Here is a 70,647-nt window from a genome sequence, read left to right as displayed (position 1 = left end):
AGAAGTAGTTTTATACTAGATTGGTAATTGTATACTATAGAGTGGTAGTTTCATATGGTGGTAGTTTTATACAAGAATGTTATTTTTTATACTTTAGTGGTAGTTTTATACTGTAGCATGGTAGTTTAAAGCAAGAGCACTAGTTTTATACTATAGAGATCTAGTTTTAGACTCGAGAGGTAGTTTTCCAGTCTTCAAGATTTGAGAAAAGATTGAAGGTTTCTATCCTTAAATTGTTGTGTTAGTGTAATTGAGCATAATGAGTTTATTGCAGAGGTTTGGATTGGCTACCATGTGTCTCTATTCACGTTCAAATGTTCCCTTCTCTTAACAATATTCTCCAATGTTTTCCAACAGCATGACCTCACCACACATGAGATTTGTTCTCTTCCCTGTGTGTTCTGTGTAAAATAACCCCCCCCCTCCCTGCCACATCCTCTGCCCCACCTACTCCTCCTCCCTACCTCCTCCTCAAAACCATCTCATCCTTCCCACTACCTCTTCCCCACCGACTCCTCCACCTCTCATCCAAAACTTCCTCCATCTCCCCACCACCACCTTCACCCTGGACCAGAGGGATAGCAGCCGGGCCTTATGGGTAGTTTCGCGGTGCTTGGCGTGGCCCGGCATTGGGGCTGTAAAGAGTATCTGCCATGAGACGTGATGAGGAGGACGCCTGCATCCCGACTACTCCTGGTCGTCATGACAACCCCCTGGATGAGTGGTCATCAGGTCGTCAGGCTGAATGCGGGGCGGCGTGCTTGTCAAGTTGAGTGAGGGGTGACGTCTCCTTGATGCTTGGTGCTCCGCTCACTGTAGAGTTCTGCATGTGTGTGTGGGTGTGTGTGTGTGCGGACGTGTGTGTATGTGTGTGTGTGTGAGTGTGTGTGCGTGTATTGTGGGTGGGTGTGGGTCTTCGTTGATTCAGGATTTAAATGAAGTCTGTGGAGAATGACGGGTCATCACAACAGACAGTCGAGAGAAAACTGTTATTCTAAGGCCTGACCAACAAACCAAAATGTAAAAGGGATAAGTACCGCTATAGTGCTGAGCAGTAGCTGTGCTGGAGGAGCTAGCTGCCAAGCTACTGTCATTACCCCATTGTCATTTTAGATGTTCAGAGCCTATCAGTGAGGACTTTGGGGTTCTCCAACCTGCGAGTGCCTTCTGGTGTCGTTGTCGGGCAACCAGAGCTCCTGTGAGAGAACAAGACAAAATGTTCTTGAGTGTATTCTGGCAGATGTCCTGACAGATGTACATGTCATGGATGGGCTATGCAGCTCAAAAAAACACATCTGGCACCAACCCATCCATACTTGATGCGTGCTATTGTTCCAGGGAGCGCCGGTGTGGATGAATGTTTAATGACAGCATTTACATTCCGTGTGGGTCGCAGTGGAGCTGCGCGCGGCCGCCGCCCGGCTGTGAGGTCAGCACGCGATGCCAGAGGGCTGGAGGAAGTTCTCTTTCAGCGGGAGAAGTCCCCTGACAGACGCGGGAACATTTCAGAGATGAGCAGTAAACAGGGAAACTGTGGTAGTGAGGGAAGCGCCCGGGGCGTTGTGCTGCGCAGCAGAGGAGCAGTCAGGAGAGGTGGCCATGCTTGATGACCTGCCAGAGAGCTGGACGTTACTCTCCCCCCACGGGTGTGGGGTGGGGGGGCGCCACGCTTGCCATAGGACGAGACGGAGGCGTCCCTCCACTCTGCCCTGTTCTGGGCTGCTGGGTCTGAGTAAGACCATGGAGACGCTGCATGGCAACACTCTCGCTAACCTCATACTTGCTAACTTTGCGTTCACTATCCTCCCACTCGCTAGTGTTTCACACTCTTACCTCCCCAACCTCACTCCCGCTAACTGTACAGTCATTGCTCACTTTGTTCACACTAGCCTTATGCTTGCTAAGTTGAAGCTTTCGAACTTTATGCTCACTTTGCACCAATTAAACACACACTCGCTAACTGTAGGCTCACTAACTTAACTCTGGCTAGCTTTGTGTTTGCCAACCTTATACTCCTTAACTTTGAATTTCATATATATAAACCTTTTTAGAATGATCCCCCTTTTATTGCATTAAAAACAATCAATTACATTTATATATATGAACCTAATATACTTAACATTTAGATATAATAAGGTTAGTTAAAATATGTTCACATACATGACCCTATATTGCAATCCATGTGCATGTCATCTTGTGTCGCTGTAATGAAGTAATGAAGACAGCTGAAGTGTTCCTGACCTCAATTCATCACTTCAATGTTTCCCTGATTGATGCCTGACCTCTCTCTTCGCACGTGCACTCTGTGTCTCTATTTCTTTCTCATCCTGTGTTTCTCTCCGTCTTTCTTGCTCCCTTTCTGTCTTTCTCTCTCTGTCTGAGACCAGGAGACTAGAGAGGAGACCAGAGAGGAGACCAGAGAGGAGACCAGTGAGGAGAGGGGAGAGGAGACCAGAGAGGAGAGGAGACCAGAGAGGAGACTAGAGAGGAGACCAGAGAGGAGACCAATGAGGAGAGGAGAGAGGAGACCAGAGAGGAGAGGAGACCAGAGAGGAGAGGAGACCACAGAGGAGAGGAGACAAGAGAGGAGACCAGAGAGGTTTGGTTTTTAAAATCCCTTTATTGCACAACTGCAAGGAGAAAACAGATCACTGTCCCATCATCACTTCAGCAATGCAAAAAAAACAAAAAACAAAACAGAACCAAAACAGAAACATCCCTAAAATACAACAAACAAAAAACGTGTTTCTCTAATCAGAAACTTACATTCAGCTCTCCTACACCCCCCACAGAGCATAAGACCCCTCCAACAGCCCATATGTGACTGAAGCCCTGCATATCATCCATCATTTGATAATAGGCATGTGCCACCCTCAGTCGGGCCTTCAGCAGGCCCTTCAGAACCAGCACCGGCTCCACACTACCGATACTCTGAACCCGGTTCCTGCGTGTTAGCCAGATGGCCAATTTGGCAGAACCCGATATAAAGTTCACCAATGTGTGTACATTCTTCTTCTGAGCACAGTATTTTGGGCCAAAAATAACCAAATCAAAAGAAAAATTCTCCCCTAGACCCTGAAACCACTTTTTTACAAGCTCAAACAATACTGTCAGCCGAGGACACTGAACGAATAAATGCACCAGGGTCTCAATCTGGGAGCAGAAAATATACTCCACCCCCTGCTCTGGATCCAGGTGTGCTCTGTACCTGTTGGTAGCTATTGCTCCATGTACAATCCTCCACTGGAGGTCTGCTGTCCGTTTTTCAACGGGCAGCTTGTACAAAGACCGCCAGCTGCCTTTCGGTGAAACGTCTGGACCAAAAAAATCTGTCCACCTCGACTCCTGCAAGCCTGCCAAAGAGCGCAGGTTCAAAACCTTAGAGCAGATTTGGTACAAATCCTTCTTCCCGGCAGCCTGAAAAGTCTCCAGGTGTGGGGTTGTGAGAGACAGCAGCTGACCTCCTCCCTCCTGCCACTCCCCCACAACTGGGGTGATATACAGAGCGGGGAAACTGTACTCTCCCTCTTCGCTCCACTGGTCAAACAAAGTGCGGTTTTTTGCAAATTCTCTCAGAGGTTGTTGCAGGGCAGCACAGACTTCCGCCACAACTCTGCTGATCAACCTGATGGAGGTGATGTTACTTCTCTCCTTCAAGGCGTCCACAGAGGTTGCCGTCATCTTCATCAGATGGCCCAGCTTGGTGCAGCTAGCCTCTCTAAGACAGGCTCGCAGGCTGGCAGATTGCAGTGTTTGAGTCCTTATGAGGTCATTATAAAACAAAGGTTCCTCAAACAACCACATGCCCGGAGTCTCATTTGTGGCACGTGCAACCTTAAAAATCTGCCATGCCTGCAATACCGAGCTGTAGAAAGGTGTCAGTCCAGTTAAATCCACATCCTCAAGCTGTAGAAGGAAAAGCTGTTTATCGTAGCCCAATCGCCCAGCTCTCTTCAGCAGCAATCGAGCTACGTCAAACCAGCTTGGCCCGCAATTATACAGCAGCCTTTGTGCAGTCTGAAGTCTAAAAGATGCAATTTTCGCCTGGATGTTAATCAGTCCCTGCCCCCCTTCAGCCACAGGCAGGTAGAGTGCTGCTGCCCGGACCCAGTGCCGGCCAGACCAGAAAAAGTCCAGGATGACTCGCTGAACGTCCTCCATCAGGCCTCTCGGTGGCGTCAGAGCAATCAGCCTATGCCAAAGAGTCGAGGCGACCAGGTTATTGGCCACCAGAACTCTTCCCCTATACGACAGCTGGGGTAGCACCCATTTCCATCTGGACAACCGAGCGTCCACTTTCTCCTTAACGCCCTCCCTGTTCTTGTTTTGAAACCCCTCAGTGCCCAAAAATACTCCCAACACTTTCAGGCCTTCCTTCCCCCACTCAAGACCTCCAGGCAGACTGGGCACTGCCTGAGACCTCCACTGTCCCACCAACAAGGCCTCACTCTTTGCCCAGTTCACCCGAGCAGATGAGGCCTTTTCAAACAGGGACAGAGTATCCTGCAAACACTGAACATCCCCCTGGCTGGAGACAAAAATATTAACATCGTCTGCATACGCAGAAACAGTAAGTGGACGATCAAGATTATTGGACCCCGGCAGTGAGAGACCACTGAGCCGACCTCTCAACATGCACAGCAAGGGCTCAATAGCTAGGCTATATAATTGACCGGAGATAGGACAACCCTGTCTTATCCCTCGCTGAACAGGGATTGGCCGACTCAGCCCTGCCCCCATCCTTACCATACATTGAGCACCACTATACAATAAACCAATCCAGGCCAGAAAACCATCACCTATACCAAAAGCCTTAAGTGCAGAAAACAAATACGAGTGATCCACCCTATCAAAGGCCTTCTCCTGGTCCAAAGAAACAATACCAAAATTTACATTATGGGATCTACACACATCAATAATATCTCGAATAAGGAAAATGTTGTCCATAATTTTCCTATCAGGTACACAATAACTTTGGTCTGTATGTACAAGTATTCCCAGGATGTCCTTAAGTGTGTTGGATAGGGCTCTGGAAAGCACCTTATAGTCCGTGCAAAGGAGAGCAACCGGCCTCCAGTTCTTAAGTAAGGCCAGGTCTCCTTTCTTGGGAAGCAGGGAAAGCACAGCTCGCTGACACGAGACAGGAAGCGATCCTGTTCTGAAACACTCCAATAAAACCCCATGTAAATCATGTCCAAGGATATTCCAGAACCGCTTGTAAAAGTCAGTGGAGAGACCATCAATCCCTGGTGCCCGCCCTGATGCCATCTGATTGACAGCGGCTGTCAACTCGTCCAGAGTCAGCTCAGAGTCCAGAGCAGCTTTCTCTCCTGGGATGAGTTGAGGAAGTCCCTCCAGGAGCTCCTCACGGCACTCCATGCTGCACTGCTCTGCCCCAAAGAGGTCCGCGTAGAAATCCATCGCATGGGTCCTCATGTCACTAGGACTGGTAGTCACTCTGCCATCAGGAAGCTTAAGGCAGGTCATCTGCTTCCTCTGTGCCACCGATCTCTCCAGATTGAAGAAGAAAGAGCTTGGGGCATCCATATCCTTTAGCTGGAGGAAGCGAGACCTGACAAGAGCTCCCTTCACTCTCTCCTGCAGGAGGGAGCTCAACTCCAATCTCTTCTCCTGCAGCCGATGACCCGTGGTGGGATCCAAAACCCTATGTGACCCCTTTTCAATGTTCCTAATACTGACTTCAAGCTCCTGAATTGCTGCCTTTATCCTAGAAGTCGAGTGAGAGGTATACTGCTGGCAAAAAACACGAATCTGGGCATTGCCAACTTCCCACCACAGCTTCAAAGAAACGAAATCTGATTTCCTAGATTTCCACTGCTGCCAAAAATTCTCAAAACTTTTGCAGAAAGTACGGTCCTGCAGAAGTTTACTGTTAAAAGACCAGTAGGACCGCACCCTTTCACCTGGCGAAATGACCAACTCTACGCTGACATAGTGATGGTCAGTAAAGCCAACTGGACTTATGTGACTTTTGATTAATCTAGAGCTAAGACTTTTGGAAATGTAGATCCTATCTAGCCTAGCTGCACTTACCCTGTTATTGCGGACCCTCACCCATGTGTATTGTCTGGATTGGGGATGTTTTACCCTCCATGTGTCCAACAGATCCAGGTGTGCAATGACACCGCTAAGGCTCTGGGATGACTGTGGGTGGGGTTCCTCACTTGTCCTGTGTATAGTAAAGTCCAGGGTACAATTAAAATCCCCGCCAAAGATTAAATGATCATGCTGGTAATTCGCCACCTCACTTTCCAGCAGGGCGAAAAAACCCACTCTTTCCGTTCCTCGATTTGGGGCATAAATGTTAGCAAAGCAGAACACAGAGCCCTCTATTTCTGCCTTGACTATCAAAAGCCTGCCCTTCACCACCTCAGTAGAGGATAGAACCTTTGCATTGGCATCTTTTCTGAACAGAACAGCTACCCCTGCACTGAGGTTGGTGCCATGACTAAGGGTACATGAACCCTCCCACCATAAACCCCAATCTATCTCGTCTGCTGGAGTAGTATGCGTCTCCTGCAAAAACAGCACATCAACCCTTTTTTGAGTGGCGACTTCAGAGATTAATGCCCTTTTTTGTCTGTCTCTCCCTCCACCATTGATGTTCAAGGACCCTATTTTAAGGCTCTGCATAGAGGTCAGAGAAGAGAAACAGATACAATGAACAAAACAAGAAACAGTAAAAGAGGAAAAACACCGTGTGGTACATGATCATGTTACTTTTTTAGTCTTCTTAGCAGTTTTACCTTTTTTCGCTTTCCTCAGAATTGTAATATGCTTTTTGAGGCGAAAGCGTTTCTTTTCATCCAAGAGGTCAAACCCGACCAATCTTTTAAGTACATCAACCGATCTGATGAACTTTTCAGTGTCATTCAGTCTAACAGACTTTTTAAATGTCACATCCAGAAAATGATTTATTTCCTCCAAAGAATAGAGATCTGTGTTCTTGGAAGCTTCACCTATGCTAGATACTGTATCCGCCTCAGAGTCATACTCCATGTCCTCCCCTTCACAGGATGCCTGACTACTTGAAATACCCTTTCCTTCAGTGGTGATCACAGTGGGATCTCTGCCTGTACAACTTGTGGAAGCTGCTTCAGTGCCTGCAGACTGAGAACTGCTCAGGTTCTCCGCAGCCACAGGAGCCTGCTGTTTCTTAGGATCGCTCTGTTCCTCACTATCTAAGTCAACCTCCTCAAAATGAGGCACCGAACCAGTGGCACCGGCTACCACGTTCACAGCACCGGGATCCGCACCCGCATCCGCGACCGCGGCGCCAGCACTGGAGCCACCAGCCGTGGACCCAGCACCGGACTCACCAGCCGCGGACACGGCCGCGGAACCAGCACCGGACTCGCCAGCCGCAGACCCGCCGGCCGCGGACTCGCCGGCCGCGGACTCGCCAGCCGCGGACTCGCCAGCCGCAGGCTCAACACAGGACCCGACAACCGCAGACCCACTACCCGACCCGCCAGCCGCGGACCGAACGGAGCCGTCCGCCACATCAGCGGAGCGAGCCGCCCCCTGCTGTCTATGTGGACACGCAAAGCGTTTATGTCCCACATCTCCACACTCAAAACATTTGAACTGTCCTGAGCTGGCGTACACCATATAAAACCCATCACCGTGCTTCACTCTGAACGATACATCGAGTGTTTGTGTCGGCGAGTCCAGGAACATGAACACCTGCCGTCTCAGAGACTGCACGTGCTTCAGTTTGGGATCCTTACATCCCAAACTCACCGTTTTAAATCCACCGGCAAACTTGCCAAACCTACGGAGCTCGTTCTCTAACAATTCGTTCGGTATAAACGGCGGAACACCTGACACGGTGATCCGCGTGGAGGGAACCGACAGCGAGGAGACCTGCACGAATAGGTCCCTAATAAACACGCCACTCTCTACCAGCTGATACACGAGGGGCTCTTCTTTCAGGAACACAACCACTGCTTTATTCATTCTCGATGCAAAAGATAATTTAACATGACCTACCTGCTCACCGACAGCCAACAGAACTTCCTCCACAGTAACGCTACTATCCGGCGGGACTATCCTAACTCCCTGCCGAATAGACGGAGGTGGCGTCTCGGGGGACGCCATTCCTCCTGAAAACCTCCCGACACAACCACTGATCACTCGCCAACACAGTAAAGATATTGATAAATCTTACCTGATCATGCACATAGAACAGACGGAGAAACCAGGGAAAACCGTGAAAAAGGGACAGCAAACAATTCAAAACTCCGCGCCACTCGCACCCCCACCACCGCCGCTCACACTCACACACCGGAAACGGAAGAGGAGAGGAGAGGAGACCAGTGAGGGGAAGACCAGAGGAGAACGGGACCTCTTCAGCGTGATGGATTAGAAGGGTGTGCAGCATGGGAAACAGCAAGATCCCGTACAGTAATAGAAGGAAAAATAAATGAAGAGAGATTAAGATAAATGGAGAGAAAGAGAGATGAAGAAAAATGAAGGGGGATATAAAGAGAGGAGGAGAGATCAAGAGGGAGTGAGAAAAAGAGTTTGGAGTTGTTTACATCATTGTGTATTACTAAACAGATCTCGTTGATTGATAGATGGTGTTTTCATGCAGACAAGGTCCTCATTTTACAAAAGAAGACCAAAGCAGTTAAAAGTGCAGTTATTACACTAATGAAGAATTATGGAGGGTGCTAGACCCCTGAACGGATGTTATTGTGACTAATATCACTTGGATGATGCTCCTTGACTTCTGATTTGACATGATCAGTCACAGATCTCTCTTCCCCCAACTCTTTTTTCCTCCCCAGCTCTCCTTTTCTCGCCTCTCTTCTTCTCTACTCTTCCTTCTCCTCTTCTCTCTCCACTTCGCTCCACTCCCCTATCTTCTCCGCGCTTGTCTCCCCCCCTCTCCACTTGTTTTTTCTCTTCCCTTCCCTTCTGTACTGTCCTCTTATCATTTTTTCTCTCTTCTCTCCTCTGCACACCTATCCTCTCCGCTCCTCTCTTCACCTCTCCTCTCTCCTTTCTCTTCTCTCATATAGTTATAGATCAGGGTAATAGATCAGGGTTAGGGTCAGGGTTATTGATCAGGTGATCCATTCACTCTCTAGAATCAATTCACTCTCTTAGAAAATGTCCTCTTCTCTCTCCTCCTCCTCTTGTTTATGTTTTCTCTTAGAAAACATAAACAATAGCTCCCCAGTGAAAGCTATCGGATGTAGGGATATATTTAACAAATTACGAAGATATTTCAGGAGAAAGAGAGAGAGAGAGAGAGAGAGAGAGAGAGAGAGAGAGAGAGAGAGAGAGAGAGAGAGAGAGAGAGAGAGAGAGAGAGAGAGAGAGAGTAAAGGGTCACAGTGGCTACGCACTCACTCAGGTAGAAAGATGAGAATTAACATCCTAATTAAAATACTGAATACACTCTTAATTCACCAGAGAATTAAATTGCTCCTTCGGTCTGATGGTGCGTTATAGCCAATAAACTCATTAATTAAGGAACGTCAAGCCACCAAATATACGGAGAGACAGAGAGAGAGAAAGAGAGAGAGAGAGAGAGAGAGAGAGAGAGAGAGAGAGAGAGAGAGAGAGAGAGAGAGAGAGAGAGAGAGAGAGAGAGAGAGAGAGAGAGAGAGAAAGAGAGAGAGACACAGACAGACAGACAGACAGACAGACAGACAGACAGACAGACAGAGCAACCGACCGACCGACCGACCGACCGACAGACAGACAGGTGATTAGCTGCTCACTTCCTATAGGCACCAACAGCAGTAATGTAGTGGTTGAGTGGGCTGGGTGTGTTGTATCCCATTATGGCTTTCATACGGGCTGAAGACAAGGGATTTTATGTAAGGTCAGACATTAGAGGACTTAATAGCCTAATGATGTTTTTGTTTTTTTACTCAGTAAAATCAAATAAGACTAAATCAATAGTAGATTCTGGTTCTTCCCGCCTTCACATTTATCGTGGCCGACTCACAGATCAAAGAGACGTTCATCCATAGGCCTACAGCCCGGAATAATATTAATGAATCAGAAAGCACAGATTTGTTCAAACTCAATTAAACAAAACGTTAGATTCGTTAAATGGCGAACAACGGCAATAATCTGATTTTGTTTTACTCATAACCTTTGAAATTAATTATACATTAGACTACATTTATTAAATTATAAACATAAACAAAGCTGTGAACCAAACTGAACTTGAACTTCACGGCGCATGCGCACCCGAGGACCCTGAAAGATAAACTTTGGAAAATGTGCGACGGGGATGTTCACCACCGAGCAGGAAGTTATTTACTGTAGTGAATATCGACATTAACCCTGATCAATAGTGACTCAGCCAGAAGACTACGTAGTACAGTTATGGTGTAACTCCAGTAACTTTCCTGTATTTCACAAACAGTTATCAGGCGGGGTAGAGGGACTTTGTTTAGTATCTTTCTTGCATCGCGGAAGACGTGCGGTCCCGTCTTTCTCCTCTCTGAGTGAGTACCTTTATATATAAAACGATATAATGAAGAGCATGAGAACTCTAGCTGTCTGGACTGTAGTGACCGCTGCAGTCCTCACGGTCCTCATCTCGTCCACCGCCACGGAGGAGGCGTCGTGTCATGGAGCCTACGACCTGTACTTTGTTCTGGACAAGTAAGTCAAGAAACGTGTGTGTGTGTGTGTGTGTGTGTGTGTGTGTGTGTGTGTGTGTGTGTGTGTGTGTGTGTGTGTGTGTGTGTGTGTGTGTGTGTGTGTGTGTGTGTGTGTGTGTGTGTGTGTGTGTGTGTGTGTGTGTGTGTGTGTGTGTGTGTGTGTGTGTGTGTGTCACACACTAGCAACTGAAAAATAATGTTTACAACATTATTGTTGTTATTATTTCACCACATCACAAACCTACCCGTAGACAAATTACATCCTGTTAACCAGCAGACAACCAAAAACAGCCATAGTGCAGTTTGGCTGTGACGTGAGCCCGGGTTATGAAACATTCTGGTTAACAGTCAGTGTGTTGCTCAACATCCTGTCCTCTCCTCTCTCCACAGGTCTGGCAGCGTGGACAATGAGTGGGGGGAGATCTACTCCTTCGTCAAGAATTTGACGGAGCGATTTGTCAGGTGAGTCACATGACATCACAGGATATATATATATATATATATATACCTGCGGGGCGTGTAAACACTGACATGTTCAAATTAGTTGAACCTTACTGAAGACTTGAAGGCCGGTCCCTCTGAAGAAATCCCCCATCACAGTCTTCCTGTTCTTTGTGTTTTAAAATTCGTTATTCTGGCCAAGTGGTTGGGTTCTAAATGTTTAGTTCTGTCACACATGTGAAGACTTAGCAGCTCACGCCTGCTCCGTCTGTGTGTGAATAAAAAAAAGAAATGAAGTCTTGTCGCTTCTTCTCGGTCCTGCGAGCGTCGGACTGCCAGCTCCAGCCGGTCCGAGCGCTTTGGTTGGAGAAAATAGCAGAGGCACCATGTGGCAGTGGGTGGAGCAGCAGCCGTCTCTGGGCTGGGAGAGCGGAAGGGGGGGTGGTGTTTGTCCTCCACCACTCAGCGCCGGAGCTACGCCCACAGACCACATGCATCCACCCCTAACACAACACCCATCTACCCCCAAAACACCACCACCAACCACCATGCATATACCCCCATCCAACACCATGTATTCACCATTAACAGCGCCATCACCACCGGTATGCATCCACCCCAAACACCTACACCTCTACACCTACCACCACTATCTCCTCAACCTCCAACACCATGCGTCCACCCCCAACACTATCCCCACCTCCACCACCAACACCAGCATAACCTCCACCACTAGACCCAACTCCACTACCATGCATCCACTCCAAACACCACCAGCAGCACCTCCACCACTACCAATACCAGCATACATCCACCTCCAACACCTCCACCACCACCACAACCATTCATCCCTAGCCACCTCGACCACTATTATCGTCACCTACACCACTACTATGCATCCACCCCAAACACCACTCTCAACACCACCACCTCCACCACCACCACTGTGCTTCCAACCCGAACACTGGTCGTGGTTTGGTCTTTACCAGCTCAGTCCAGAGTTCGAGCTACAGTCTTTGTCTCTCGATTAATATGAATCTAAAGCCAATAAGCGGCTGTGATTCCTTCTGTGTGTGTCGATGTGTAGCTTTCAGCCCACGTGCGACTTTGGAGGCAGGATGTAGATGTATATTCGTCTGCTGCAAGCCAAGTCTGGCCATGTGGCTTAAGGACTGTGCTATGTTAGCAGCTACGTTAGCGGCTCCGTGGGGGAGGGTTGCAGCCAGGCCATGTGTCCCGTGGGAGAGAAATATCAGCACCTCTCCTTATGCTCTGGACGCCTGTCGCATCTGAAGACCCACAATGCATCTTTCTGGCTTCCTGTCAGAGACACGCTGTACTTGGTGGGGAGTGTGTGTTCTTTTGTAATGTTTGTATGTTTGGCTGTGTGTCTTTTTTAAAGGACAATGAAACTGTTGACCAAACGGAGGGCATTCAGATTGATAATAAACAATGCTAGCTGGACATATGAACACCTGAAAGCTACATGTACTGTAGGTTGTGGAGCAGCTGTGCTGTGACTAGAAGCTGATAAGATTAGTCTAAACTATCTTGAGTCACAGTCTATGCCAGCTCAGATCCCAGGTTGCGTGGTGGCTTTCTACTATATATAATAATAATAGTAATAATAATAATAAATGAAATTTATATAGCGCTTAATATGGTACTCTAAGACGCTTTACATATTACCCTATCAAAACTATGTAAGACAGACTAGGAATAAAAGAAAAACAGGTTAAACATGAAGAATAAGGTGGGAGTTAGGTGGGGAAGGCTAGTGTGAAAAGGTATGTTTTGAGGGCAGATTTGAAAGAAGAGATGGTTGGAGAGACTTTGATGTGGGAGGGGAGTGAATTCCAAAGGGTGGGGGCAGCAACTGAGAAGGCCCGATCACCCCAAGTCCGTCGCTCAGCCCGTGGAACTTGTAGCAGGTTGGCAGAATTGGACCTGAGGAATCGGGAGGGGGCGTGGTGATGGAGGTCGGCAAGGTAGGGGGGGGCTAGGCTGTTGAGGGCCTTGTAGGTGATGAGTAAGATTTTGTAGTTGATTCTGTGTTTAATTGGAAGCCAATGGAGTTCACGGAGGACAGGTGTGATGTGTTCTCTGTGTATATATATATATATATATATATATATATGATTATTATTTTTTTAGATACATAGATGCCGCATTGGTCTTTTGTAACCTTTGTCAACATGGCGGCAATATTGCAGTGGACAGGACGGGCCTGAACACTAGTAAACCTGGTAGCTGCGTTTCTTCTAGATAAAAAGTGCTTCAAACGATTTTTTTTAACTAGACGTTTCTATTCAACGGTTTATGATCAGGCATTTATTTTTGTTGATATTTGATATATTTCCTTACAGATAATATGTATGTGATTTAATATGAATTCAAAAAATACTCAGAAATGTCAGTGCTTTTTATGGTTAGTAAAGCTTGGGCTCTCAATATAGCGGGGAAATTGATGTATGGCAGCAACGGGTCGAAGCAGTCAATGTGTCATCAATGTATGTCTATGGCTGTCTACACTCAGATACACAGCAATGGTTGGCATGTGACTCACAACCTGCTTCCTGTCAGTGTATTGAGGAATCACTGAATGTGCTGGTAGGAAGTGTGAACATGAAGTCACATTCTAATATTAGTGGACAGGAAGGACTGAGGTGTGATATTTTATTCCTCCTGTTGGTTTTAATGCAGTAGTTAAAATGGTTACTGTGATGGGTGCATGAAATGCAACCGGATGAATAGAATCACACCTCAATCGTTCATAGTGTGTGTAGAGTGTTGTGACGTGTGTAAAGTAATGTGTGTAATAGATATGTGAATGTGTGTTTTGTCTTGTGTAGTAGTTCAAGATGTGCTGTAGAGTTCTTTGACCAAGATATTTTTTTTCACGATGTCAAGATTTTGATAGAATCGATGGAAGTCCAATCCTATCAACTGCCAGATTTAGTAGACCCTTAGATTTAGTGGCTCTCACATTTTTGTGGGGCAGGTGCAACCCGAGAACCTTTCTGGACATGCCCTTGCCGAGTTGATGTGTTGTTCTGAGGTTGTGTTGTTCTGATGTTGAATTGTTTATGTTTTGTTAACGTGTGGTTGAGTTTATCTTGTGTTTCAGCCCACATACTAGGTTGTCCTTCATCGTGTTCTCCAGCCAGGCCAAGGTTCTCCTGTCTCTCACCAGTGACAGGTAGCATATCCCTGTTCCCAAGGGACCATTTAGCACTACTTGCATCAATTAGCACTAGCATAGATAGATGAAATATCCAGTGAGATCCTTTGACTAAGACAAATGTATGTGTATTGTATAACGAGAATGAAATCAGTGCTGCAAGACTAGTGCAGCATAAATAGTAAGCACCAACAGTAGTGAACAGACAGTTCAAGTGAATCACCGATAGTGTGTTTGCAGGGCGAAGATTGAACAGGGGCTTCTTGATCTTAAAGCCGTAAAACCCGCAGGAGAAACATACATGCATGAAGGAATGGCAGCGGTAAGTAAAGCAGTAGTAATAAACAGTGTCATTATTAAAGGGGTCGCATCATGCTCTTTAGTTTAGTTTTAGTGTGTTAGAGCCTTTTTATCATTTTATAAGGTCTGCTAAGCTACAAAGCTCCAGACCAAAGGGAGTAACTCTTTTCCCCAAAAAATACCCATCTTGAACTTGCCAGAAATAGCTCGCTTGCAGTCTGCATTTCCTGCATTTGATATGTTACCAAATCACAGAAGTGAGAGGTCCCGCCTCGCGGCTAGTTTGGCACGCTTTCACTAAGCTAGCTAGCGCGGTTGTTGGTGGAGTTTGGTTCTGTTAGCGCCATGTCGAGGAGAAGCTGTTGTCTTGTGTGCGAATGCAAATCCCCTTCACATGGCCTTCCAAAAGAGTACAAAACAAAGAAACAGTGGTTAAAATTACTTACCACACAAGACATAATTATTTGGGTCCCGGGGTATATTGAAACTTCCCTGTTCTGATTTTATTTTAGACATTTGTATCATTACATGTTATACACAATGACTCTGAGTCCGCTCAGAGTCCGCTCTCTAAACGTTGTTCTGAAGGGCAGGGGGATTCAGTGAGTGAGATTAACAGGGACGTGGATGTGGAGGGTGTTCCATGCATGTGGGGGGACTGGAACCGTGCCCCCACATGCATGTCAAGAGGCTATTTTCCTTTGTGCGAATGCAAATCCCCTAAATATGGCCTTCTAAAAGAAGACAAAATGAAGAATCAGTGGTTATCAATGGTCTTACAACCTAAGTGACATTTGAAATTAAAGAGGCATGAGCTAAAACTGAGCCTTTCTGACCAAGGGTGAAAGCAGTTCTTCAGCAATGAACAATGAGAATAAAATGGTGTATTTACAACATTGAAACCTGTTAAACTATTCTAGCAGTTCGCCAAAATGTAATTATGAATGGCATTATATGACCACTTTTAACGCATAACGTTAAGAAGTAGATGGTCCTGTTTTAACTAGTACTTTACTATTATGCCAGTACTAATTTGTCCCGTTACCCTGACTCATTGATTTCAGTATTAACGTGTCGTTATTGTGGTCACTAGCGGTGTTTGTAATAACGGCGTTTAAAAGAAGGGCGTTGGGTAACAATTATTTTCTCAGTAACTGGGTAATCTAACTAATTACTGTTTCCATCATAACGACGCCATTACCGTACGTTAAATGCGGTGAGTTACGATGAATTGATTGAATAAACTGCGTAATCCGAACGCACCCCTGGCGCCACACACAAAATGCTAGTGAGGAGACCGGATGGGTTAACAAGACAAGCGATTATGGTAGCCAATCTGAGCCAGTTTGCACACACACACACACACACACACACACAGAGGCAGCAGAAATGGCAAATCCGGAGCAATCCGATGAAAAGTTGACATTTTCTGTAGTGTTCTGAGCTTTTAAAATTCAGTTAGAAATATATCAGGGCCTTGAATGGGCATTTCAACCATTTAACACATTAAGGCCAAGTGAAAACTGCTCAGAAAAAAATCCAAATTCTTGTGTAAACTAGTCAAACACTGAGGATACAAAATGTACTTTCAATAAAATATATATTTATAAATAATTAGTTATCAAATAACCAAAGTGTAACAAATGAATGTGTACTGGGCCTAATGTAGGTTAGACTTTGAGCTGGTGGAGAATTAATGAAACACGACACAGAATGTTGGTAACCGGTTTTGTTTTCAAAGTTCACTTCCAAGTTCAATTACAAAATAAAATAGGCCTTCAATTAACAGATTCATAAGATTGTTCACAATTAGTCTTAAGGGCGCCTTTTACCCTCCATACAGAATAAACAATCCCAATTGTATTCGTAAATCAATAAACCAAACATAAATCAATACACCCAACACATATCATGTTCTGCAGTTATTTGATTTGTCGCGTGTGCAGAATGTTCAAATAGTTCAAATGTTTGCTTAGGTAGGGGAAATCCTACCACACCAGACAGCCAGGCTTGAGTGCTGCCTTTTGAGGGAATTGTTTAGTCTTTTCAAGTTGCTCCTTTAGTTCGCCATCTTCTCTGCTCCGGCAATAGGGCCTGACCTGTTTAGGCAAACAGGTAAACAAATCACAAGCACATAAGCTCCTCAGGGGCTGAGGAAAGGTATGTTTGGCTTTGTGTTCAGGGTTGAAAACAGAAGTTTCTCTTTCAAAAGGTGTCCTTGACTAGTTTTTGAAATAACAGTGTCCTGCTGCCTTTTGACTGACTCCTTGATTAGGTGATTTAGTTCACCTGGGGAAAGGGGTAGATGCCTGTTGGCTGCTGACTGCATCCAATTGGCTCAGGGGTTTCGATTGACAGATGCTGTCGTCCAATTTCAGCAGTGTTACACTAGTTACTTTTATTATAGAGTAATTCAGATACTAACTCAGATACTTTTTGAAACAAGTCGTGAATAACTATAACTTATTACTTTTTTAAAGTAACGTTCCCATCACTGGTAACTAGTAGCATTTCAGTAGGCCTACTTACTCGCTGTGTTAACATATCAGTGATATCCATTTATATTTCAGTACTAACTACCAAAGATTGTGTAAACTAGTAGTATATTAACTAACTTGCTGTTGTAATCTGTCAGTTCGAATAGTGGTGTTACCGTGTCATTGATTACCCTAACCCTAAACAGTTGTTTTAACCATTGCTGACTAGTTGTTAACCAGTACTTAATGGATGGATTTACATATGCTAATTAGCTGTATTATCCAGTACTAACAGCTGTGGCAACAATTTCTGGCTATTTTGTCAAACCACTATTAAGTTAACTAGTTGTGTTAACCAGTACTAACTAGCTGTGCTACCCTGAAGGCCTCAGCTCAGATCAGGGCACTTCCTCAGAGGTCGGCCAGCATCATTATAGCTCTGACAGACGGAGAGCTGACGCCATTTATCCTGCAACTCACAGTCGAGAAGGTAAGGATAGTATTATACATGTTGTGAACACATATCATAACGTGGTGCCCATTGTACCATACTATAATCATGGTGTGTTTATTACATGCTATACAGTTCAACACTTATTTTTACAACATGTGCTACCATGTTATTTTTATAAAATGTTAGACCATTTTATGTTAACATGTTGTACAACGGATGTTTCTAATGGGTACTACCATTCGATCTTAAAAACATGTTATACCAAGTTACGTGTAACTATGGTAAGATGTTAAACTGACACCTTGTTGTATAATTGGCAGTTCCACCATGTTATATTTAAATGATATGTTTCTAACATGATATGTTTTGCAGGCTGATGAAGCGCGCACGTTTGGCACCAGAGTTTACTGCGTGGGAGTCAAAGACTTTGACGAGAAACAGGTACATGTTATGATAATAGTAATATTATTATGGGTAACACTTTATAATAAGGTGCCATAATAAATAGCAAACTAGTCATTACCTAACCCTTTGTTAATATTTGTTAATTGTTTCTAAAATATCTATTTGGCACAACTTAATCGTTTTTTTTCACTCACCACAGAGTGTCGCTGGTTAGGGTTAGGGTTGTGCAAACAACTAATATTTCATTAATGATGAAAAAACTATTAACTTAGGGTTAATAAAATATTTATTAACAAATAGATATTTTAGTAGCAATTAACAAATATTAACAAAGGGTTAGGTAATGACTAGTTTGCTATTTATTATGGCACCTTATTATAAAGTGTTACCTTATTATGTTGGTGTTAATATTCTTAATATTTAAATTGTTTATTCTATTTTTATATTGTTTTTTATTGTATAGAATGTTTATTTATGTTTTTAGTTAATATATTATGGGTTTTATTTTTTCTTATTTGTTTGGGTTGTTTATATTTGTGTCTGTCCTTTCATATTGTTGTTCATTTATTTATGTTTTTAAGGTTTGTGTAAAAGCTGCTTGTTTGTGTGGTATAAATGATGTTGTTTGTGTTTTGATTGATCCTGTTTATGTTTGTGTGTCCGAGCAGCTGGCGGAGGTGGCGGACACTAAGGATCAAGTGTTTCCTGTCAAAGATGGCTTCCACGCTCTCAGGGGCATTGTTAACTCAGTAAGTGTGGCTGTGTGTGCGCTCGTGTACGTGTGCGTTTTGGTAGGCGAGGCAGGAAGTGAATAAGAGCAGTTGGTCTCTGAGTCAGAAAGATTACTCACACACACACACACACACACACACACACACACACACACACACACACACACACACACACACACACACACACACACACACACACACACACACACACACACACACAACTTATCTTATCGTAGGCCCTACAGGGTGACTGAGTTTCAGCCTTGGACTGTAACTGTAAAATAAACGCAAAAGGCTCAAATCAAAAGGCTGTGCACAGGGACTTCGTTCTTTTTAGTAAATTAAACGCGTTTGTCCAACCAGCTGGCCAGACTTCTATTTTTACACCAAGTCTTAGTAAGACCTCTTTATAATTATTTCTAGTCATGAAGTAGCTCTGCTACAAGCTGTGCGAGAATATTTTAAGTGAAACCAATGAAAATAATTTTGAACGATTAGCATTGTACTTTCCCCAAGCGTTAATTCACTGAGGGGGCCGACCCAATGAGGAACAGAGCATTCTCCCCTGGTTTGGGTTTGTTAAGGTTTATGTTATTTTTCAGACTTTCAGAACATATATAGCCGAATCCATCAACATTTCATATTGTGATATATTAGATAGGAGGTGATAGGACAGAGCAACAGAGAATTGACCTCATGTATCTGCCTAATTATTCTGTTGTTGTCTTTATGTCTGTCAAGCTGGGGCTGTCATGTAAGGTCCAACTTCCTGTAATGACTAGAAACTTCCTGTATAATTTAATATTAAAATAATTTTTAGATTTAACCATTAATTGTTATAATAGTGAGTAACTGTGATTTAATGTATTAACTCATCGCCCTGAAGCTGTGGAAACCCTGAAACTTCCCCTTGGGGATGTGGTATCTTAGGTAGGGCGGTAGGGGACCTAGGTAGGGTGGTAGGTGACCTAGGTAGGGCGGTAGGGGACCTAGGTAGGGTGGTAGGTGACCTAGGTAGGGCGGTAGGGGACCTAGGTAGGGTGGTAGGTGACCTAGGTAGGGTGGTAGGTGTCCTAGGCAGGGTGGTAGGTAACCTAGATCAGGAAGTTGTCTAGGTAGGGTGGTTGGTTAGAGAGGCACTGTATCTGGGTAGGGTGGTTGGTTAGAGGGGCAGGTTATCTAGGTAGGGTGGTTGGTTATAGAGGCAGGTTATCTGGGTAGGGTGTTAGATAGAGAGTTGGGTTACAATAGCAAGGTAGGTTACCTAAGTAGGGAGTGAGTTAGGAGGCAAGTTTTCTAGGTAGTGCTAGGTTTGGTCAGAGAGGTATGTGACCAAGGTCAGCTGGTATTTAGGACGTAGTTTCTCTAGCTGGGTTGGTAGGTTAGGGAGGTGGGTTACCTGGGTAGTGTGGTGGTAGGTTAGGGATGTAGGTAACCTAGGAGAACTGGTATGTTAGGTGCTTCTGTGATGATGAACCCAGTAATGACATGCAGACTCTACATGAATCTGATCAAGCCTCACCCGTTGATGTTTCTACCAGTTCTAACGGTGATGTCGGGGCCGCGGCCCGTGTCTCACTGCCTATTAATAATCACCTTCAATTAATTAAACATCAGTCATTGTTACCGCATCTTTAGAGGGATGGATATCATACACTCTGTGCCAGAAAACAATGATCTCTCATTAAAAGTTCAGTACTTCTCCCATGTCTTTGGCTGTGCACATCATGTGTGTTTTCCCCAAAGGTATTTAGCTGTACATCCGTTAAGACCCGCTCATGGTGGTGGTTCTCCAACAATAACCATAAAGATCTCTAACTGCCCTCTTCTCTGTCTCCGTGCCCAGTGAGTAATGAGAGGGGGTGGGGGGGAGGCTCCAGCTATCTTCCTCACCATGCCCTATCAGCCATCCTATTTGATAAGGCCCTATCCTCCATACTTGGAAGCCGCGGCAAATGCAAAACGCAGGGTTCAAGTGTGCTGTATCGTGGTTAATGTGCTCTCTTTACTGACTGTGTCTCAGGATTTGCATAGTTTGTCCTTTGTTGATTTATTGAATCCCAGGAGATAGTGTGGCGGCTGGCCGCTGGACCTCTTTATATGATAATGTTCCTAATAGGATGGAGGAAGTGCCTTCTCTCGTATAATCCTACCATAAAGCGCCGCACATCTCCCCGCTCCCAGGTGTTGTGCTCTAATCACTAGTGATAGCCTGTCCCGACGCTATTCAATAAAACCAAAATAATCAGATCTGTAAGTTATTTATTTTTCTTTTTACCGCCAGATATTGGAGCAGTCGTGTACGGAGATCGTGAGCGTGGCGCCGTCGACGGTCTGTGTGAACGGTGAGTTTAAACCCGTGTTTACAACTGATCCAGGACCACTAATCTGCTCCCAATTTAACACTTCCACTAAGCTGGTTTTCACCTGCTCTTGGACAATACTTTGTATTGGCAGGAATGAAATCAAATGATAAAAAAGGTTTTCAGTAGCAGAATGAATTACCGCCCTTGTCTGCTTTCTTTTAATGGATGGTTGTGTTTCTACTCACTGTTTCCAGAGACTTTCGAGCTGGTCCTGAGGGGGCGTGGCTTCCCTCGTGTCAGGGGCGTGGTCTGCAGCTTTGTGCTCAACCAGCAAACCATCCGTAAGAAGTAAACCACATACAGTCAACAAATGAAGTGAATCAAATCAACCAAATCAAATAAACCTCATGAATCAAATGAACTAAATAAACCAGCTAACGTTTACTAAGTCAATTAAATGCACCCATTAAACTGAATATATTAAATATACTTAATTAACCAAATAAACCATCAAATGAATGTTGGAATAAATTAAAGGCTAAATAAACAACAACAACCAATGAAGAATGAATAAAAAAATATATTCACGCATGAATATTTAAATAGGACATTAAAAAAGCTTCCCCAAAGCAGCTGGGCATTGCTGTCTTTAAGGCACGTCCACAAGCACACAATTGAGTCTGTCTATTGACCGCTGGTACAGTTGAATCCCTGGTGCTCTTTGGGTCTGCCCCAGTGTGTATTCTGTGAAGCCCACACAAAAGAACACATTTCAGTCTGATCTGTACAAACCAAAAGGACTGTAGTTGTCAAAGCACCCAAAGAGTTAAGACCGGTTTAGACCAGAATATAGTTGGTGCTGGTGTCCATACGGAGCTCTTCAGGGGTGTTTCCAGACGTATTGTACGGCTGAAGCAACGTTCCTCAATGGTACACATCCTCTCCTTGGTTTGGTCAGTAAGAGGGACAAAGCACAGAAGACACCTCTGAGAGCCTCTCCACCACGTCCTACCAGTCCAAACGCAAGAGGAACGGATGTAGGTCACTCTGAGCGCTCAGAAAACCCTCCTCTTCTTCTGCGGTCCCGTGGGGTTTGAGAGATGGCACTGTAAGCGGGTCTTTTCCAGGATTCTTTTGGCATAGTGATCCACGCTGTCGACTGCTGCCAGTATTGAAATCTATGGTCTTCGTTTCCTCGTTGACTTATTTCTTGACATTCAACAGTTCCGTGCTGGACTAAAATAGTTCAGTGCAAATATAATATGTTTCTAGTGATGGGGACTTGAGGAAGTGGCCGCTAACAGATGTCTGCTGGGGCCTTGCTCACATCCGCCCACGTGGGGCTGCCGATCTTATCTATTTCATTTTCTCTTTTCAATAATTATTTTTTATAATTATTTATCTGCTGCGTGGTGCCTAGTGTTCAGGACCTTCTAAAGATGTTCGGAGAATAAACGTCTGGAGAACAGAAGTCTGGCCACACCGGCATTTAAATATGCATACTAGGGCTGCTCGATTGTGGGAAAATCATAATCCCGATTATTTTGGTTAATATTGTAATCACCATTATTCAAACGATTATTTTCAAAATATGCATTCTTTCAGCATTGCTCTCCAAAAGCACTGTGTACTTTGAAATTTCCCCATAAAAAAAGTACACAAAGTGCAAAGATATATCCAGCTGTTCTGCAATTTCTATTAAACATTTAATGAATAAAATAAATATCGTTTCAACTCCATTATATTAGTTTGAAGATCGTTTGACCCAAAAATCGATTGATTGCACATCCCTAATGCATACATATACACACATACCAATACATTTTTGTGTGTGTGGTTATATATGCATGTTTGTATGTGTTGTTTTTATAGTTAACATAACTAAAATTATATTATATTACTTAGCCGTGACCTTTAATCTTAGACTATTTAAAACGTCAATCGAAGTACATTTCGCCCACGACCTCTTTGATACTTCAATTGTCGGGCCGGGAAAGTTGTGCATGTGCAACAGCTGGATATTCCACCGGGAGAATGAGGTGCTCAATAAGTAATACCACAGTAGTGCTCGGCATTTAGAGGAAATAGCCGAGAAGTTAGTTATGCAATGTATTTTTGTTGGGGTGAGGGATTGACTCTTTTGCGGTGTGCAGTTTGCTTTGTTATTTTTTGCTTTAAATAAATGTCCTGATTGTTAGGTGAGTGCTGCATGCAGCGCTAAACTATTGTTCTTCTTAAGTTTTATTCTTTCTTCATTCTTTATTATTCTCTACAAATTTTGGGACTTATCTCCTCCCTCACCTAGAGACTTCATTGCCATTTTAAAATGTTCAGATTAGCTTGGAATCGCACACTTCTTTTCAGATTTTTAAAATATTGTATACTTTCTAAGATATTCTACTTTAAAAATACATTTTTTTACAATGGAAGTCAATGGAAGCCATTCTCTGACACTTACTACTTCAGCCTTCGTAACTTGGTCAGTTTTCGTGCAGCGTTGCCAGGTTGGGCGGTTTTAAAAAAACGTTCAATTCTTTCCTACAAGCATCAATCAATACGATACCTTTCATATGGCATATCGTTTGTGCAGCTATTACCACATTACTACTTCAGCAACTACTACTACAATTATGGATTTATTTGTAGCCATGGATTATGGATTTTATTGGGATCCCCATTAGCTGATTATAACTACTACTACTACAGCTGGTACCACTACTACTACTATCTTCCGGCTTTGACAGTATTACAGTTTTTTAGCAGTGCACTTCAATACATTTTACCTTTCTGATTTTTCAGCAGTACAGGGCAATACATTTGACCTTTCAGATTCTTCAGTTAAATTCCTTTTACATTTCTGCATTTTTAGCAATGCTTTAAGCTTTTCATTCAGCTCTCACTTTATTTGTTTCCAACCATTTACATTTTTTTTAATGGTGTGCATGTTTACATTGTTTACTCCATTAAGACTTTTGAACTCTGTTGAAATCCCTTCACTTGAATTAAGCCATTTAACGTTTCTTTACGTCTTAATCTATGGGGCTTTATTAAAACATATTTTCAACCTCACTTTATACCACAGCACTCACCGCATTTTCTAGTTTGTTTTATTACCCCTTTGTTTCATGGCAGTGGCACTATTGAATCATTTTCATTTTGAAACAGAGAACCTTGTAGACCGTAGTCTATGAGGATGCATAAGGCGGAGGCCAAGGCGCTGCGCAGCACCTCTAGAAAGCTTGGGGAGACCCTGAGAAGAAAATTGATTATTGAGGCGCTTGAACCACAGAAATGTCCTAGAATTGAGCATCATTGAGTGTAATATATATATCCTATATGATTGGACGATAAGTCGATGGTCTGGCCTGATGAGTCAGATTTGACTCTGTTGAGGAAACTCCTAATATTATAATTATATTTATCATATTATATTTTATAATTACTGTATATTATTAAGTATAAACGTTCTATGTGAATATATATTCTGACCTCCAGGCACCCAGCCTAGCTCGGTTCAGAGTGACTACCTGCTGTGTCCTGCACCAGTGCTCCATGAAGCTGGACAGTAAGTACTGATTCGCTGTCTGTCAGTCTGTCTCTCTGTCCGTTTGTCTCACCACACATTTAAATAAAACAGATCTCAGATGAGACACAATGCATCATGTTGTGCTGGTGGCCTGTTTGTTGGAGACTCGGGGGGTTTTCCAGTTGTGTTTAGTATCAGTTATTGTGTATTTCAGTATTCTTTCTCGGGGTGAACCTAATCTAATCAGAAGAACTAAACAGATTGAAACATTTGATTCTATCCGTGCATCTGGCGTTGGACAGGTTCCGTTGTCTAAAGGGCAGGAAAGTGCATATTCCTCGTCCCCTCGCGTAATCCCACGCAGAACAGATGATCACTATGACAGTATAGATAGAACCACAGATTTGAATGTCCTCGCCGATCAAATCCGATCAAAAATGTATGATTATGTCTCGGGCAGAATCCTTCCCCGTCAACATGGGGCTTTGATTTAGAGATTAAATATGGTCCTCTGATGATGCAGTAGATTGTCTGTCTGGCCTCACCTCAGGTAATCCTCCCAGCGCCCCAGGTAGGCATGTAGGTCCTCCATGTCACTTCACTAAGCCCACCGTGACATTGTTCCCTGACAACAACATGTTTTCCACAAACTGTTATGCAATATCTACAATTAAATCAGGCCCAGTATCCCTAAATATAATCCAGCATTTCTAGACGTACCAAATATAAAGGGTTATCCCTGTAAACTTTTCTGTGCAGGCCTTGAGTGGTATGGATTATATGTCTGATGTGATTCATTAAAAAATGTCATCTAGTTTGAAAACAATTAGTCGATTGCGACATTTAATACCTCCTTTATCTCATCACCTCCTTCAAACCTCCATAAAGCCCCAACACCTCCCTCCTTTCCAACCTTCCTTTAGCTCAAACACCTCCTTTATCTCCATTACCTCCTTTAGCCCCAACACCTCCTTTATCTCTGCCACCTCCTCTCTAACACCTCCTTTATCCTTTATCTCTGACGAGACCGCCTCTCTAACACCTCCTTTATCTCTGACACCTCCTCTCTAACACTTCCTGTATCTCTGACACCTCCTCTCTAACTCTTCCTTTTTCTCTGACACCTCCTTATTGTGTAGCTTCTCTTCAACACCTCCTGTACAGTATCTCCAACAGGAGGCATACACATCATTACACAGAGTCATTCTTTAGAGGAGGAGTTATAATGAAGTCCTCTACGTTGGTTATCAGGTTCATCCTTCAGATCTCAAGCCTCATCCTACCAGGCCCTGTTGGGGACTATGGTAGATGGTAGACGTGTGGTGGTTCTGTGGCCGGACCCTGATGGGGGATATGGTAGATAGCAGAGGTTTGGTGGTTCTGTGGCCAGGCCCTGATGGGGGGGGGGGAATGGTAGATAATAGACGTCTTGTGGTTCTGTGGCCAGACCCTTGCTATGGTCTTCAGGCGCCTGACGGATGCTCGATGTCTCTGTCTGAGGCGGCCTGCTTGATTAACTCTTGGCTGCCGGCAGCGACCCTTAAGAAGTCCTCTGGTAGCCTACGAGCAGACACATCTGCTGGAGCTTTTAGCTGGATGGGTGACAGATGCATGCCTTCCTTCCTCCAGCATCCCCTGTAAATAATTCAACAGGAGCTGACAATCCCCGCACCCCGACCACCTGCCCGGAATGTTCTGGCTCCCTCCATCTGTCTGCTCCTCCTCTTCCGCAGTCCCGGCTGGTTTTCCCTGAGCAGGGAATACTCCATTCCTCTCTGCCCCACATTACCTTCCCACTCCCGTTGGATCTCTGGCACCCCCTCAGGCCGCCAATACCAGGGATGCATGTTTTAGGCCCAATCCCATTTCTACCCCTTACCCCTCCCCCTTGTTTTGAAGGGGTAAGGGGTAGAAATGGGATTGGGCCTTAATCTCTGGCGAGGAGTGGAGGCATCCTGGGCAGGTGGACAGTGGTCACGTCACACACGCAGCTCTGCTTGATACCCTTCCTCACTCCTCGGTCCGGTCCTGTTAACCTCTCTCTCTCCCTTCTACCTTTACATTTAGGGCAATTAGCAGACGCTTTTATCTAAAGCGACTTACAATAAGTACATTTGTCAGAAGATAAGAAACAATATATTGCCGTCTGTACAGTAAGGATGTTCATAGAACCAAGTCCCATTCCCTAATAATCACTAGTTTAACCCATTCCCCGTATACAACAAAGATAGCTTTATTTTTTTTGAGTGCCAGTACGTATGACTTACACAAAGGGAAAGGGTGAGGCGGACAAAGACCTCCTATCAATTTAAATCATTGATGCATGCATTCCCCTCCCCCCTCCTCTATCAACATTGATGGCCCTGGTGGGGTGACAGTTGGGATGGGGAGAGTAAAAATAACAGAGAGGTCCCAACACCTGTTTTACATCTCAGGTACAGTACCGCACGTCAATTATTCACCATCCCCTCACCTTGGCCCCGGCTCCCCCCCCCCAGGGAGGGGGGCTGGGGTCAGGGCAAGTGAGGGAGGGAGGGATGGATAGACAGCATGCATGTATTCATGATGAAGATGTTGTAAACATGGAGTGTCCATGTGTAGAAGAAGGAGGGAAGACGCCTGTGGGGGTTTCTGGGTCAAAGGTTATGGGTTCGATGGTGGGTTGATGGTGAAGAGGCAAAGAGCTGTTTGTCAGTGTTTGCCCTATTGCTTTGAATTTAGCAATGTAACTGGGCAGCATTATTTCAGTAGGTAGAGCGGGTTGACTTAACCGGAAGGGTGCTGGTTCGAATCCCCGGCTCTTCCTAGTGTCGGTGTCCCTGAACAAGACGCCTCTCCATGACTGCTCCTGAAGAGCTGGATGTCGCCCTGTGTGGCTGACTCCGCCGTCGGTGCGTGAATGTTTAAAATGAAATGAATGGTTGTCAGTCGCTTTGGATAAAGCGTCAGCAAAATCCCCTTAACGTAAACGTAAAGGTTACTTCCTTCAGCACTATGGATCTTTTCCCAAACGCGTTGATTGGCGTTAATTAGCGTTGATTTGCCGGGCTGCCGTCCTCCTCCTTCTGGCCCCTCACTGCTGGAGCCCTTTAGCATGGTCTCCTCCTCTCTTCAGAACCCCTGTATCCAGACTGATGCTGAGCAATCCGGACGGGACCAGTCAGGTCCAGACTGATGGCTCCTGGATCCCGTATGACAGGCCCTCATGCATATGATCCGCCTTCAATAATTCAGTCTCTCCGTTTCCGGAACTTTCGAGGGAAGTTAGGGTCCATTAGCGTCCCTGGAGCCGGCCCCTCTGGCTCTCTGCGGAGAGAAACAAGCGCGGGGGGGGGGAGTTAACTTTATATTGAGTAGAATCCTTCTGTTGTCGTGCCGATGCTATGACCCTGCTGATGCCCCAGCATCCCCACGACGATCACCTTCCTCCCAGTTACACTCCCTGACCTGTCACTCACGGCTTGTCCGTCGTGGAAGAGTGAAGCGACAGTGATCCTTTCCCTGAATTATTCAGCCTGCTTTCTAGCTGTCCGCGGTGGCTTCGTCAACTATACACGCTGCCCTCAGTCACTTGCAGCATCATCTGCTGCATAGTCCTCAGCATTTTGTTCAGGGGAACATCAGATGTAATGTGATGATGTGACTGGTCCAGACAGTTATGGTGTGTTCTGCGCACCATAACTGATCAGATCAGGCCAGCAGACGGAAGTGCTGTCCACTGCTTAAATCACTTCCTGATCGTCATTAACAGCCTGGCCTCCACCATGTCAGGTTAAAGAGTTTTCGTCATTACCCTGCAATGCCTCGTCGAACCTCAGACATACTAGGTGTGTGTTCGCACGTTTGTGTTTTGTGGGTAAATCTAGAGAAATGCACTGGAGAAATTGAGGAACATGTATGATATTATAGCCTGGTCTGGCATCTTCTGCTCATGATCTGCTCTTGGCATACAGTCTGGTCAATGTTGGTTCTCTCCTCCGCAAGACCTCTCCGCAGCACCACCTCTCCTCCTCGAGACCTCTCCTTAGCACCTCCTCTAGACCTAGCACCACCTCCTCCTCTAGGCCTCTCCCTAGTACCTCCTCTAGACTTCTCCTCAGCACCACCTCTCATTCTCTAGACCTACTACTACCTCCTCTTCTCCTCCTCTATACCTCTCCTCAGCTCCTCCTCTCTTCCTTTAGACCTCTCCTTCTCACCTCCTCTAGACCTAGCATCTCCTCCTCCTCTCCCAAGCAGACAGCTCCTCCTCCTCTGCTCCACATAGCCCTGGCTCCTCTCTTCTCCTTGAAGGCTCACCCCTCTCGTTCTCATTAGCTGTCTACTGATTGGTTAGGCCGTAACTGACATATGGAGATTGCAGTGCCCTTCATCATTAGTTATTTAATTGAGCTCCAGTCAGGCTCTGATCCTCTTCCCCCATACTCCTCCTCCTAGCTCTTTTCGCTCTTTGCTCCTCTTCCTCCTATCTCCTCTTCATCCTAGCTCCTCCTTCTTGTTTCTCCTCCTCTTTGGTCCTCCTTCTCTAAGCTCCTCCTCCTAGCTCCTTATGCTAGCTCCGCCTCCTTCCTACTGATGATTCTTGTTGTGCGGGTCATAGAACTTGGTCAACATATCGATCGGTGCTATCGAAATCAAATGTAATATTATTATCATTCTTCAGTAACCCTGGTTATGGTAAAGCCTTGTTTAATGCCTGATTAACCTAGTGAACCTGATTATGGCTTATGGCTGGCCAAAGTCTCGTTAACCTGGTTAGGTTTTGGTTAACGTATGGTTAATGCTAAGGCCTGGTTAACCTTGATATCCTGGTTATGGTTAACCTAGTAAGTTAACCCTGTTAAGGTGTTGATGATGTCATTCCAGGAGCATGGACGTGTTCATCAGTCTGAACAACACCCAGGCCTTCATCTCAAACTCCTACACCATCACTTCCTCCACCTGTGTAAGTGGACCTGGAGAGGTGTGTGTGTGTGTGTGTGTGTGTGTGTGTGTGTGTGTGTGTGTGTGTGTGTGTGTGTGTGTGTGTGTGTGTGTGTGTGTGTGTGTGTGTGTGTGTGTGTGTGTGTGCGTGGTTTATTTCTCTTGTGTTGATTTACTATGTATACATTTTTTAACATGACATTGTATTATTATTCTATGATATAAGTGTTGACCAGCTTAGTTTAGAAGATTCAGGTCTGTCTATACTACATGATACGTTATTGTATATGATGTTTTATGTTAATATTATGGACTATATGTTTAGTCCAATGGCTTGGTGGTGGCCCTGGTCTTCCTGATCCTCTTCCTGGTCTTGGCCCTGGCCTTCATGTGGTGGTTCTGGCCGCTCTGCTGCACTCTGGTGAGTTCCCCTCTTTTCCTACCCAGCCACTCACTCTAACCGCTCACTGCCTCCCTTTACTCTACCCACTCCACCAGTTACAGCCTATTTTTTAACAGAAATATGGAAACGTGTATTTGGGGCCATACACCATTCCTTCCATACACTGGAACATGATAATGAAATGTTCTTCGTGTGGTAGACCTCCTAACCTCTCATGCCTCTATTGGTGTCGCAGCACCACAGAGGAGGATTGAAAACAGGAAGTAACTATTGGCCACATCCTGTGTGTAACATTTCATAACCTCAGCGAATACATTTGCAGGCAGTGTAGAACTCTTGCTGTCAGATCCTTTATTGAGCCAGAGAATGCTCTTGCAGACGATGCAAAGGACTTAAATAAAACCTGACATTTCCCCCCCCAACACAATGTTGCTGCTTATAGATTCAGGGATTTAGTTAGATATTATTATTAAACATTTAAACCCTTTTTCTTGGCGGCTGATCACAGAAAGCCAACAAGCACACACACATGTTCCCAACTAAAAGATTAATTAATCATTAGATTCAACAACATAATCATTAGTTGAAGCCGTAATTCAAATCAGGGACTGAATTCAAAGCTCCTGTCACATGAACAGGAACCTATTCATATGCTCTTTTCCACTGCTTTGCTGAAAAAACTAAAATAGCTGTTTTGGGTGTAATAGATGGTCTATATGAATATCTATATCAGCTGTGAACAATATCATCCTCTAAGCTTGTATTAAATCGACACGTTGGAGAATAAGCTGAGATGATCACATCGGGGCCCGAGCGCAACGCCAGATGGCCCCCAGGTGCTGTCTGCTGCTGGGGTCCGCAGCCACGCAGGAGAGTGTGTCATCTGCTCGGGGGGGGGGGGGGGGGGGGGGCATGGAATGGAAGCATATTTGGAAAACAAACAACGCATTAGCATGTAAAGCTGTAGCATGAAAGGGTGAATGGCAGGCTGAGTGTGAGGGTGCATGCCATGCATGCCAGGGTGCACTGAGGATGCATGCGAGAATGCATGCCAGTTCGCATGCGAGTGGAGGATCTGCTTCTCCCAGGACACAGTACCTGTGCAAGTTAATATCTAACCCTCACTAACTCACCACTCACTCACTCACTCACGTTCACCTGATTCTGGGTGTAAGCATTCTGCAGTGGCTGGTGTCAGGTGGCAAGTGCCCTTGGTGTTAGCATCACATCTGTCCATCAGGTGGGTAGAGCGCAGCCTTTCGTGTCTTTAATGCTTTATTTACCCTACAATATGCCCCGAAATCTGCTGTGTAATTACTTTATAAAGGAGCTAATCCGCTGAGCGCGAGGTGGGCCTCTCACATGTTAATCAGCGTATGGAGAGGCTAAACACCCAGCCAGAGTGCTATTCATTAAGTCAAATTTATTATTTTCATTATTTTAATGACAACAGTAAGGGCGGTGTAATGGTATGCTTGCGCTTGACTGTCAATGAAACAGCTGCTGGGATCTATGATATGCAACCGTTAGTTTATTTTTATTTTTATGAACAACCAATTTAGCAAATGCATAGCGGGTCAAGCCAGTACCTATCCATCTTAAAGACTAATATACTAAAGGCTGTTTGGCATGCTGACCAAATCTTAGCCTGGCGCTCAAGCCTTTTATATCTGGTACTTATATGGAGATGTTCTAAAGGAGCTAACAGGTGTATGATTGGAAGGTAAGGGGAGGTGTTTCTTGGTTTCCATGTGCCAGGACGGCTCATGTTTCTTCCTTACCTCCTTTGAGAAAACGTTTGGCCTCCTGCAGAACATTTGAATAATTCGATTTGAGCTAAGCGTGGGCTCTACTTGGTGTTTAGATCTTAACGGTCCGTTGTTGAAAACAGAATTTAAGCTGTTGAGAGGATTCAGACATGTCCAGCAGAAACAGTAATATTACGTGCTACACACTGGTCACTATAACTCTGGGGAGTACACACTGGTCACTATATACTAGTCGTTATATACTAGTCGTAATACGTGACTATATGCTAGTACTTGTACCCCTAGGGGTACTTTATTGTACTGCATGAAGCACAGTCCCATTTTCCTCAAAAAATTAGTGAGTATTTGCACCTTTTTAATGTTCATGTTTACACTGTCAAATAGAACACACATACATTATCTATGTTCATTTTTATTTTATTTTCATTTTTATAGCACTTTTTGTGCTGGTGAAGGGTTACTCATCTGAAAAGATATCTTAGAGGGGGTTCCCTAGTAGAAAAAGTTGGAGAACCACTGCTCCACTCCACAGGGAGTGTTTAAATACTGGAGAACCCAGAATGCAGGCGGTTGGAACAGGTAGGGGTTTTATTTTATGGAGCCAAATTAATCCAAAACAGGTAATGGGAAAACAAATTTTAAAGGAGGTGAAAAAGAAATAAATGAATGAATGAATTTGCTTGACATAAAATCATAGAGGCAGACCAACCAACAGGAACTAAACCAAAACGTGAGACATGAGAGAGACTGTTTACTAAAAGGCTTGAACTAAAGGGCAACAAACAATTATTAATTTATCATTTGTATAAATTATTGTTATAATTATTAAGGTTAGATTTATCTATTAATTATCAACGCATTTATTGTATTAATTATAACTATTGTATTAACAACTACCAATCAGTCCCCAACGACCACACCTGTATCGCAACATGACTGCTGGACAACTGGCCCTCAGAGGGCCCTAAGGGATGGAGGACCCCTCCACTTAGGAGTGGTGGCCACCACAGCTAGGCTGTGTGACAAGATGACTCCCTTTGTCTCCATCAGCCCTCCTCCCCTCCTTGCTTCCTCTCCCCCAGACCTCGACCTGGCAGGCTCAATGCTCGCCTCCTCCCCCAGACCTCGGCCTGCCATGTTCAGTGCTGCGTTAGTGTCTCATTCTGCTGACGTCTGATGTGTTTTTATTCCAGGTCATCAAAGACCCTCCTCCACCTCCTCCCCCCAGCCGGCCTCCCCCTCCCGTAAGTACAGTGCTCAACCACAACAATAGTTCCGGAACACCAGTTGACACCAGATTAGTACACGTCTTAACCACTAAACCGGTTGAAACCAGTACTGAACCAGTTTGTTGGGACGTTCCATTACTCCTGCACCTGACTTATCCAATGACAACATAGTCTCTCCAGAAAGACGAGAGAATAAACATGACCCAGCCTACAGGTCTGTAATTTAGGTAGCCACATCTCCTGTGATCGGAACTATGGTATTTCGACCAATCACGACATTTGTGTTCATTTAAACACTCCCAGAAACAAGCCAGGTGATTGTAATGCAGAACTTAACACAGTATTGTGATGCAACTCTCTCTCTCTCCTCTCATCCCCATCCCCACCACCAGGAGCCAGAGCCAGACCACAAGAAGAAGTGGCCCACGGTGGATGCCTCGTACTATGGTGGCAGAGGGGCAGGAGGCATCAAACGCATGGAGGTGTGTTTCGATTCCCCTCATCGCCTCGTGGAAGTGTGTGAACTCTGTGTTGTAGCAAAGGAGGAGTGATGGTTGGGTGGAAGTAAGATTATGGGAGCAGGCATTTTGGTTGAATCCTGCTCCTCCTCCTCATCCTCCTCCTCCTCACTCTGCTGATGATGAAGACATGTCAAACCTGATGTGTCCTCCTGGAGATGATGTGAGGACATCAGGCTCATAAACACACCTTCACGCTCCCCATCCCATCCTTTAATCTGCAGGGAATCGCCTCTTAAATCCTCCTCTTTGAAGACAAGATCTCCTCCCCCAGGGCTCTTCATGTAGTCATCATTAGAAGAGATGATCACTCCAGATGCCTCCTTATATAACACTTCAGCTCTCCTCCTCTCAACTCTCTTCTTCTCTCCTCTCTTCTCCCTCTCCCCTCCCCACCCTTTTCTCCTATTTTTACCGTTCCTCCCTCTTTATATATGGCGTCTGTTCCTCTCTGATCTCCTCTCTCCTCTTTTCCCTCTCTAACAATAAACAATAAGTGGCCCAACCACACCTTTCAGTCCTTTCCAATAAATCAACCTCGCCTTCTATGAGACGTTGCTGCCTTCATATTCCTCTTGACGGAGCGTTGTTTTCGCTGCCCGTCTCTCTTTGATGGTGAAAAGCTGTTCTGTATTTTGAGGCTTAGCCACTGGCTCAGGGCTACGTTGCTAATTAATCAATGAATTAATCACCACTCTATTCACAGGCTCGTCAGGCTAGCGACAGATGTGATGAATTCAATAAAAATCATTCCCAGCTTAACAGACACAAATGCTTCCACATTCCCCCAGCTGTTTGCATCCCTCACCCTGTATCAAGGGGAGGCTGCAGCGACCCAATGCCCCTGTGCCCTCATTGGCTTAAGTGCCACTCTAGCCCAAAGAAATAATAGTTTTGTTGTAGTTGTTACTGTAGTTTGTCGGGGGGGGGGGGGGTCACTGGCCCTAACAATGTCTGTGTACTGTCTCACCCTTTAGGCTAACATGCTACCCCTCACCCTGTATGCTAACACTTACCGTCTATGCTAACACTCAGCCTCTATGCTAACAAAAACCCTCTAGGCTAGCACTCAGCCTCTATGCTAACACTTACCCTCTATGCTAACACTCAGCATATATGGTAAAACTTTCCCTCTATGCTAACACTCAGCCTCTATGCTAACACTTACCCTCTATGCTAACACTCAGCATCTATGCTAACACTTACCCTCTATTCTACCACTCAGCCTCGATGCTAAGACATACCATTTATGCTAACACTCAGCCTCTATTCTAACACTTACCCTGTATACTTGCGCTCACCCTGTATGATGATTTTTACCCGCTATGCTAACCCTCAGCCAGTATGATAACCTGCTAATATTTCCCCTGTATGTTAACTCCCAGTCTGTATGCTGTCACTCAACCTACATGCTAAAGATTAACAGTATACTCTTTGTTCAACCCTGTCAGGTTAATAGCAGTGTCTAACCCTGTTTATAAAATTGGATAACTCAGTTTGACTCAGTTTACAACAGTGTTTAGTTCAGTTTATAACAGGGTTTAACCTTCTAAGATAATACACTATTTCATTTTTTAAGTTCACTTATCTGTTCTAAAAATCTGTTCAAAAACATGATGACGGCATACTGCCAGAGGTCCTGCTTTACAGTGAGTTCTGAGTCACTTTGGCACTTCAGCACATCGGAATATATATATTAGTGCTGTCAAGCGATTAAAATATTTAATCGCGATTAATCGCATTGATGTCATAGACAACTCACGATTAATCGCGAGTAATCTCGATTAATCACCGATTTTTTTCTATGCTAAATATCCCTTGATTTCTTTTTCCCATCCATTTTTCTCATTTTAATGCTCTTATCAACATGGTGAAGTGCATCGGCTTGTCTTGTGCAAATGTTTTTTTATTGATAACAACATTGGCATATACTGATCTAAACAGGACGATACAAAAAAAATGCCTATAGTGCATTAAACGATGAACATACAAACATACTGCCTTGAACATAGCAGTCAGGCTACTGCTTCTTTGTTTTGAGCCAAAGATTTATTTATTTTTTTGAATTTGCGTTAATTGCACGATAAAATAATTGTCGTGCAATTAATAACGCGTTTAACTGACAGCACTAATATATATATATATATATATATATATATATATATTAGAGCTGTCAGTTAAACGCATTATTAACGGCGTTAACGCAAACCAATTTTAATTTTTTTCGTTATTTTTTTATCGCGCGATTAACGCAATTATTATATTTAAAAAAAATAATCAACTTTTTATTTTTTTTTTGGCTCAAAACAAAGAAGCAGTAGCCTGACTGCTATGTTCAAATGAAATTTGTTCAAAGCAGTCGTTTAATTGCACTATAGGCTCTTTTTTTGTATCGTCCTGTTTTGATCAGTATATGCCAATGTTGTTATCAATAAAAAATCATTTGCACAAGGCAAGCCGATGCACTTCACCATGTTGATAAGAGAATTTTAAATGAGAAGAATTATGGGACAAAAAAATCAAGGGATATTTAGCATAGAAAAATAATTTGTGATTAATTGCGATTAATCGTGAGTTAACTATGACATTAATGCGATTAATCACGATTAAATATTTTAATCGCTTGACAGCTCTAATATATATGCATACACATATAATGTATAACAATTAACTTTGACTGAAAGTCCTCCTTAAGATAACGTTTATGATTCTGCTTTAGCCTCAGATGCAATAAAGCAGGGTCTCTGGTCGTAATCATCGCAATTCTGTCCCTGACCAATTAGCATTCATTAGCAGAATGCTAGCATGTACTGCCAATCAACGGCCCAAACTGTAAGAAATCAAACAGACAAAAGTACTCATTCATTCAACTTTTGAACTATGATCTATATTGAAATTACGGAATCTAAAATGAAATCTGCGATGTTTCAACAACAAGCAGGTGAAAGAGATACATTTAGCCGTCTAGCACCATAGACCCACATTCATTCTGCAATCAGGTAATCACCCCCAGTGGAATTCTAATGGAACTGCAACCAAGTTTGATATGATGGGGCTCAATAGAGAGTGCCAAGGCTCTCCGTAGACGGGCTCTGGTTTGAGTCAGTTTATAACAGTGTTTACACTGTATATAACAGTGTTAAACTCAGTTTCTAACAGTTTTTACGCTGTATATAACAGTGTTAAACTCAGTTTATAACAGTTTTTACGCTGTATGTAACAGTGTTAAACTCAGTTTGACTCAGTTTATAACAGTGTTCAACTCAGTTTATAACAGCCTATACGCTGTATATAACAGTGTTAAATTCAGTTTGACTCAGTTTATAACAGCCTTTACGCTGTATGTTAAACTCAGTTTGACTCAGTTTATAACAGTTTTAGACGTTTTATAAGAGTTAATCTATCCTTGTTTAACTCTTGTTAGGTGCGCTGGGGAGAGAAGGGATCCACCGAGGAGGGGGCACGGCTTGAGATGGCGAAGAACGCTGTGATCTCAGTTCCTGAGGAGGAGGAGGAGCCTATGGTCCGGCGACCGCCACCCAGATCCATGCCCACCAATCAGAACGTAGAGAACAAGTGGTACACACCCATTAAGGTGAGGCCACACCCTCTTTCTTCAGTCAGATCCCAGGTCACGTCAAACATAAATGATAATATAGCATCTTTGTTTTGGTCCCCAGGGTCGGGTCGACGCCTTGTGGGCATTGCTACGGCGACAGTATGACCGCGTCTCAGTGATGCGTCCCACCTCAGCGGAAAAGGTGAGTCTGAAACACTGAAACCTACAGATTAGTAGTGTGCGGACATTGGGGAATACACCTGGTAACTTTAGACAGAGGGACTATATCAATATAACTGGAGGGGATATGAATTAAAGAAGTATTTCTCACTCTAAATATAGAGTATATACAATCAGAGCTTTGGAAAGCTGCTTGTGTGCTGAGAGAGAGGGGAAATTGTTGTATTGCTGTTTAAATGCAGCTGTTGGGTGTGGGACAAAAGCAACCTTATATGGTCGTACCCTGGCAGCCGCCCCACATCCCTACTCAGAACAACAGATTCATCAACTGGGGACCTGAGAAAGTAGAGCCACACCCATGCAGATGTTTTGACGTCAACTCTCTAATCCACATACACACACCAGATGCTCCACACATCCCACAATATGCCTCCATATTGTGTGTGTGTGTGTGTGTGTGTGTGTGTGTGTGTGTGTGTGTGTGTGTGTGTGTGTGTGTGTGTGTGTGTGTGTGTGTGTGTGTGTGTGTGTGTGTGTGTGTGTGATTGGAATACATTCATAAATGAATAGTTCGGCATATTATTTATCTGGTTATTTTCCTTCCATCTATTCATTGGTTTCCTTAGAGGAGAATTCCCCGTTGGAGAAATGAATCTGTATTGAAAGTGGGTCATATATTTAGTCGAATAGTAACATACATTTCAAATTTTGTGCCTTCTTGACCGAGATTGCGGATTGAAGACGACAACTCTCACAATGCCTCCCTGTAGTCCTGCGTGAGCAACAGCATGGAGGAGAAGTAATTGTTGCCGTTTGCGTACTCCCGGAGCTCTATATCTAAATAATATAATGTTTTATAATATATAGGTATCTATATAATATAATATAATATAATATAATATATAATAGGGATGTAACGGTCACCGGTGTAACAGTAAACCTCGATAAAAATGTTGTCAATAACAAATACCGTTCATCATTTCAAATAAAATTATTATCTCAGTGGATTACCGCGCCCGCCGTGTGGAAACCGTATGCTTTAATCCTTCACAGCGCTTCATCCGAGTCTCCTGAAGTTGCCGCCCAGGCGCACTGTGTAGCCTACAACATAGTGTTTTTAAGTTTCTTGAAGTTGGAATATTGGCGGAAGGAGGAGACGACAGCGCTCAAGACATCCATCAGCCTTCTAATAGGGATGTGCATTTCTGGCAAAAATACTATTCAATATTCGCAGAGTAGTATTCGAATAATATTCGATAATCGGTCAATCAAGAACCCCCAAAGCATCCACGCACGCATGCACACACGGACCTCGGAGACATGCACACGCAATGACACAGTGAGAGGATTTTATGATTTGTATGAAATCAATCTGTTTATTTCACCAACTGCGCCATCAACATTAAACATCAAAATTATTACAACATGGGATTAGGCAGATAGGCCTACATGCGCCGAAAACAGATCGCTTTTTTTTTCTTTTTTTACTGAACACAGGCTGCATGACGGAGAACTAGACAAGTAAAAGAAATACCTGCACACAGTGTGTCTTTTTACAATTTATTTGTCGCCAGCATTGGTAGTGTTGATCAGCAGAGTAATAGTCCCCCAAAGACGTTGACGTCGCTTAGCAACCGAGGACGCTGGGTTTGAAAAGTTAAGGCCAGACATGGCAGGTGAATAGGGTACAATTTTTAAATACAAGGGATCACCATGAAACTTTACCAGTTGATTACAAACATCATTATAAGAAAAAAATGTATTACAAGTTTTTGAATTTTGCATATTTAATTATGCTAATTAGGCTGAATCTCATTAAATATGCACGTTTTTGCATATATTTCCGGTGCATGAATCTTAAACTGTGATAAAGCCAGGACCAAAATTCTTTTTTTATTTTGTTTATATATCAAATGACAAAAAATCCTCACATGGATTTTAGGATATCTGCTTTTATGACCTGGGAAATCAAAATATACTATCCATGGCCTTAAAAATCCTATTTTCGCCATGATTTCCATGTAAAATGACCCATAAATCTGGCCAGGAACAATATATAAATAAATCCATGTGTATATGTCTTCATAACAATGCTATGTGTGAAACTGGGAAGTGTGGTGTACCTAGGTTCTACATAGGCTGAGAAATGTGCACCTAAAAATGGAAAAACACTCATTTTGAGAAAACGGCCTTTAAAGATTCTTATGGCAAAAGCCAACCAAGCTTGAGAGCATACCATGTGATACATTCGAACCAATCGTCCGGTCGGAAATCGAGTCCAGCCAATCAGATATCAGTTTCATGTTGTGCAGCAGATTGAGTGCTTTCCAATGATACCACGGAACACATATGACAGAGACCGGCTGTAATTTGAAACGGTGCGTAATAAAGCAAACGTTTGGTGAATCTTCTGTAAAATTCAGAGGCGCAAGTTGACAAACTATAATAAAACAAACACCTCAATGTTTCGTTTTGACTTTTTTTTTTCTTTTGTGCGAAACATTACATGTTAATGGTGCAAAATAGCCCAAAATATCAAAATTGACCAGTGACTGAAAAATCGATGATTTTGCCTGCCGTGTCTCGCCTTAACAGACTTCTTGGGGAATCAACTTTCCTTGAGGTCATTATATGCTTAGCAACGGTGAATTATCAAAAAATTATTCACCAACGGAAGTTGTGAAGGCCCATGTAAGTGAACGGAGCGTTCAACAGCATTGAGAAGAGCCTTGTAATAAACAACGATAGTCACATTCATTATTCGATATTCTACGTGTCTCCGACTATTTGACGATCGTTTCCCATCCCTACCTTCTAAGAGGACTAAGTCTGAAGTATGGGCATATTTTTGGTATTTAAAAATACCGCGGTAATACCGAAAATCAGGATTATTTTGGTCACACTAACCGTGAGGTAAAATTTTCATTCCATTACATCCCTAATATATAATATCACGGCCAAAAGCTGTGTGCGCCTCCGGATGATATTATGAATTTAATACTGCGTCGGGTTCTCGGACGTCTCTGGAACTTCCACAACAAGTAAAGACTCGTAGTGGGGGTTATCTCAGCCAGAGTCCTGCATGGGTTCGGGTAGGCTACCCAACGGGTGACCCACACAATTTGGATTAAACGGTGGAAAGATATTGTACAGTGTCGGACACAGGTGCTGGTCGGGTCGGACGCCTGAACAGCGCGGGTCTGATTAGGTGTAATTCTCTGGTGCGGGCGGGTGCGGGTTTGCAAAATAATACCCGTGTATTGATTCTCGGCCATGGTGGAGAAGGAATTGGGGGAAGAAACATTGGATAGTAGACTGAACCACAACATGGAGGAGAAAGGGATTGTTGCCCGCGATTGTCTCCCGCCTGAGCCCCACCATCGCGAGGCACCACCGCCGCGAGGCACCACCGCCGTGAGGCACCACCGCCGCGAGGCACCACCGCCGTGAGGCAACACCGCTCAGTGCTGCCCGCTGCCGAGGCGGTGGTGCCTCGGTGCGTGCAGCAGGGCTCAGGCGGAAGACAATCGCGGGCAACAATCCCTTTCTCCTCCATGTTGCAGTTAAGTCTACTTCAGATTGATGTGGAAGTGGAAGAACCAGAGACGTCGGAGTACCCGACGCAATCGTTTGAGATTCCTAATATCGTCTAGCGGCACACACAGCTTTCGCCATGATATTTTATATAATATTACTATAGATGTCTGTATATTATGTTATATCATTTAGATATACAGCTCCAGGTCCCCCGCCGGAGCTCCCGGAGTATTCTAGAATATATTATAGAACATGGCCAAAAGCTGTGTGCGCCGGATGATATTATGAATAAACGACTGCGTCTCTTGTACAACATCCTTGCTTCTTTAGCGTTCGTGTGATCTAACGGTCACACCGGTCAGACGGTAACGTCAAAATCCATACCGTAGAGCAAATTCACACCGGTGTACTCTCTATACCGTTTATACCATACACCCCTAAGTCCCACCCACTGGCACTGATCTGTAAGGTCTGTAGCGTCAGTCGGTCCCAACCCCTAGCCGGGTTTGAAAATGAGGAGTGCTTGTCGTTTTTTATGGAATGATGCAAGACCATTCAAAAATATGACTGGGTTTCTTAAACGCTTAATGCAAATGTGTGAAGTTTCCCTTTAACCTATTTGGCTTTGTGAACAGGAGTGAAAGACAATGCACCCATTAAATCAGCTTGAATGAATAGAAGGAAATCAATACACTGAAATTACCAGATTACATTGAAATGGATCTCATGGAACATCATGTTCTGATGCTAAATGTACCCCTTCAACTCACCTTGTTTGTTTTATTTAGTTTTTTAGCTGGAGTTTTAAAGCGTCCCTATGAAAAGCTCTTCAGACATCCGCGTGGGTTGACGGGAAGGAGAGAGCGATGTGTGTGTTTGTTTGTGTGTGTGTGCGGGGGGAAGCTAACAGCTTAGTTTCAGCCTCCTAGCATCGCTCCTATTATGTTATTTTTTCATTTTCTTTCTCAGAGGATTCAGATACACATCCTCATCAGGAGCAGCTAGTGGTTAGGAGTCAAGGAGGCAGGCTGCAGACATTAGGGATCGACCCACCCACTTGTACTCTATGAAAGTGTAAACAGTGGACTGCCCAGTTTTCCCTTTCAGAGACACAACAAACAGACGTCCCCAGTCGGACTGGCAGACAGGCTGAGGGGAGGGGGGAGGGGCTTGTCTTTGATGGCCAATAGGAATCCCTCAGGCTCATGAATGTTTCAGAGCTCTGCTTTCATCAAGTTATTCACACAGGTGGAAAGAAACAGGTAGTCAGACATACCCTCCCCTACCTCCTCCTGTCCTCTCATCTCCTCCCCGCCTCTCCTCCCTCCCCTCCTGATGAACAGAGCAGACCTGGTGAGGCCAGGGGAAGGGAGATGTGGTGAAAGGAAGAGAAAGCGGGTGAAATCTATCTTTTTGTGCCCTCACATGGAGAGCCCCAGGGTGCTAGCGGTAGGACACAGCTGCAGCTCCTCGCTCGCCCCGGGCGCTGGGAGATGTGATGTGCTGTGACTGTCGTCAGCCAGGGAGTTACCACACAGCCAGCCTGGCCCTGCAACATCTGCCACCTCAGAGAGAGAGAGAGAGAGAGAGAGAGAGAGAGAGAGAGAGAGAGAGAGAGAGAGAGAGAGAGAGAGAGAGAGAGAGAGAGAGAGAGAGAGAGAGAGAGAGAGAGAGAGAGAGAGAGAGAGGAGAGAGAGAGAGAGAGAGAGAGAGAGAGAGAGAGAGAGAGAGAGAGAGAGAGAGAGAGAGAGACTCCTTTATGTTAAAGTGACGGAAAAAAAATATCTTTCAGTCAATCACACCGGGATGGCCTTGTTCGACTATGACAAATCTGGCAAGGAAATGTCCAAAAAACGTTGTGCCATTGTTTTGGTTTTGACTTCATGGTTATGGTGAGGTTGTTCTCATAGGTTTGAGTCAAGCCCCTTGGTGGCTGTGTTGAAATAGTGAAGAATCAGAGAGTGCATTCAGCCATTATGTGTGAAGAATCGACTGTTTGAATAGAAGGGTGTTTTTGAAGCGTGTCTCCATTTCCACGCAGCCGTGTTATAGTCCAATTTGAATAATGAGGTATTTGCTGTCGTAAACACGCTGCCTAACTCCCCGTGAAGTAAATGTAATTTTTAATTTCACGACAAAAGGCTGTTAATTGAAGGTAAACAACGTGGGGAATGGCATTAAGAGAGATCAGAGAGCATAGGATTACCTAATCAACAGCTAATTAGAATTAAACCAAATCATCACAAATAGTACACCTTTTTGGAAGGAAATTTGTCCCAGCCTCTCAGACAGACACAGAAAGACCGACGGGAAGGTCGGCATGCAGATACAAAGGAACACAGTCTAATGAGTGGGTTTTGTATTGTATTTCTATTTATTGTCTTTTGTATCGTTAGTGTATTTATTGGGTTTTGGTGCATTTATTCTGTTTTGTTATAATTAGTGGGTTTTGTATGGTTTATGTATATAGTGTATTTTGTATACTTTTGTGTGTTTGTTTGGTTGGTGTATTAGTGTGTTTTGTCTAGTAAGTGTATTCAGTGTTGTTGTTTTATTGTGGGTATGATGGTGTTTTTTGTATAGCTAGTGAATTTAATGCGTTTTTATTATTATTGTATGTAGTGTGGGGGAGCTCTCTGTTGTAGCCAGGACAAGGTTTGAGGGGTTAACTCTAGTGCGCAGCGGACTGGACAGAATAGGGGGGCTGCACTGTACTGCTGTGTACATTTGATAATGGCCGTCATCTTCTCTGACTATCCAGATACACACACACACACATATGTGTGTGTGTGTGTATGTGTGTGTGTGTGTGTGTGTGTGTGTGTGTGTGTGTGTGTGTGTGTGTGTGTGTGTGTGTGTGTGTGTATATATATATATATATATATATATATATATATATATATATATATATATATATACACATATGTATTTGTGTATATATATATTATATATATATATATATATATATATATATATATATATATATATATATATATATATATATATATTAACATTAAAGACTATTGGCCACTGGAATTTATTTAGCTACAATTTTGCTTGATTTCCATTTAATATATTATTCTATTATGTTATATATTTGTTAATATTCAGCATTAAACATTTATAGTATGTTTGATGCTGTCTCAATTAAATAATGTAGTTAATCCCTCCATTGAGATACATATTGTTACAATGTGTATCTTATTCAATGTAAAACCTAACTGGTGAAAATATTTGGTTAATATTAATATCATGAATACTCTTATCATTGTTCATATTTTCATGATGAATGTTAACTTAATTTGACCCACACTGGTACATTATATTGGATTATGTCAGAGATGTATCTTAAGAGAATGTATTAAAAAAATAATATTAAACAAAGTTATTCACCCAAACTTATGTAATGCAATACAAAATAATCAAATCTAAAGTTATTATTTGACTATTTATAAATCCACAATATTCATATAGTATTATGAATATACAATATGAATAGGTATTTGTCTGATTGTTTTCAACAATTGTAATTTATCTAATATATATGACACTGAAAGCAGATGCTCTGCCAACATGCCCTGAACATGAAAACAGATTTTAATATTTTATATCTTCTATTGCGGTCAGCTGTAATCGTTTTCCACCCTCGGCCCTTCTGGATCACACAAATAATAATATTTATGTTATTTCATTTTTACTAAGTTAATTTTTATTTTTGTTCAGAGAGTTGTGTCTGGTTCTCTACTGGTTCTACTGGGTGGAGGGGGCCAGTGTGTAGCTGGTACCTGCCCCCCACCCCCCTCCTGCTCGTTCTGATAGGATGTGACCTGATGTCCTCGGAGTCAACCGCCACTACCCCCAACCCAGACTGGTGTGTGTGTGTGTCTGTGTGTGAGTGTGAGTACCGTGTGTGTGTGTGTGTGTGTCCCCAGACGGGTGTGTGTGTGTGTGTGTGTGTGTGTGTGAGTGTGAGTACCGTGTATCCGTTAGTTCTTCATCACCTATTAGAATCAAATGCTGCTGGAGCCGACCGCCTTTAATTAAATTACATTACTGTTAACGTCAGCGCAGTGGGAGGACTCTGCTTCTCTCCTCAGCCCTCCACCGCCCCTCTCCCCCCGTCATCTGTGATGTGTGTGTAGATACTGTATGGAAGGACTGTATGTACTGTGTGTATTTAATCATAGCCGCAGTAGTCGTACTAGTGTTCTATTCATTATGTCTTAATATAATGATACATCATGTTTTATTGTTAATGTTATTACGCAATTAATCTTAATATTAACAATAATGTTAATTCAATTCATATGTTCTATCCATGTAGAAGTCCGCTGCATGCAAAATATTTTTTTTATTTACCATAATTTGAACAATACTCTATTTAAATCCTTACTTGAGAAGTGGTAGGAACATCAATTATGTTTCCACTCTATATTTTATCATTAATATCAACATTAACGATCAATAGCACTGTCCTGCGGAATTGCATGTGTGATAGTTGGAGGGTGTTCTTGTGAATGTGTCAGTGAGTTCCACCTCTCTGAGCAGATCAGTGAAGCGGAGCTAACAGGCTGCTAGTCTCCGGTTAGCAGCAGCATGCCCGTCGTCAGACGGCCCTCAACACCCCTTTCCTCCTGTGTGTCTCTCTCTCTGTCTCGGTCTTGGTCTCTCTCTCTCTCTCTCTCTCTCTCTCTCTCTCTCTGTCTCTGTCTCTGTCTCTGTCTCTGTCTCTGGCTCTGTCTCTCTCTCTGTCTCTGGCTCTATGAGTACTGCTAGCTAAGCTAAGTCCCCTGCTATTAGCTACCTAACCTCTGAAAAGCAAGGGCAGTCAGAACAAATTGATGATCTCACAAAACAAACAACATTATGAGACAATACCCAGATCGATAGGACCTTCCCTAAAATGTTAGGAGGGGCTCCTGAATTTTAGGAGGGGCCTCTGAATGTTAGGAGGGGGCCCTGAATGTATGGGGGGGGTCCCAGTATGTTAGGAGGGTACCCTGATATGGGAATAGGCTGTTGAGCACTGTTTAATATAGCAGTAGGGTACAATACAGCGACGGCCATGTTTCTGTAATTCATTTAATGACGCCAGGAGCTTCCTGTTTCTGTTCCTGTTGCATGGCCTTGTAGTCCTTTCCTGAGCAATCGTACAAATGTGCATACTTCCTCAATCTCAGCGAGTCTTGCTTGGAATGTGGGATGCTGTAGTCAATGTTTTACAGATACCAAATATTTACAGATACTAGATGCTGACGAATTCCCTTCACATAGGATGTTTGACCGATAACAGCCAGATGGTAATTTGGGCGTCTGGGTGAGTTTCACTATTTAAACTGAGCGCCCCCCTTGTGCACACTGCGGTAATCAAGGCCCAATGCTGTTTAGGAATTTGTTGCCAATTGTCCATTATGACATACATACCTATCTTCTCTTTGGGATTCCCTGAGGATGCAAGGACCGTCACCAGAAGGTTAGGAACCTCCCCAGAATGTTAGGACAGTCCCTAGAATGTTAAGACATTTCCCAGAATCTTAGAACCGTCCCCAGAATCTTAGAACCTTCCCCAGAATGTTAGAACCGACCCCAGAATGTTAGGACCGCCCCCAGAATGTTAAGACGGTCCCCAGAATGTTAGAACCGTCCCCAGTATGCTAGGACAGTCCAAAGAATGTTAGGACAGTCCCCAGAACGTTAGAACCGTCCTCAGAATGCTAGGACCATCCACAGAATGCTAGGACAGTCCCCAGAATGCTAGGACTGTCCCCAGAATGTTAGGACAGTCCCCAGAATGCTAGGACAGTCCTCAGAATGTTTGGACTGTCCCCAGAATGCTAGAACAGTCCCCAGAATGCTAGGACAGTCCCCAGAATGAGAACAGTCCCCAGAATGTTAGGACTGTCCCCAGAATGTTAGGACTCTCCCCAGAATGAGGACAGTCCCCAGAATTTTAGGACTGTCCCCAGAATGTTAGTACCGTCCCCACAATGATTGACTATTCAACATACATAGCCTTATGAAGACGAGTTCATACATCCTTCAACCTAAACTCCTATATTCAGAGGATCAATTTAGCTTTTTTACTTTTAAATCAAAGTTTAAAATAGTGTAGCAAGTGGCAGTTCACAGATGAGGGGGATTATGTTGTGCATTCTGTAAATTATCCATTTTACAGAATAGGAGAAGTTCGTTTTTGAGCTTGTATCCCGGTTACATAACTAATTGTTGGAGAAAGTTGGTATCCAAATCGACTGCAACAAACTGTTTCTATACATCTTTTCACCTTTTATGTCATCAAAAGCAACTTATATTCATGTCCGGCAGTGCAAGTAAACATTGGCTTGTAGCACTGACTGCCATTTAGATTGTTGATCAGTATGCATAACAGATCGATATAATTATAGGTCTATAAATGTAGTTTACCACTATGGATTCAATAAGAGTTACTTCCACCATGCCTTATAACGTATACATGGACCATGATAACCATGACGATGATACTTGACTATGATTGGTTAAATTGTTCGCTGGCCTAGGATAAGATTGACCTAGGTGTGAATACAATTTATGCTGCTTTTTCTCAAAATGGAAATGGTGTAATATGTGTACGGTGCAATTCAGCTCTAGGATTTGTAAAAATTGTATTGACGTGAGAAAAAAATCTCAACGTATAATGGCGTTAAAAGTGAAAGGACCTTTAGGATGGTCTTTAAGGGGTCTTTAGGGGGTGTTTAGGATGGTCTTTAGGGGGTGTTTAGGGGTCTTCAGAGGGACTCAAGTGGTCTCCACAGCAGGGATCAGTCCGGGGCTGGTCCCTACTCCTGGAAGGTCGGGGTCTGCCACAGCTTGTGGAGGTCCGGGCGTCTGGGGAGTATCGCTCTTTAAGTGAATTATCCTCATACCAATCACCCTCCCAGAAGGGTCACGTTTGGACCAATCACTGGCCTCCGCTCCTTGGCAGCAACCCCCCGTCCCCCCCCCCCCACCCCTGATGCCTTCATAATCAGCTTAATTATGCAAATAAGCGTTAGCACCGATCTCTTTCATCTTAAACTGTGGGCTCAACAGCCATCCAGAGCTCTCCCTCCTCCTATCTGACACTAATTAATTGGGCCTGTTAAAGGATGAAGTGCAGCGCGCACCGAGCGCCTGACGAGAGCTTAACCGCCAGGGCGTGAGGACGCTCCACCACGACAAAGGGGCCCTCTTAAACATGTGGATGAATGCATCTAGTAAGAGCTGGTTATCTAGTTGTATTCTATCTCTGTTGTCTGTAGAAGATAAGGATTCTGCCCTTTTGTTATATATGTATTTTTATCTAGATATATCTAGTTGTAGATACAGTCTGTAGAAGAGAAGGAGTAAGCTCTTTTGTTATAGATGTAGTTATATCTAGTTAGTATGTAGTTGTAGTGTGCAGTGTCTTTAACCTGCTTTTTCTGCATAAGTATAAGAAAACAATTATTAACTTTTGTATTGACCTGCTAAATGTTACGTATGCATCTTATTTCCTTATAATATGTCTTGGCCAGTAAAACTAAAGCGCTGCTTTAATATGAGGGAGAGGGGGAGAGAGAATCCTATTGAAACGTTTAATCTAAGTTCTGTGTTGAGGGAAGCTTGGACAAGGTCTCGCTGTGTCCTGGAGGGAGAGAGCAGCTTGTTAGTTTAGCAGATGTCTTCTATAAAAGAGTCTGTCCCAGTGTGCATTCAGTTCCTCAGTCACTTCACTAGAAGGGCACAAAAGACACTATTTGAATCACTTATTATACGAGCTGCACATCACTATTATACAAATTCATGCGGACATATGTATTGTTCATTTCCTATTCAGAATTAAATTGAGCCTGTTATTTTCAAGTGTCTCTTTAAAAAGATATTTAAATCCTCTATTTTTGTAAAATATTGTTACAACTAACGGCTTATCTCTGCACGCATATATATTTATTTATATCTATATATATATAGATAGATATAAATAAATAGTTCCTTGTTACGGTAGTGGTGTGTGTGTGTGTGTGTGTGTGTGTGTGTGTGTGCGTGTGTGTGTGTGTGTGTGCGTGCGTGCGTGCGTGCGTGCGTGCGTGCGTGCGTGCGTGCGTGCGTGCGTGCGTGCGTGCGTGCGTGCCAGCTAGCTCGTTATATCCAGGTCTTTGAGACCACAGATGCACGGAGAGTCAGAGTTTTCTGTAGTCTTAGGGCTGCTAACCCTAAGCCTGTCTCACCTCCAGCCTGTCTCACCTCCAGCATGTCTCAGCTCCAGCCTGTCTATCCCAATCCCAACCATCAGCTCTCCTCGGATTCTCTTGTAAATAAGAAGCAGATAAATAGAAACAGTCAACATATCTGAGCGTCTCTGTTGCTCTCGCTCTACAACCCATTCTATCTAAGCCCTTCCAAAGTCCAGGTCCTCGCTACACTTGTGAGTTAGTTAGAGGTTCGTTGTTTTTCACATTACTGTAAGATATGAAGTGCCAGTCAAGTTGCGATGGGAGACCAAACTGAAAGGCTTATGAATAAAACATGACAGCCATTATTTTCAAAGGCCCAACTGTAGACACACTCTGTTGAAATGTAAATGAAAATAGAGTGGGGTCTTCTAATCAGCATGCATGTGGTCTGATCAGTACGAGTTGACGCAGAAGACGGTGGCCAGCGAGCATCGTATGTTGACGTTTGGTTAGCCATGTTGATGAGCTGCATGCTAATGATCACTGCGTCTCTGGGAAGAGACAAAACCACAGATATAAGCCTTTATAATTCCTTCTGCTCTATGCTGACCAATAATGTCATGATTTAATGCCTAGTCTGAGGAATAATGGTTAGCTGAGGCCGAAATACAACGTCTCTTGGAGGGGGGTTTGAGGGTTGCCTAAGCTTTTAGGCTTTAAGGTTGGTTTAAGTTTGCCTTTGAAAAACAGAGTTTTTCTCAATCTGGGACAGGCCGGCTTGCTCCTCTGTAAACGCCTCTTTAATTCCCCACCAATCCTGAATACACTGAGGACTGCTTCATCAGCAGCTACCGGGTCACCATTACAGCAGAAAGGAGGTTCTGCATGCGATAGCATGTGTTTAACCTAAAGAGGGATTTATCTACAATTTAAACCAGTGGTTTTGGTTTTGGTTCTCCTATAAGGGCAGTTTAAGGTGCATCTTTTCTACTCTAGGTGGGTGATGAGGTCCCCTTGCGGTTACTAGAACCCGGCCCGGCTGAGACATGCTGGGTCGTCTCTGGTCGGGTTATTTACTGCTAGCGCTCATGTGCAGTTGATAACATATTCTCCTCAGTAAAACTAACAAGATGCTTTACAACCCCAGCCCTCCACTGAGCGCGTTAGTCATGTTTACATCTCGGAAACACAAATAAATTACCTCCGCCTGGTCAGGATTTAGAGCTGGGGTTTTGCTGTAAAATAGGATTTAAAATCGAAATGAAGACTGACTTTAAAGTTAATCATGTGTAGCTTCAAGGGTGTAAATCAGTGGTCTTCCCTGTAGAATAAATTATGCCGTACACTCCCTTACATAACCTTTTTATTATTATTATGATTATTATTATTAGTATTATTATTAGTATTATGGGATAGCCACATCATGAATCCCTATTTAGGCTTTAAATTACATACCCCATTATTATTTCCAGTTGCCTACCCCATCCTTTTGGTCAGTAACAGGTGTGTAGTCGCCAATTTTAAGTATTTTCTGTCTGACAATTAGACTTATGGAAGCAGTATGCAGTTTATTTACACAAACAAATAAATCAGACAATATCCTGCCTAATAAAATAAATATAAACCCAACTGTAATTTCAGTTAGTTTCAGAATCCCAAAACAACACCTGCTGCAGATGTTGATGAATAGCGATGTGATTGGAGCACATAAGTAGAGTAATCATCGTCATTGTGTCTTTGATTATTCACTAGCTGCTTTACTTTTACCTTTGTTTGTTGTCAAATGCATGAAAGACCTATTTAGCGTGTTCAGTCTAGTGATTGACTTTTTAAACTGAAATTAGCTTTCTTTCTCACTAATTACATTTCTAAGGGTTTACTGTAGAGGCTTTGATATAAATAACACTAAAAGAAAATTTAATTTGGTGGAAACCATCCTTGCGAAAAACTAAACATAATCTCATGCCTCAACCTCTTCCCCTTCCTGTGTTTGAGCCAAGATTTAGTTGTATTTTATTGTTATTTAGTTAATATTTCATTGAACTTTGTCTCATCTCGTCTTCAGAGTCATCTTTGTCTTATCTTCAGAGTTTTATTTATCTTTAAATGTAGAGTTTTCTTTGTCTCTGAGTCCCATATTATCTATACAGAGGTACTATTATGTCATTCTGTATTATATATATGGAGGGATGAGTCCCTGGGTGGCCCAGCTGTCTGAAGAGAGGGGGTTTGTTCCCCCGTAGTACAGACAGACTCCTCTCTGTTCTCTGCTCTCTCCACGTTATTTCATTATTTAATTTCTCTGTGCGCCGCGTCGTCGTCCAGCGTCTTCACACCACGGTTCTTTGGCGGCGTGGTCCGCGTAGCGTTGGATTCTGCTCCTCCATTAGCACCATCTGTGCCTCGCGAGCCTTCTGTGAGCCGCCAGGCTGCCCAGAACCCGGCACTGCTGCCAGGGATGTGCACTTACCATCACACCCCAGGGACAGGGGCGGTCGTACCTCAGTACAGCACCAGTGTGTCCTCAGATAGCGCCTCTATTAGTATTATTAGTATTATTAATTTTTATTATTGATAATAACACCATTATAATTGGATACATTAGTATCACTATTATTTATTATCATGATTTTTTTGTACTAATTATTCATTATCATTATTTAAGTCACTGTGTAGAGTGATTTGAGGACCTCAAAGCGCTAAATAATTTAAATATATTCAGAATAATGTTTATTTGTAGTATTATTTCTGACTCTTATGAAGGTCTGAATGCGTTGGTGTTGATGCTGAGTGGATGGGGACCGCTTGGCAGACTGCGGTCCATTGCGCCCACTCAACATTCAAACTGCTGCTCATTCTCAGCCCTCGTCATATTCAATCAAAAGGTGTACTCACTAAATGAGCATTTACTAACGACCAGCAGTACAGAGTACGGCCACGACCATGCCTAACATGTGTCACCAGTTGCCATGGTGATTTGTGATGACCTGCACAATGGTTTTAACCAATCGTTTGTGTTAAGAGAAGGTTTAAAATGCTTGAAGGAGATAGGACATTGTAGAAACTGTGGTCTGGGTTCTGTGCCGGGGCCTGTCTGGTCTAGTCTCGACTGGGGTCTTGTCTGGTCTAGTGTGGTCTGGGGACTTGTCTGGTCTAGCCTGGACTGACGTGATCTGGATCTAAGGTCTAAGGACTGAAGGCTTTCTTAGTTAGATTTAGTTTCTGGCGGTCATTATGTTTTGGGTCCCGGTGTACCGACGCCTGGCAGCCTAGTGTGGCTCTATGCAGACAACCTTATTCTTCTCAGCAGTATCTACTGCTTCCCTCAACGTGGAGGCTGACCGTAATTCATTGGTAATTCCCTCTCTAAAAGAATAGTCGATGTCGTGAAATGTCACTGTACTTGAAGAGGTTACAGTTTCATGATTATAATTTGGGAGCATGGTTTAGTTTCTTGGAGAAAACCAGAGAGCTGTGTGTGTTGACTACAGACGACAGTAAGGCGACTCTGTAAACAGGTCCTGCTAGCTTACATACAGCCGCTACAGTACAGACCGCCATCCCCTAATATGGACGCAAATCACATCTATTCTTCTGATAAACTCTTTGAAAGCCGCGTAGCTTAGTGTGGCAGAGCAGCCATGTTTTTGCTGGATTAAAGCATGTAAGTCTCCAGATGGGCCAAGAGCAACTTTCTGTTCTGACTTTATACATGTAGCAAACTTTACAATTAATAAATACAGCACATTACAAACCCTACAAACATTTGCTCCTGGAAAATAATACAAGTCTCCATCAGCTGCTTGATTCCAAAAGTCTAAAATTGTCTGTGAACAAGTGTCAGAAATACATAAAAATGTCTAGCATAAATCCGTGTTCTTGGAAATGAATAAGAGTTGGACTTGGTCAATATCTATTCTAGAGGTATCACTGCTGTCTGTATGTTACCTCATACTGTATGGATATAACTATGTATGGATACATTTGTTTTTAAATATATTAATTTATTACCTGTCCGTCTGCTATGCACACACGTGAACACACCCTTATAGCCAACCAACAAGATGCTGTGTGAGGACTGCTCCAATGAGAGCCTCTTCAGTTCCTGTTGACAGCATGTGTGTGTCATATCTCCGTCTATTGAAGTCCTGGGGTGAATGGCTGTTTCTGGGATCTGCTCTGATCCATCCCGGAACTAATGGGCTGGGTGGGGTCTGGGTAGTGGTGAGGCTGGAGGTTTCGATGGGTGCAGTTGGAGTTGTGTGGGTTTGGGGTAGTGGTGAGGTTGGGTGGGTGCAGTTTGAGTTGTGTGGGGTAGTGGTGAGGTTGATGGTGGGGTCAGTGCCTTTGGAGTTGGTGGGAATGGGGTAGTGGTGAGGTTTGAGGTGGGGTGGGTGCAGTTGGAGTTGTGTGCGGTTGGGGTAGTGGTGAGGATGGAGCTGAGCAGGGGTCGGGTGGACGTGGGCTGGATGTAGTTTGAGTTGGGTTGGGTTGTTGGATCTGGGTGGGGGGTGGGTTGGAGCGTATTGTACTGCACCTGCTCCACTCACGGTGACAGATCTCTGGGCGTTGCGTCTTCACCCCCCATCCCCCCCCCCCTCCCCCTCCACATACTCAACTCTGAAATCCACTGAACTTGGCCAAGACAGCATCTGATGTGCCTTATTTGTTGACTGTGTGAGATTAGGGAGTGTGTGTGTTTGTGTGTGTGTTTGTGTGTGTGTGTGTGTGTGTGTGGGGGGGGGGGGCTTATCCCCCTCCCTCCCTTATTCCAACATTTTGCCAATAATAACAAATGGGGATTCAGCTGCCTGAAGCCTCATAGCTTGCGGCGCACTGGGTCCTGTGTGTGTTTGTGTGTGTTGAGCTGTGTGCACGTGTACTTAGGTCTGTGCTACTACTACCAATATAATACTAGTATTAATCATACTAGTAATACTCATTTAAATAGTAGAACCTGGTGATTGCTTTTTCATTACATAAAATAGTTAATGGTTAGTAATTTGGAGAAGAAGTGGGGAGTGGGAGAGAGAGAGAAGGAAGGGAGAGAGATTTGCTGTACTCGAGCTCCCTCTGTGTGCCACTTTCTCTCTCTCTCGCTCTCTCTCTCTCTCTCTCTCCCTCTCTATTAGAGAGAAGGGAGAGAGAGAGGCTGTTGCGGGCTCACACGGCCCAATCTCAGATATGTAACTGCGGCCACATGAAACATTCCACAACATCGCATGGCTACCTCCACTCAAATTACTGAATTCATTGACTTTACATTCATACTACATTCAAAATATTTTTAAGAAATCACGCCATGCGAAATGTATTTCTTGTTACAAAATATGCATCATAAATATCTTAATTTTTTTTGTGATAAAACATTGATGAAAATATATGATTAAATATAAACAGATAAATTATACATTTAAATCAAATTTGCCCTCAAAATGTATGTATATTATATGATACATGAATAATAAAGTATATTCCTAATATAAAAGGAATATTTTTTTACTTTCAGAATTTTTTTAAAAAGCCAATACATTTAAAATGAATTAAATACATTTTTCTGTTAGTGAACATTTTCCTACACATTATTTTCTAACAAAATCAATGTGCTTTGCTAAATTTTTTATATTGAAACAGAAACATTGGAACAAATATTTTGAACAAATTTTGTTTGTTCAAAAAAAGAAAGAAGCTAACTTGTTGTTTTGCTCCTCAGGGTCGCTGCATGACGTTTAACCGGGTTCCCCATCAGTAGAGAGAACGCCGCAGAACACCTCCACTCATTTCCTCCTCTTCACCTTCACTTCAAGCTTCCTCTGACTGCAACTGACATCAACTATTCCCCGTCATAGATAAGATGGTATTGTGTTTTAGCTACGCTCCGTGTTCTCCACCATGTTGTCGTTCTGAAGCCAACCTCCTTCCTCCTCAGACCACCTCATATTTTATTAAAACAATAACAGGAAACGAGACGGGTGCGAGAGCACCCAGCGGGTGTCACACGTCCAGCACCCTGAAGGCTCTGATGGCAGACCTGTCAACCTAGTCATACACATAGTCACACACACAGTAACACATACTCACAGACACTCACTGCAGTCAGGAGGCCTGAAGGCCTTCATTAACTTTTGTACCCCCAAAGACACCTTTTCACTCCTCCTCTTCATCTTTCAAGAAGAGAGAAGAGTTTAAACGCGTCCCCAGTAGTGATGAAACGGATCAGTGTGTCCACGGTTCGGTTCAGATAACCGTTTTGGGCCTCGGTTTCGGATACGGTTCGGATTAGGATCATGTCCGTGATAGTAAAAAGGCAGACTTTTTTTTGACGGAGGGTTTGAGGGAGAAACACAAAAATGAATGAGACCCACAGGCTATTTGCAATGTGTTAATTGACTGCAATCAGACAACTTGCAAGGCTTTTTTGTGCAATAAATGTTCCCCTAAATGCATTTGAAAACATGGTGCACTGAGTGTAACATGTAAGGGATAACGTTTGGACGCTGACAGGCTGAAGGGAGGGGCGGGAAAAGTCTCATTGGCTCGGGCAGCACTGGAGAGAATGCATTCCGCTGGGTCCTAAACACCCTTTTGTATCGGACGTAGGCTACAGTATGCAAAATACGCTACATAAGGCAATGCCTTCATGAAACCGAAATCCGCGGATCTCCAGAATGCTCCGAACTGTGGTAAACGAACCGAACGGATTCGGATACAATTCGAATCCGCTGCAGGCCTAGTCCCCAGTGCTCTGTGGCCCGGACCCTCACAAGGGCAGGGGGGTCCGCAGCATCAGAAGACCCTCAGATCGGTCTCCACCGCCCGCCACCGCCGCGGCCACCGTCCCCGGTGCTCCGGGAAGATCCAGAATATCAAAGTTTAATTAAAATAATTAAAGGCAACAGCGAGCAGCCGCCTGTGAAGAGAGGCTCCCTGGCGTTATGTCTTGTGACGGGGGATGACCTATTACTGTTCTATTCACGTCCAAACACAAACCCGTCGCAGCGGAGTCGACGGACGGATAAGTATTGCTCATTTCCACAAATTAGCCCCTCGCCCTGCCGCGTCCCAAAATAGGACGGCCATCCTGCGTAGCGGACATACTGTGGTACAGTGCAGCGCCAACCCCGTCCCGAAGCCTGCCTGGCCTGGTGTGTGTGGGGGGCGGGGGGAAGGGGGGCTCCAATGATCTCGTCACTTTGGATTCGGCGCTTCAGACGTGAAATGGATATTGGAGTGGAAACCTGCCAAGGCTGGCGCGTTTGACGGCGAGCGGTATGGACAACGACCAGCGTTGGGGCGGTGCCGCGTCTCGCTGGGGCCGGGACGCCTCGTCACATGACACTAAAAATAAGTTCAACCACCGTCAAGTTCCCGAGGAGCGAGAGCGGGGCCCTGGCGTCTCGACGGCGGTGCGAGGGGTGAGAGGGGCTGCGGGGCCGGGGGAGGGCCGCGGGCGCAGTGGGGGGTGGGATGGCAAGGGCAAGGATCACGCCACACTCGCCTCATTATTCTTTTGTTGGGTGGTCAGCGACCCCCGCGGATGGCGAGCAAGCTTTCTATCTTCTGATTCAAAATGCTGCAGCTCTTCCAAGAATGTTCCGGAGAACCCAAGTGGTCTTTGATCACAGCTCATACTGAGTAATGGGATAAAATTGATAATGGTTGCCCCAGACCTTATTTCCATTTGGCATCATGCTGCGCTGCTTTCGTTGTGCGTTTTAAACATGTCTAAATGTTACACAACATGTGTCCCAATACATTTCTATCATTTGTATCTATTGCTTAGCTTTTTCCTGTGTCCCAGGTTTTGTAGGAAAAGTATTTAAGTACCGTACTTTTAAAAGAATTTCAAGCACAAAAAAACTATAAATATACATATATTTAGTATGTAATTTTGTGTCAAACATTTCAATCCTTTTCTTTAAATGTGATAATGTTGTGGTATTTTTTGCAGCCTGTAGTTTGAATTCTTGAATGATTTATTTTTTATAAATAAATTTGAAGGAGTTTGGTGCTATCAAAAAAATCGAATGTGTTATAAAATATAAATAAATGTATAAATAAACATTTTTCTAAGGGGGATATAATATTTCCATAGGTTGAATTTAAATCATTGTTTTTAAGGTGGCCACAAAATGTTTGGAGTTTCTGCAGCCATGCTGTGGGTTTTAGTGTCTGATATAGTGAGGACCAGTCCTTGGGTTCCAGATGTCTCTGCTCCAACTGTGGCTACTGGCTAAAGGCTAGCATGCTAAAGGCAATGTTTAATTGGAGACAGACAGGAGTGGTCACATGGAGCATGTGGACAGAATGTCGTCTCTGTCCTGAGACCTGAGGCGCACACACATACACACACACAAACACACACACACACACACACACACACACACACACAAATATAAACACACACACATAGGTACACACTCCCTCCAGATCCTGATTGGCAAAGTAAAAAACATTTTTTTAAATAACTATTTATTTATTGATACGTGTTATATGCCTGTTTACCATTTAATCAGACTACTGAAATGTAGACTGCATATGTATCTATGATCTATATTTTGTAACTATATTTTCAGTGACATATAATATGTAGGCTTCTCTATAGTGTGTATAATATAGACAGCTGGATGACTGGAATGATGGATGAATGGGAGGATGGATTCAGGGGTGGGTGGAGGGATGGATTGGAGGATTGATGGATGGGAGGATGGATGGATCGCTTGGAGGATGGATGGGTTTCAGGCAGCCTTTTCCTGCAGTTTGCTGGCGGATGAGGAGTCTCTCATTGCTATGCATGTGCCAGATGATTCATAAACCTGTTCCATATGTTGCCGCAATTCACTGATGGGCCCAAGCTGTTTTAGTGGCTGGAAAATCCTGGATTATACCGCTTGATCCTGACTGAAGAGAGAGGAGGAGAACAGAGGAGAAGAGGGAGATGGGGGAGAGGAAGGGAGAGTGAGAGGAGGGGAGAGAGGAGGTTGGGTGAGGGAGGGAGGAGAGAGGGAAGATTGGTAGGAGAGAGGGAAGGGAGGACAGTAGAGGTCCACTTATTTAATTGGTTAAATAGGTCAGTCACCTTCTGTTTAATCTGCCGATGGGTCTAAACCCATCCACGGTCTTCCTGAAAACAGGCAAATAAACAAACAGACCGTCAACATGTTTGTCACCTGGACTCTGTCTATTGTTCTGTCCCTTCGTCTGTCCACTTGCCTTCCTGGCTCTCTGTCAGAGAGACAGACAGAAACAGGCCTGTGACTCCAAACTAGTCCTGTTGTTTTCTATTCCTTTGTGTTTTTTTCATCAAACTTAAGGGAAAATTCTGATTGATAATTTAAAACCAGAATGAATGGTTTTATTATGACTATTTATGAACTGATTTTTGTTCACCAACAGTAGATTATGAAAATGTAATGATTGAATTTAGTCGCTTTAGAAGGTCAACATTAGTTTGGTTTCTAAAAAGGCAGCAAACATATGACCTACATGTATACAATACAACCCTAATACCGGCCTTAGGCATCAAGAAAGGTTTGTAATTGTGTTTAGTTAAACATTGCTAAAAATAACAATTTATTTGACTAAATTACCTTTCCATCACCATTTCGTATTTTCTGTGGAAATTCACCCTCAGACGTCCGCAGAAAAGGAAAGCATGCAATGCTTCTGTTCAGTAAATGTTGTTACTGTCACATCTATAACCTGCCCAGAGTCCGATTTACTGGTTATTTTATATTTTTTGTCATAGCAGCATATAAGTGTTTGCGCTTTATTACTGTAAAGATCACCACTTGAGGATATTTGTTAACAAAGTCAACAGACAGGTAAGCATTTGATATTAAAATATGTACCTATTTGGCATTGTTTGTTATTTTAGTTCAACCATAAATAGGTACATATATGTACTATAGCAACTCCCTTGACCTCACTTCAATAAAAAAATCAATAAAACTCATGATAGCAAAAAAATATGATAGCAACATTAAGCCTCTTGCTTATCTTTTACTGAATATATTTTAGCGGCACGTTGGTGACTCTTCCCATACTCTGGAGTCACTTTAACCTCAACTGAACCTAAAGCTTTGCTAACCATTCCATGCTAAACACTCTCATAACCATGGATTTACAACGCATGCTGTCCAATAGAGAGAGACCTTGTTAGGCCTACGTTTGTCTATCTTGTTCTCCCTTTATTTTACTTGCGAGGCAGATTGGCTTTTAGGTACAAAAGTAAAGTTAAAAGTTCGAAACAAATGGAAATAAGAAGTTTAGACAGTCTGTTCATTTGCGCGGCCATTGTGATTATTCTACAGTAATGATAATCCTAAACACAAGCATCAGATAAGGATTATGAGAAATCTGTTTTTATAAACGGATAACATGATTAATTAGGGATTGTTTTTAGTAAAAATGTACATTGATTTAAAAACATAAATTTATTTGTTTGTGTGTGAGCTTGTTGACAGTTGATTGTTGACTGACTGATCATCAGTGAAATTTTGACAAATGTTATTGATGTAGTATTTCATGAAGAAATCAGTCCACTGCATCTTTCTCTGGCTGGTTCAAGTGTTTTTTATCGCATGGCATTTTTCCCTGTTGTTGGAATTTTATTGATTTCCCTCTTTGAGGAGTTTGCATAATGTGATGGGGAGCTAAGACCTTTCTTGTGTTAAGAAGAGGCCTTCTTGTATGACATTATCCAGTTATATGTCTCACCATCAAACACATGTGTTTTCATTTTCACAGTATGTTCGCAATAATCCCGGGCGGTAGGCCTTTTCACTGTAATCCTTTGCTTCCGTTACCAAACTTTACACTCCTGATTTATCGGTATAAAGATGTTGACATACTGACCTCAGTGGTTGAAATAAGATAGTTATATAGGTCAGATCATATCGTTTGAGTTGTTCTGCATCCCAGCGAGTCTGTATTTTAGGAACAAAGTGATTCAAGTTGTGTTTCTATCAGCCTCTCTCTTTAATGAAATACAAGCAGAGTCTACCTTGTTGACAGAGAAGGCCTTCAGCAAGGTCAGTCAATCATCAATACAGTGAACAACAATAGGCAAAGCAACAAATTAGGTCTTCCTAATGAAACATTTAGGTATTAAATCAACTAAAAGTATACTGTGATTCATGTCTTCAGGACATTTATTTTTTTGATACTTTTTTTATTATATTCTAATAAATAACAGTAACAATATTGTTCTAAATCTATGTCTTTATTTGCTTGTCACTTTAAATTGTGTGTGTGTGCGTCTGTGTATCTGTTTATACTGGATTTCCCTATTATGTTACTCTCAGAGGATTCATGTCTTCACAATTATTTATCTTTTCAAGTATTTTCTAATCAGTGACAGTAACACTATCGTTCTAAATCAATGCCTTTATTTACTTACAGTTTTTAATTATGTAGTAGTCTTGTGTGTGTACTATAGTGCATACTGTGTGTGTTTGTGTGTTTGAATGTGTGTGTACGTTTGTGTATATATATTTGTGTGTGTGCGTGCGTGCGTGCGTGCGTGCGTGCGTGTGTGTGTGTGTGTGTGTGTGTGTGTGTGTGCGTGAGGGCAGATGTTCAGAGTGGTAGATGAAGGTAGATCTTAAATGCTAGATGGACATGACTCTCGACACATGCTGCTTAGCTCCTCTGCATTATTCATCCATATGAATTAATCAGACTAAACATAAAGGTAGCACTCCAACAGGTGGCAAACCACATGCAAGCCAGAACTTGGACAGGGTATTATCATCAGGCTAGAACTGACAGGTTCTTAACATCAGGTAGAACTTAGACAGGGTCATATCATCAGGCTAAAACTGACAGGGTCCAAACATCAGGTAGAACTCTGTACCTTCGGGTAATGACCAGAGGATTTCTCTCTGACAAACAGGAACTTATCAGCACATTTTATTATAAAACAAAAAAAAATGCTAGTTGTTCAGCCTAGCTCCAGTGCTAGTGGAGTGCAGCTTAGAAATCTAGACGCACCCTACAGCAGCAATTGTAATTTGCAGCCAGGGTCGTCTCCGAGGTAACCCTCCGTAAGCTCGCGAGCTGGAAAAAGCTAACTCTGGTCAGGCCAATCACATCACGTATAGAGTCGGTGGCCGGGCTTAACATATCGGCGACTTTTTCCGTGTGAAGTCTGTGCGGTCCCTGCTACATGATTGATTGTAGCGCTATCCTATTGCGTGCAGAGGGAATTTGAAAGACTACCGTTTATCCCACCTCTTGACCCCATTGAGCCGTGCCAATGGAGAGTTCCCAGACCCAACATCTTGATGGAGGTCTGGCTTGCCCGGCTAAGTGGACTGCTTATAGGGAATTAAAACACAAAGACCAAAAATCCAACCCTTGGGCCAGGGCTGTAACCGTGGGACTGTAATGTTGTTTCAAGAAGGCGCCATCATTCACGCTAGAGGGCAAGACACACTGGATTGGATCCAAAATGGTTGCTGTTATTGTAATGTCAGTATTCAGTACAGATGATATCGTATGTCTGCATCACTTTATAAGACATGCATAATTAATCAATGTGCTCTCTCTCTCCTCTCTCTCTCTCCCCCCTCTCTCTCCCCCCTTTGACAAGCTGTGATGTGTCCTCGGGTTAATTTATTAATTCCAGAGATAATGATTCAGAATACATTTGTAACTGTTGATAGGGAGGAGGAGATTGTCCTGGAGCTGGGGGAAGGGGTGCGGGGAGGAGATGGTGGGTACTGCTGGAGGAGATGGGAGGAGCTACGGGGAAACGCTAATAGGACTTTGTAAGCCAGTCGGGAAACGTTTTTTCCTGAACCATCCTTAACAAATTTTAGTTTTCTTTGTTTCCCCCCCCCCCCTTGTTAAAAAAACATCATATTGCATGAGAGTATGGGGGCCGTTTGTAAACTTTTGCTTTTGAAAAATTGCTTCAGTTGTTCCAGATTTAGCTCGAGCTTTGCTTAATTTTTTCACAGATATAGCAAATTTAATAAATATATAATACATGATCAATCTAAATCCTAAATCTAAATACTCAATCTTATTCTTGAATCTAAATCCTATATCTATATTCTAAACACATACAACTTGTGTTTAGAATATAGAATATACATACAAACAACTTATTATCATGCATGTATGTACTAATTCGTAGTTCTGACTACTAATCAGTCAGAAGTGCCATCGCTTGCATTGGGCAGGTACGGAGCCCGGAGCTGAAATGGGAGTGTTTTTATTTTCTTACCTCCCAACATCTCAAACATAAACCAACATTTAACTGGTTTAAACTAAACAGGTGAGACATGTATGTTTCTATGAAAAGAGAGGTCTTAAGGGAAATAGAGCTTCTCTTGTGAATTTGAGGTATCTCGTTAACTCAGAAAAACAGCAGAATTTATTTCCTCAAGTGAATGCATTACGGTTCCATCCATGGCACTGTCTGATCAATGAAATAGCGTAGATCAAGGCAGTCCCACTGTCAGCATTAGGGGTTCTATTCCCTTTAGAGCAAGGCACTAACAGTGATAGGGTTAGATATTGTGGTTGCCTCTAGAGAAAAACACTCAAACTGCCAGAGTCTGGGTTATATTCCATGTAGAGCAAGATACTAACACAGCCGGTATTAGGGGTACTATTCCTGTGATAGTACCCCTAACCCCTAGCTTCTGCCTCAAATTGCAGTTTGAGGGGATGTTAATAACCCCTTGTTATGTTATTGCCTCACTTTGGCAATCATAATATTGTAGCGACCATGAGCGTGGTCGCAGTGTGTGCCACAAGGGATCCTGGGGGGGGTGGTTCGGACTATCGCCAGTTGGACCTTTGGCGCCCTCCTAGATCCTTTGTGGCAATGAACTTATGTGGGGTGCATTGGTTTGGGTATGCCTAGGTGGTGCTGTAATTGGGAATTCCGCCACCGACACAGAGATGTTAGGTTGGTTTGTTTATATATGTTTCTTTGTGTAATGTGTGTGTGTTAATAAAAGGGAACTCTCTCTCAAGCGGTGTAAGGGGCGCGAGCGTTGCAAACTGCTAAACCTGGGCTCCTGTCACGTCGTTCTCGTGCTGCTTGCCACAATATTTTGATAAAATATTCATCTCTGGTTGGAATATAGACAATATAGTGATGGTTTTCCACTGTCGTAACTTTTATTTATTTATTTATTTCAGGACAATGTACAGCAGTACACATAAATGTGCCAGATTGTAGCCCAGGGGCTAATTTTCATCTGTAGTCCATTAGGCAGGTTGATGTTACAGTACAAATGACGAACGATATACAATAGTAAAATTTGCTATATAAAACAGGGAGAAACAGAAAGAAAGAAAAAGAAAAACAGGACAATTCATTAGCATGCCTTAAAACGGAGACACGATTCATTAGTATGCTCTACTGAGCTAATACGGTACAGCATGCAGTTAGAGTTGGTTGCACGTTTGGTTGGCTATAAGCAAGACCTTTACTTGGCTCCTGAAGGTGGCCAGAGTGGGACATTCCCTTATAGTTGGGGGTAGTGTGTTCCATAATGCACTACATTTAATAGACACGTTACGGCTGAAGGAGGTTTTTCTAAAAGGAACCTCACAGTCCCTATTTACAACGGCTCTGGTGATCTGAGTATTTCTGCATTCAATAAACTCTTGCAGTTGGGGTGGCGCCAGGCCATCTAGTGCTTTATAAATTAAGCATATAGAGGAAAATCTACAGAAATTATAAAAGATCAGTAAGTTATATTACTCTAAGATGTTGCAATGATGATAAGAGAAAGTCTTGAGTGCCTTTTTGGTACAGAAGCTGAACTGGTTTTAGTGTAGTAGAACCCAACATAACAGCTGGTGATGCAGTAGTTCTGATGTGAAAGTATCATTGAGTGCAGAAACATCAGAGCAGCTGCATCTGACAGGGGTCCTCTGATTTGCTTAAAATTACAAAGATTCAATTAAATTTTTTTGCATATCATTTTAACATGGTTTTTGAAAGAGAGTCTGGAATCTATAGTAAAGTCTAAGTATTTCAACTCATTAACAATATTTATTTTTTATGATTACATAGCGTATTGAGGGCTTTGAGCTGGTCATAAAGATCCAGATTAGCAGTAGGTTTGCGATAGATGCAGATGATGTAACTGAGTAGAATCGCTATTTTGATAGTAGTACTATCGCTATAGTGTTTTACAATTAGCTGGTTCCATGGTAAGATCCACAAAGCTACATTCATGCCTTGTAGGAACAAAGATACCTTCTATGGTTAAGCCCTGAGGCTGCTACCACCCCTCTTCAGAGAGACTTGCTAACGCTAGCTAGCTCTTCGGAGTAGTGTTGTTTTTTTTAAAACGTGTTACTTGACTCGGACTTGAGCTTGGTTACTTGTATTTGGTCTCAAGCACTGGTGACTCTGACTTGATTCGAAGCAAACGGCAGCCATTTCCACCTGTTTGTGAAGCTGATAAGTAGTTCCTCTAACGGCCTACAGGTGGTTGGTTAACAGGTAGAATGTGATTCAATTCTCCTTATACTGTCACTCAGTCCACTTCGGCCACCTAGCGGGGGCCAGTCTCTCATCCTAAGTAATCCATCATCTCCCACGCTTTACACACCTGCCGGCAATCTTCATCAGCACTATCAACCCCCGTTCTCAAGACAAGCATCGCTAAATCGTTGTATCACACGTGACATCTGCCGACCTTCCTATCACAAACCCTTGCCTCTCCGACTACCCTCCTGTTACCGAACCATCGCCTCTCCTACTACTCTCCTGTTACAGAACCCTCGCCTGTCTGACTACCCTCCTGTTGCCAAACCCTTGCCTGTCCGACCACCCTCCTGTTACAGAACCCTTGCCTCTCCGACTACCCTCCTGTTTCAGAACCCTCGCTTGTCCGACCACCCGCCTGCCATCAAGCCCCTTGATCTAGCCAAATTACTGCCCTTTTGGGGCAATATAACAAGCCCTTCAAGAGATCGCGTCCAGTTTTCGGGAATTTTCTCAAATCATTCGAGAACTCCAATCTTCGCCGCAAATCCCGGCTGTTCCTGATCCCCCCATTTCAGTCCAAAGTCTATCTTCTCACACTCGTGAAGATGGACGAGGGCGACCTTGGGTCCTGTCGACAATTCTCTTCCAGTGTTCATTGGTTTTCGAACAACAGACCGAGACTTATCCCACCGAAAAATCCCGGATCACTTACCTGATAACTACATTACGAAGTGAGGCTCTCGCATTGGCTACAGATTTATGGGAGCACAGCTATAATATCTGCTCTCCCTTGGACAACAAGTTGCACCCGGGCACCTTCCTTTTGCGAAGGCTTACCCCACTGAGCGAAACTACGATGTAGGCAACCGGGAGCTACTGGCAGTGAAATTGGCTCCGGAGGAGTGGCGCCACTGGCAGGAGGGGAGCCCTTTTTCTTTTAACCGAAACCTGTCCGACATTCAGTCCGCCAGGAGGCTGAACTCCCTACAGGCCAGATGGGCCTAGTTTTTTCGCCACTTTAATTTCACCTTGACCTTCTGTTGTGGAAATATCAATCAAAACTATAATATTCAATCATATACAAATTATATTAACCTTGTTTATATAATTAGTATTCACATTAAAAGGAACTGTATACATTCTCCCTGTATCTTAAGAAACATCCCTTCCTCTCTCTACCTGAGAGAGGTTAAGAAAGTCACATTCACATTTGCATTCCTACTGGAGCCACAAGTCTTGTGCGTTTCGGCCGACCGTCCAGACGGAGCCGGCGGATCCGGTGCCCGAAACCGCACATTTCTGAAACCATGTCCCAGGGTGGTTTAAAATATATCCGGACCTGTGCGGATCTGTGTTAGGATTCGTGTGGACACCTGAAACACAAACGATGACGTCATTGCCCCCCCACCAGCTGGGCGACGTCAGATACTATGTCTGATACTAAGGCCAGGCCAATCGACTGACTTCTTTGTTACGTAGATATTTTCAGCCTTGCTTGCAGACTTGCAGACATGTCCACTTCTCCCATAGTGTATTGCAGTTAACTTGGCCTCTCCCGCCAATCCTAAACTCTCCACTATGGTCACTCCCACTTACCTGTGTATTCCCCACCCACAATACAAACGTTTCCCTATAAGAATCTTGATCACCCATTGTCTCACTGAATGTATCCTTGGTAACTTTGCTGCCTGTACTTTCCCATGATCATGCTCTAAAATTAAATCAAATATTTTGCTGGCCGACATGTCCTAAAAATAAGTTTCTCTTCATCACCTTCAGACCAGGCTACCGGATCATCAAGCCGGATGCCTTGTACCGCTTATACTCTGCAAAGGACCCCTGCATTGTCCTTGAGCCCATTCTGCTGTCCTCTTCTCTTACCATCCTATTCTCTGGTGGCCCTCCATGGATGCGAAAACACGCTTGTTCATCGTGGCATGTTCAACCTGTGCGCAAAACAAGTAGTCTACTAGACCCAGCTCGGCTTGCTCCGCCCCCTTCCTATTCCCAGTCGACCTTGGTCTCACATCTCTTTGGACTTCGTCATCGGCATTCCCCCCTCCGAGGGGAACATCAGCATTCTCACGGTATTAGGCCGGTTCTCCAAGACCGCTCACTTCCTGGCTCTATTTAAACTTCCCTCTGCTAGGGAGACAGAAGACTGGTGCTCCACGTGTTCTGCTTACACGGCATCCCTATGGACATCGCTTCAGACCATGGTCCTCAATTCATATCACTGGTGTGCTAGCATTCCGTGCGGCACCGGGAGCCACTGGTAGACTCTCTTCTGGTTACCATCTGCAAACCAGCGGACAATCAGAGAGGGCTTACCCGGAGATGGAGGCTGCGCTCAATTGTGTCAACAATGCAAACTCGTCCTCGTGGAACTCCCCTTAGTTTGAATACGCCCATAACTCCCTCACCACCGTGTCAACTGGGTTGTCTCCCTTCATGTGCTGATTGGGGTAGCAGCTTCCTGTCCTTCCATGGAGACGGAGATTGCGGTTCCCTCCGTTCAGGCTCACATGCGTCGATCTCGGTGTACATGGAAACGTGCCTTTACCCACTCCCATACTTAATAAGTTAAAATACAATAAATAAATGCTAAAAAAGTGCGAAGTTATTTTTGTGAATTGTAAAACCTTATAGCAGCTGGTATACAAGACTTCCTGTATCTCTCAGTTTTGCAAATTGCTGCAATCAGTCTCTGACTGAAGGTGCTGATCTTGATCACCTTCAGCGTGATGGGGATAGAGTTGTTGGAGTGTTTTGCAGCGATGCAACGTCCAGGTCACAGTTGTGTAGGTCTATGGACAGAGGCAATTATGTCACAGAGGGGTGGTCAATGAGGAATTGGGGGGGGGGGGGGGGGGGGGTGCAGACTGTCCATTTAGCAGCCTGACTGCATGGGGGTATAGACTGCTGGCCAGCCTGCTTGTTTTGGCCCTGATGGACCTATATCTTCTCCCGGAGGGCAGTGGTTAGAAAGGTGGTGTGCTGGGTGTAGCTGGTCCTGGAGAATGTTTTTCAGTCGGCACATGCAGCGGGAGGTGTACAGAGTTTGGAAGTCTGGAAGGATGACCCCAAGGAACTTCCCTGCGGCTGTCACCACTCTGTGTATGGCCTCCTTCTCTGCGCTGGTGCAGCCGGCAAACCACACCAGTAACCCGTAGGTCAGCACACTCTCCACTTAAAACTTAAAACTAGAGGCCCTCTCCACCACCTCATTTCCAATGAGGAGTGTGGAGTGGCTCAGTTGTCCGGTCTTACGGAAATCCACAATTACCTCCATGGTCTTTTTTGTGTTGAGGGCCAGGTTGTTGCTGCTGCACCATGTTGCCAGCAGTTGAACTTCTCGCCTATATGCAGTCTCATTATTCCCGGTGATGAGGCCGAGCACTGTTGTGTAGTCTGCAAATTTTATTATGCGGGTGGATGGGGAGGAAGAGCTGCGGTTGTATGTGAAAAGTGTGAAGAAAGGTGGGCTAAGAACACAACCCTTGGGGCCTCGGTGTTGATGGTCAAAGTGGAGGATGTGTGCTTGCCTACACTTACATATTATGTGCGGTTTGTTAGAAAGTCCAGTATCCAGTTGCATAATGTGGTGCTGAGTCCAAGTCCATGTAGTTTGTTACAGAGTTTGTATGGCAGAATTGTTTTGAATGCTGAGCTAAAATCAACAAAGAGAAGCCTTGCATATTTGTCCCTGTGCTCTAGGTGTTCTAGCGGAGTGTGTACCACAAAAGCTCTTGTTCTTCCTATATGCAAACTGGTATTGATCTAGTAAGGGTGGTTTGGCAGCTTTTATATGTGTTATGACCAGTCTCTCAAAACATTTTGCAGCAATATGGGAGTGGGTGCCACTGGCCTGTAGTCATTCAGGCCTGTGACATTAGACTGCGGGTGCACTCACACTAGGCCATCTGGCCGTGGCCGTGGCCGTTTTCACACCTAACCGTGCTCAAATCTGCCAGTGTGAGTGTGGCCAGTCTGGCCAGGCCAGGCCAACTTGGCCACTTGGGAGAGGTGTGCTGCTACGGTACGGGCCGCTACGGTACAGATGCTAATGAGCCGACATGCGCACACGCACGGCTACGCAACCTGAGCTGGATGACGTATATTCCATGCGACGACCACATAATAAAGGCGACAAGCCTTTATTATTAAACGGTAAACAGTAAACAGTACGCTTGTTTGCGTACTTGAAAAAACCAGCAGTGAGAGTGGGCTCTATCTGAGAACGGCTCCAAATAAGCAAAAGACTCAGCAAAGTGCGAACTGTGTTCTCTGTGTTGTTGTCCATTGTTGTTAAAACTCTGACTGGCGGCAGACTTCATTATGGTCCATGCAGCGGACGCTTGGTGATGACGTGTTACGACGTGATGACGTATGTACAAGAGCCTACCGTGGCCAGGCCAAAGTTGCAACAGCCACGGCCAGAGAGCCTAGTGTGAGTGCACCCTGCTTGGGGACTGGAACTATTGTAGCTGATTTAAAGCATGAAGGGAGCCATGAAGTCACCAGACACAGGTTGAGGATGGTAGTGAAGACAGGTTTTAGCTCATAAAAGATGTTTAATTCCTCAGCTAAGGTGGAACAGCTGTTGACAGGGGGGGATGAAACTCGACAAGAAGATGGTCGGACGCAGTGTTTTGAATGGACTCCTGCTCTCGCAGGGAGTCCTGGGTGGTGATCTGGTGATCTCAGGGGGGGGGGGGGAGAGCTCCTAGCCACTGCGACTGCGCGCCGCCATTGTTTCAAGGGTTACCGAACCCTCGCCTTTACTTATTTGTTGCCCTCACTAAAAACCTTTGGCAAGTCAGTGTTGATTTGAATGGTTACAGACACTTCTGCTAAGAACGTTGGTGTCTGGACAGGATGTTTTGGATTCTCTTTCCACCGGGAAACTGAGTTTGGGTTCACTGTAAAAAAAATTATGCGCTTACAGATCCCCTTCTCGAAACAAATGATTGGTTCAAACAAATATGAAGTGAAAGAAAGTGAAGTGCCTGTTAAACCAGATTTTGGCTTGCTTGCTATTAAACTTTAGATTATTAATCTTAGGTCAGATTTGTGAGAACTAAGTGGAGTTAACTTCACTCTAGCTAGCTCCTCAGAGACACATGCTAATGTAGCTCTTACACCGGTCCTCTGAGACACATGCTAATGTGTAGCTAACACAGCTCTTTTGAGATTTGTTAATTTTGAGCTAACCCCACTCCATCTAGCTCCTCAGAGAGGCATGCTAATGTGGAGCTAACACTGCTCCAGCTAGCGCAGCGCCATTGGAATGTGTTGATGATTCCTAGTGACAGGCTCTGAGGCCGGGCCTCCGCGGGGAGGCTGCGGGGCCTGGACCCCCTGGAGCTCTCTTCCTCGCTGTACAAGTCCCCAGCGGCCGCCTGCCGCCTCCATGACTGATTCAGTGTAAGTGAGGTCCTGAATAATGGATCTGCCAGCGCTGTAGAACAAGATGTTCCAAGATCAAGACCAAGTCCCTAGTAAACCAGTGGAGAGGCAAGCCGTGTACACAAGTATTATTAATGTGTTGCCACTAGCTCACTGTAAATACTCTTCCTCCCATGCCTAGGCAGCAGTTTTTTGAGCAATTATGGCAACATGAATAATGAAGGAGTAAAAGGAGTGTGGAAGGAAAGGGTGGAGGTGTTTGCAGTGATAATAACGTGTGTTTGTGTGTGAGTATAATATGTATCCTCTCCATCGTTGAAACGTCTTAGTGTTCACCCCCCCTGACATACACACGCACACACAGATTTTCTTCCCCAGACCAAGTGACTTCCCCCTAATTCCTTCAAATAGGATGAACAAAGAGTGTGTGTGTGTGTGTGTGTGTGTGTGTGTGTGTGTGTGTGTGTGTGTGTGTGTGTGTGTGATCTGCCCCAGGGTGTGTCTGTGTTTGTATATATACATAATTATTTGCTTATTCAATGTTTTATTTACAAGACCGAAAGCATGTGTCAGAAGTGGTCGAAATTATATCTTTACTACTAGTGTGAGGTAGTACCATGATGTATTTACTACTAGTGTGTAGTACCATGATGTCTTTACTACTTGTGAGTAGTACCATGATGACGTTACTCATATGTAGTACCATGATGTCTTTACTTCTAGTGAGCAGTACTAGGATGTCTGGGTTTCACGTACCATGATGACTTCATGATGACTTTGCTACCAGTGACCAGTCGAATTATGTTTTTAATACTAGTGAGTCAGACCATGGTGTCTCTTCTACTAGTGGGACGTACCATGCACGGCCAATAGAGGGCTGTCTTACCTTCTGCGGATGCGGCAAAATCAACGAAAAATAATTCTACTATATTGCGATATATATGCCTAGTAAAACAGCAGTACTACAGGCTGGTAGCCTGTTGTTAACCATGATGGATAGAGGTTGAAGA

The 70,647-nt window shown here is 43.8% G+C and overlaps 1 protein-coding gene across 1 annotated transcript; it reads left to right on the top strand.

Annotated features, from left to right (window-relative positions):
• The first annotated feature begins 10,235 nt into the window (after nt 1-10,235).
• antxr2a (ANTXR cell adhesion molecule 2a) lies at nt 10,236-54,708 on the top strand. The gene is made up of 17 exons (XM_030357759.1): nt 10,236-10,653; nt 11,043-11,114; nt 14,221-14,292; nt 14,515-14,596; nt 17,437-17,541; nt 17,878-17,946; nt 18,579-18,659; nt 20,926-20,986; nt 21,202-21,288; nt 24,443-24,512; nt 29,340-29,418; nt 29,722-29,817; nt 32,762-32,812; nt 33,190-33,279; nt 36,740-36,910; nt 36,996-37,076; nt 54,476-54,708. The coding sequence occupies exons 1-17, from the start codon at nt 10,523-10,525 to the stop codon at nt 54,512-54,514; spliced, it is 1,437 nt and encodes a 478-aa protein (XP_030213619.1). The 5' UTR covers nt 10,236-10,522; the 3' UTR covers nt 54,515-54,708.
• The last annotated feature ends 15,939 nt before the right edge of the window (nt 54,709-70,647 follow it).

This window comes from Gadus morhua, chromosome 6 (assembly GCF_902167405.1).
Source record: "Gadus morhua chromosome 6, gadMor3.0, whole genome shotgun sequence".
NCBI classification, from domain to species: domain Eukaryota; kingdom Metazoa; phylum Chordata; class Actinopteri; order Gadiformes; family Gadidae; genus Gadus; species Gadus morhua.
Note: the sequence above shows the minus strand (reverse complement) of the source record. Positions and strands in the feature narration are given on the sequence as shown.

Bases quoted from the DNA above. Each gene is read 5' to 3' on its own strand.
- antxr2a (XM_030357759.1), top strand. From the start codon at position 10,523: ATGAAGAGCATGAGAACTCTAGCTGTCTGGACTGTAGTGACCGCTGCA. The intron at 11,115-14,220 runs GTGAGTCACATG...CTTGTGTTTCAG, and splicing joins TTGACGGAGCGATTTGTCAG to CCCACATACTAGGTTGTCCT. The intron at 36,911-36,995 runs GTGAGGCCACAC...TTTGGTCCCCAG, and splicing joins AGTGGTACACACCCATTAAG to GGTCGGGTCGACGCCTTGTG.